Source organism: Bombyx mori, chromosome 9, assembly GCF_030269925.1.
Source record: "Bombyx mori chromosome 9, ASM3026992v2".
NCBI classification, from domain to species: Eukaryota; Metazoa; Arthropoda; class Insecta; order Lepidoptera; family Bombycidae; genus Bombyx; species Bombyx mori.
This window is the reverse complement of record NC_085115.1, coordinates 282,933-354,581: the sequence shown is the minus strand read 5'-3', so window position 1 is coordinate 354,581 and position 71,649 is coordinate 282,933. Positions and strand designations below refer to the sequence as shown.

At 37.8% G+C, this 71,649-nt stretch overlaps 3 protein-coding genes across 5 annotated transcripts; 2 read left to right on the top strand and 1 right to left on the bottom strand.

Moving 5' to 3' along the window:
- Window positions 1-11,473: 11,473 nt before the first annotated feature.
- LOC101742671 (allantoicase) lies at window positions 11,474-18,300 on the top strand. Of its 3 annotated transcripts, none has more exons than XM_062670271.1 (8): window positions 11,474-11,593; window positions 11,895-12,093; window positions 13,570-13,650; window positions 14,107-14,264; window positions 14,435-14,591; window positions 16,206-16,352; window positions 16,920-17,101; window positions 18,147-18,300. In XM_062670271.1, the coding sequence occupies exons 1-8, from the start codon at window positions 11,540-11,542 to the stop codon at window positions 18,270-18,272; spliced, it is 1,104 nt and encodes a 367-aa protein (XP_062526255.1). In that variant the 5' UTR covers window positions 11,474-11,539; the 3' UTR covers window positions 18,273-18,300. The 3 variants fall into 3 exon arrangements, with proteins under 3 accessions (XP_062526255.1, XP_004922946.1, XP_021208940.1); XM_004922889.4 differs by having other exon boundaries at window positions 14,104-14,264; XM_021353265.2 differs by having other exon boundaries at window positions 11,501-11,593; window positions 11,923-12,093; window positions 14,104-14,264.
- Window positions 18,301-32,401: 14,101 nt separating this feature from the next.
- On the bottom strand, window positions 32,402-64,657 carry LOC101742527 (acid sphingomyelinase-like phosphodiesterase 3b). Its single transcript, XM_021353264.3, has 10 exons — window positions 64,553-64,657; window positions 55,953-56,047; window positions 44,949-45,017; window positions 44,186-44,345; window positions 43,590-43,792; window positions 43,342-43,499; window positions 36,048-36,219; window positions 35,490-35,602; window positions 34,747-34,934; window positions 32,402-34,439 (listed from the first exon to the last, which is right to left on the bottom strand). The coding sequence occupies exons 2-10, from the start codon at window positions 56,020-56,022 to the stop codon at window positions 34,211-34,213; spliced, it is 1,362 nt and encodes a 453-aa protein (XP_021208939.1). The 5' UTR covers window positions 56,023-56,047; window positions 64,553-64,657; the 3' UTR covers window positions 32,402-34,210.
- Window positions 64,658-69,064: 4,407 nt separating this feature from the next.
- Window positions 69,065-71,443, top strand: LOC101746232 (centrosomal protein 20). Its single transcript, XM_004922828.5, has 2 exons — window positions 69,065-69,234; window positions 71,084-71,443. Exons 1-2 carry the CDS (start codon window positions 69,139-69,141, stop codon window positions 71,402-71,404), a joined length of 417 nt encoding a protein of 138 aa, XP_004922885.1. The 5' UTR covers window positions 69,065-69,138; the 3' UTR covers window positions 71,405-71,443.
- The last annotated feature ends 206 nt before the right edge of the window (window positions 71,444-71,649 follow it).

Sequence of the window (71,649 nt, the reverse complement as noted above, 5' to 3'; positions counted from 1 at the left end):
ATTTATTAATACTGTGCCCATGCTGTAGTAGTCGAGTCCCAGCGCCATCTCGCGCCTGTCATGCGAGATATCGTGATTTTGGAACAGAATACGTGTCATTATTTTTCCTGTTCTTCGAGTAGTCCCATAGTCTGTAATGCCATCACATAAATTATAATTTTAATTATATTTAATCATATTTTGTTGTTACGTTTAATCATAAATTATAATTTGCGTAATTACTGGTGGTAGGACATCTTGTGAGTCCGCATGGGTAGGTACTACCACCCTGTCTATTTCTACCGTGAAGCAGTAATGCGTTTCGGTTTGAAGTGTGGGCCAGCCGTTGTAAATATACTTGAGACCTTGGAACCTATATCTCAAGGTGGGTGGCGCTTTTACGCTGTAGTTGTCTATGGGCTCCGGTAACCACTTAACACCAGATGGGCTGTGAGTTCGTTTGCCCACCAAAGCAATAAAAAAAAGAACATGTGCTCAGACATGCTTTCTTATTGAGAATTATTTCAGAACGGAGAGCAGGTTTGTTCGAAGTATGATAATATAACTGTGTTTTTCACCGGGTGAGTGTCGCGAAACGCTATAGATCAACGCTGATTCTAAACAAACCTCTGTCAATCCAATTTAATGTGAATGATTCTTATACAATTAGTGTTGTAGAAGAAAGAACCCACGAAAACACAGTCTGCTTATTGTATACAAAACGATAGGAACGTCTATATGTTTTACTCGACTAGCAAAATTGACTTCACTGGGATAATTACAGATTTAAAACAAAATCTCAGGCGCATGCAACGTACAATCTTTCGAAATCTTCTCTGAGGCTTATAGTTGCTTGAAAACGAAACCTGATGAACAGCAAGGCGCTTAAGCACGCTATCGGTGGTAATGTTGCTGTCATATCCTCAAACTACGAATATATGGACGTTCTATATCCGGCGTAATATCCGCGACATTCCTCTTGGAATACTTTACAGGAAGCTGCCAAGCGTCACATCTGCATTCGTAACTTGAATTATTAATTCGGATAAACTAGAGATAGAAAGGTTACTTCCACTTTAACGTTTATAAAATCCGCACGAGTAGAGACCGCCATCCTGCCAATTTCTGCAGTGAAGCAGTAACGCGCTCCGATTCCATAGCTATATAGATTACTAACAATTGAAACTTGACTTCATCAAATCTCTAGGTGCGTCTTTATCTTATTAAATGACCTATCCATTTCCACTTTAATTTTTTAACTGTGTATGATACATCCGTTACTTTTGTTTTCATACGGATATCTTTTAATTTTATTTTATCCTTTCTTTTAGCATTTAACATGCATCTCTCTATAAGGAAGGTCAAGTACCTGGGAGTCACCCTGGATGCATCGATGACATTCCGCCCGCATAAAAAAAACAGTCCGCGATCGTGCCGCATTTATTCTCGGCAGACTCTATCCCATGATCTGTAAGCGGAGTAAAATGTCCCTTCGGAACAAGGTGACACTTTACAAAACTTGTATAAGGCCCGTCATGACTTACGCGAGTGTGGTGTTCGCTCACGCGGCCCGCACACACATAGACACCCTCCAATCTCTACAATCCCGCTTTTGCAGGTTAGCCGTCGGGGCTCCGTGGTTCGTGAGGAACGTCGACCTACACGACGACCTGGGCCTCGAATCGATCCGCAAACACATGAAGTCAGTGTTGGAACGTTACTTCGATAAGGCTATGCGTCATGATAATCGCCTTATCGTTGCCGCCGCTGACTACTCCCCGAATCCTGATCACGCAGGAGCAAGTTACCGTCGTCGCCCTAGACACGTCCTTACGGATCCATCAGATCCAATAACTCTTGCATTAGATACCTTCAGCTCTAACACTAGGAGCAGGCTGAGGAACCCCGGTAACCGTACTCGTCGAACTCGACAAAGAGGTCGACGTACAGCCTAACCCATGCATCAGCCCGCTGAGTTTCTCGCCGGATCTTCTCAGCGGGTCGCGATTCCGATCCGGTAGTAGATTCATTCGCGAAGCAATTGCTCTTGAGTTGTTAGGTCTCCTTCGGAGGCGCTCGGGCAATTGTTAGCAAATCCCACCCCTCCTGGCTGAGCCTTTGCTCGCCCACCTGTCCTGGTGAAGCTGGAAAGGCCTCCGGGCCACCAGTAATCTCTCAATCATAAAAAAAAGACCATGGGCCGACAAATCAGCTGACCAGAACACAATTAGTTATAGGTAGCGAGCCGTCGGATAACGATAATGATGACGGATGGCAGAGGGTAACTAAACGTCGAAAACCTATAAAATACATATATAGGCAAGGCAGGCAGTTGCACAGATAACGAAGGAAAATTCAAAGCCGCGGACAAAAGAGTTGCCATTTTTATCACTAAAATACATAAAGATACAACAAAAAATGACATTATCGATTATATGTACAGAAAAATACAAGAAACTATTATTCTAGAGAAAATCTCTTTTACATACGAGAGTGATTACGAAGCTTATAAATTCTATGTTCTGGAACACAAATCGTCCATATTCCTAGATAGCAACCTATGGCCACAGGGTATTATATTTAGGAAATTTGTGAACTTCAAATGAAAAAAAAAAACAAAAAAAAACGAACGGTGACATTAACACTGTGGTCGGTACTAATAAACCTCAATAATGAACAGCAGTGGTCCTATTTATAGCATAGTTAGTTTCAACTGCAAAGGAGTGAAACGATCTGTGGAACATGTAAGGCAACTATGTCGGACGTCGGATATAATCGCGTTACAAGAGACGTAGTTATTGCCGGACGATTTACAGTTTCTCAGCGCCATTGATAACGAGTATGGCGGCACCGGGACTTCGGCCGTAGAGACCGCGGCTAGGATACTCAGGGGGCGTTCATACGGCGGAGTGGCGCTACTATGGAAGAAAAGTATCTTTCAAAATGTGTCGGTAGTGTGTGTGTGCTATAAAAATAACAACAGATCAGAAATCGTTACTGGTGTTCAGTATTTACATGCCTACGGATAATGCAGTAAGCCTAACGGAGTTAATGGATTGCCTCGGCCTGATGAGCGCTACCTACTATTAATAACGAAGATATAGAATCAGTGTATATACTCGGCGATTTTAACGCCCATCCCAATGAACCTTTATACAGAGAGTTGGCATGTGTCTGTGCTGAGTTAGAATGGATTTGTGCGGACGTTGAACTGTTAGGTGTAAATTCGGACACGTATAGTTTTATTAGTGAGGCGAATGGGTCCAGACGTTGGCTGGACCACTGTGTAGTCTCGAAGTCAGCTATGCAGACCATTGTCAATACGTATATACTGTATGATGTCTTGTGGTGCGACCACTTTCCAGTAGTAACACAGTGTGATTTTAACACTATAAAACCGAAATATAATAATGTTATTCAACTGTGTAGTATGATGGGGGGACAGAAAACCTGAGCAAATTGAATTTTATCATAAGATATGTCATGATAAACTGAGACAGATAGATTTTCCTAGCATGCTAAGTGATTGTTGTGATTGTGTTTTGGAAGAGATATACGATAAAGGGAAGATCTTCCACCGAGCGGGTGATATTGCTCGGTAGACCGATGGTCCGAATGTTGTAGTTCGGAACTTGTATATATGCGCTTTATCTTGAAAATGTCGTAAGCGAGATTCAGGCATCTGTCAATTATCTTGCGTTGTATGATGGCTACCCGCCACAGTGTTTGTAGTAATTCTGACCACAGACGGATTTTAGATAAAATGTATCATGATATTGTTGACCTACTATGTCAGGCGGCTAGCGACAGTCATTCCCGTAGCAGATTTAATTGTATAAAGCCTGTTATTGGCTGAAATAGGTACGTTAGTGATGCTCACGGGGAGGCGAGGTGTAAGTTTAATCTATGGTTGTGGCATGTAAACCGAGGCCGGGTCGTGTTTGGAAGAAAATGCAAGAGAGTAGGAAATTTTTTAAATCACGCCTGAAATGGTGTCGAAACCAGAGCGAGCAGTTAAGAATGGACATACTCGCATCTCATCACTCCAAACACGACTTTCACAGCTTTTGGAAGTCTACCACTAAACTTTTGTGTACAAATTCAGCACCATGTCTTGCTTAGTCGTGCGCACATGGCTTATTTTGATTTTGTTTCTTTTTACTTGTGTTTTTTATGTATCTTTTTAGCTTGTGATGTGTATTGTATGCATAAGAAATAAATAAACTTAATAGTAAACCGGGCCTGCCCGTTAGCGTCGGTGGCATAAATGATCAGGGTGGCATCATTTATAATGTTTAGGGATCACTTTGCTGTTAGGTCGCCATTGGGACCACCACAGTCTGGGTGTGTGGGTGATTCTCAGGGGCGGATAGTTAATGGTAGGTTTACGGCTAACGAAGTTAGAAAAGTTGTTAACACCATGCCAAGGGGTAAGTCTCCGGGTCATGACGAGCTGAGCATAGAACACCTAAAGTATCCCGGGGTACACTTGCCCCGAGTCTTGGTTATGTTCTACAATCAATGAATGAGACTCTCCTACTTGCCTGAGGAGATGTTGAAGAATGTGGTGGTGCCCATTGTGAAGAATAGGACCGGGGATATATGTGATAAAACCAATTACAGACCCATCTCGCTGGCAACTATCATAGCAAAAGTGCTTGACAGTTTGCTTAACATACAACTTGATAAATATCTTCAGATACATGTTAACCAGTTTGGTTTTAAATCAGGAATGTCTACAGAAACAACCGTATTGTGTATGAAGCAAACTGTCAAGTACTATACTGATCGAAAAACTCCAATCTTTGCCTGTTTCCTCGATTTATCAAAGGCATTCGACCTGGTTTGTTATGACATCTTATGGCAAAAACTTAGTAATACTAAAATGCCGAATGAACTAATACAGATATTCAAATATTGGTACGCCAACCAGCTGAACATGGTACGATGGTCGGGTGTCTATTCGAGGCCATACAGGATGGAGTGCGGGGTGAGGCAAGGGGGGTTGACCTCGCCCAAGCTGTTCAACCTATATATACTCATGTCAGTTGCCATATTCATGAAATATATCTCAACAGTATCAGTTATGCTGATGACATGGTGCTGCTGAGTGCGTCGGCCTGTGGGCTGTCTAAGCTGCTTGGCATATGTGAAAGGTATGCTCTAAGTCACGGTCTGGTGTATAATGCAAATAACAGTGAGTGTATGGTGTTTCAGGCCAAGGGTAGGTGTCTGGATAACATTCCCGCCGTCAAACTGAATGGTACGCCACTACGCAGAGTAGACAAGTTTAAATACCTAGGATACTTTATAGCCTGTGACCTGAGGGACGATGCAGACATTGAGTGGGAGCAGAGAGCGCTGTCTCTAAGAGCTAATATTAATATGATTGCCCGCAGGTTCGCTCTATGTTCACGGGATGTCAAAATTACTCTATTAAGAGCGTTTTATACGTACGTCCTTCTATATGAGCAGCCTGTGGGTGCTCTATAGTCAAAAGCAGTACAGCGCCTTACGCGTCCAATACAACAATGCGTTCAGGGTGTTGTTGGGGCTGCCTCGGTTCTGCAGCGCGTCCGGAATATTCGCCGAGGCACGAGTCGATTGTTTCTTTACGACCATGCGGAAAAGGTGCACATCCCTGATTCGCCGGGTCCGGGTCAGTCCTAACAGCATCCTGAAGGCATTAGCAAACCGTTATGAGTGTCGGTACTTGAACCATTGTACCATGGTTCACTTGCAGACTAAATAAAAAAAATTATAATAATGCTTGGTTCGAAGTAAGTATCAGTTGTATGGAATATTTTAAATATATATATATATATATATATGATAATGTGATAATTATTTTTAATAAATGTATTTAGCATTTGTTTTGTTTTGGTAATTTTAAATATGTATACGCGAGATAAGCAAAACTACGAAAATATTTGAAATTTGGTCGTTGTAAATGAAGGACACAGACTGCGGGAAGAAACGATAAGAAGCGGCAGTTCTGCGTTAAAGGAAGGATGCACAATACCTTTATGTAGTCCTTACTGCAGACTCGTACCACTTCGCGATGAGAAACACCAACGATTTCACTTATTTACGTATTTAACATAACAAAGACACGAAGCGCGCGCGCGGTTGTTCAGCCATATTTTTTCGTCTCGATGTCACCACACGATCTCGCTCGCACGCGTCCGTAGGTAAAGTGGCGGAGAGGGATGGGACAGGATTTGCAAACCAAATTAAAAATGTTGCTATTTTTCGAAACCTAAAACTAACTAAGTTTTAAACCAGCGCAACCATTCCCCCGGGCTTGAAGGGACGCCTTCAAAGTATTATCTAACTAAAACGTGTATTATCTAACTAAAGTAAAAAGTGTATTATCTAACAAACGAATAACAATAAATTCAAATAAGTACGCTACGTTTATCTACTATATCTATATACAACTAACCTAAATAATATGAAAAATCTAAATGTGCTACTGGTTGGGTAGTGGGCAGAGTCGCACCACGGGACGCAAATACGATCCGATCGCTGTCTTAACCCGTGCAATGCGTGTAACTCCCGTAGAGTCCGGAAACACTTCTTCCACGACACCCAAAGGCCAGTGTAGAGGAGGCGAATTATCGTTAACCAGAATCACCACCGAGCCGACGACGACTGGATCGACCGGCGTGTTCCATTTGCGGCGTGATTGCAACGTATGAAGGTATTCCCGTCTCCAGTGCTTCCAAAACGATTGAACTAATTTGTCTAGCAAATCGTGTCTAGCAAGAGTAGTTAAATTTTCATCGATTTCTTCCGCAGGCAAGCATTTCAAAGGCGTGAGATTCAAAAAATGCGCAGGAGTTAAGGCAAGCGGTTCTGAAGGATCACTAGAGAGTGTTCTACATAAAGGTCGTGTAATCATTACCGATTCGATCTGAGTGAGAACAGTACATAGCTCTTCAAACGAAAGAATTGTATCACCTATAACGCGATATAGATGAGACTTTAAGCTTTTGATATTAGCCTCCCAATTCCCGCCAAAATGGCTAGCTGTCGGTACATTTAGGGACCAATCAATGCGATTTTCAGCTAAGACGTGACCAAACTCTGTATTATGATACTTTGAACAAAGAAATTCATGAAGTTCTGAAAGCTTGCGTTTAGCACCTATATAATTCGTTCCATTGTCCGAATAAATTCTACCCACCGGGCCTCGTCTAGATAGGAACCGCTTGAAGGCTCCCATGAAACTAGCTGCGCTTAAATCACCAGCCAGTTCTATATGTACTGCGCGCGTAGTCATGCAAACAAATAAACACACGTAAGCTTTGGTAGAACGAATACCTCGCCCACGTGTTATGGTAACCTTAAAAGGGCCAGCATAATCTGTACCCGTGTGAATGAAGGGTTTAGCGGATTGAACGACACGACAAGAACGATGATCCGCCATTTCAGGGAATGTTGGCTTAGGACGAAGTCGAAAGCAAGGCATGCATTTATGTATCCTATTCCTAATTAAATTACGAGCAGAAAGTATCCAATATTTCTGACGTAAGAGCGCCATCAGCAGGTCAGGACCGGCGTGACAATTTAATTTATGATGATATTCGACAAGTAAATTCAAGATCGGATCTTTTCTCGGAAGCAAAATGGGATATTTCTCGTCGTAGCTCAAGTCAGAGTTTCTTAAACGTCCCCCTACTCTAATTACTCCATCTTTAAGAAATGGTTTTAAGTGTCGAAATGCAGGGCTACAAACTTGACCTTCCTCGAGCTTCGCGATCTCAGCGTGAAAATAAAACCGTTGAAGTTCACGAAGAATTAATAACTCAGCGAACTCATAATCCGATGCTGACATGCGATATCTGTGAGGTAACAATTTTACAAATCGACAAACGAAAACTACACTGCGCAATAGCTTAGACCAAGATGAGATACGATCTCCTAGTGATAATATAGGAGATTTTTCATTTAAAGTAGCGCCGAGAAAAGTCTGTTTCTTTTCTTCCGGCGCCTCAGGCTCTACGGAAGGATTAAAAGGAACAGCAGGCCACTGCGCGACATCCAAATGTGCCCAAGGGGGGCCACTATAAACTTGTAATGGTTGTTGAGGAGAAAAACGATATAGAATGCGTTGAAAACGCCTGTCAGATTCTCTGACTCCAATACTCAGAAACATCTGACGAATGTCAGCGGACAGGGCAACCGGAAACAAACGAAAATTAATAATAATATTAAATAAATTTCCTTGGAAATTTTGTCCACGATATAACAGATCATTGAGCGAAACATTAGTAGTAGTCTTACAACTACCATCGAGTACGACTCTTAATTTGGTTGTGACCTTATCTTGTCTGATTACACCATGATGCGGAATAAAATAAGAAATATCTGAACTGTCACAATCTACAGCTGAGAGATAGTTCTTCTCTAAATATTCGAGAATGATGTTGTCGTACGCTAATTTTAGCTGCGGAGAAGCTTGCATCTTTCTTTCTAAGCAGTAAAATCGACTTTCACTTGCTTGACGCGAATTACCGAGAGTGTTAACATCACCTTTAAAGGGCAAAGCCACCACGTATCGTCCGTCACTATCTCGTGTGGTAGTACTGGTATAAAACTCCTCAGACATTTTGTCCTCGGGGCTGAGTACAGACGGCACGTCTACCTCCTCTAATTCCCAAAACTTCCGAATTGTGGAGTCTAACGGGTCTCCGGTACAGCAATATGAAACGCTCTCGTTGCTAGCTACACGAACGGGAGCGTCACCAACAATAACATAACCGAGGATAGTCTCTAACGCGATCGGCGAGGCATGCGAAGGCCGTCCTCGAACCTTGTTCGATAAGAGCAGATGCGGGAAAATCGAAGCTCCAATCAACAGTTGGACCGGGCCTGGGTTAAAGTAAGTATCGTCTGCCAATGCTATGTCTTCGAAATTCGATAAAAGAGAGGCATCAACTGTGGTAGTCGGTAAACGTTCAGTAATTTTATCTACTACTAACGACTCCATAGTATAATTTACGTTACGATCGAAACGAGAATAAAATTTTATTTCTACAGAACCTTCAATTGTTTTGCTAGAACCTCCTATTCCCTTTACTACGGAACAAGCAGGTCTATTATTTATGTTCAAACCCAATCGTCGACAGCAATCACGAGTGACAAAATTGCTTTGAGACGCGCCATCCAACAACGCGCGTACACAATGCTCCCTACCACGTGAATCAATAATAACTACACGTGCGGTCGCAATTAGTACCGTAGTGGGACTGCGTAAGATGCGGTTATAATCTTTCGATAAAGTGCACAGCGTTACGTCATCCGTGCTGACGCGAGCTGGAGCTACGCCCATATCATTTAAGCCTACCGAAGAAGGCATGGAGGGCCGTGCGACAGCCGATGCTCGTGTACCTGGTGACTGCGTGCGTCTAGCATTCGAATGCGCTTTACTCGCGACGGGTTCATTTCCGAAACATAATAAAGTGTGATGCTTAGAATTACATTTTTTACATAAAGAGGACGACCTACACGCGGAAACACGATGACCGCTACTTAAACAATTTATACATAAATTGTTCGATTTGACGAATTGAAACCGCTCATTCGGTTTATAACTATTAAAAACCCTACATTTATAAATGTGATCATGTTTGTCACGACACAGACTACATACCGTTGACTCAGAACTAGATGTATAAGCCTGTGTAGATGATAACTTAGAGTCAAACTGCCCTTTGTTGGCAGCCTTGGGAACTGATGACGTGCGTTCTAATACTTTTATGTGATCACGAACAAAAGACACTAGATCTACAAACAATGGTATTTCGCATCCCTTATTATTTAGGCGCTGATAGGATTCAAACGCACGGGCAGTGTCTGTGTCTAATTTTTTAAGCGCTACATGCAAAAATGTAAAATCCGATAGGTCATTGACCTTCAAGTTTTTTAAAGCGGCTACCGACGATGCGAACTTGTCCAAAAACAATTCTAAATTACTAGGCTTTGCAGAAGAGATAGGTTTGAATTCAAATAATTGATCTAAATACGCAGTAGCAGATAGACGTTTATCTTCGTATTTGCTATTTAATAAATCAAAAATTAACGAATAGTTCTCGGCGCTTGGAGTAATTCCCGCGCATATGGAACGAGCCCTGCCGGTTAATTTGCCTATCAAATAATAAAGTTTCTCAGAGTCCGTTAACGATGTATTATTATGTACGACATTCCGAAAGCTAGAGATAAACAAAGGCCAGTTTTTTATATCACCATTGAATTCGGGAATTTCTATTGGGGGTAGTTTCGGAATCCTATGTTGACCAGCCAGCGTAACGTGATCCCCCGTTTGCGATTGCGATTGTAACCTTTTGGCAGCTCGTTTCACGCAGCCTAAGAGATCTTCAAACGCCGTAAGAGGTTGATAATTAACTAAATAATCGGGATTAGCCTTTAACTCCAACAAGATTATTTTATCGAGCACACCTTCAAAATCTTCACGCAATGAATCTACTGTTTCAAAGTCGCACCAAAAAGCGTCAGCGTTGAATGACTTTGAATCCATATCTCTAACTTGGCTAGAAATGCTTTGCATGCGGGAGAATATCCTATCTCTTTTGGCATATAACATCTTTAAATTAGTATCTGAAGGTGCCATTTTAAGATAAACGTAAAATAAATATTTCAAATTAACAAACTAACGATATTCGAAGCGGCGGGAAAGGTAAACACCTACCTACGAGTACAAATTTATGCGAATAGTACAAATGATAATAAATATTTTAGAGTAAAAAACTAAAGATAATATTCGAAGCGGCGGGTTTTCTATCTACCTAATTTTATATTGTAAATAAGTGAATTTTAAGAAATAATGTGAATTAATTGTAAGTATGTGAACGAAAACGATATTTAAAACGAAAGCAGGAAAAGCGATATTTTTTTTTTCGAAGTACCTACTTGGTACGCGGTTCTAATGATATTAGGTAAACCTAGGCAATGGTTGGCGCTGATTAAATACGAATCCGGCTCGTTTGGACCAAAAAATGTATACGCGAGATAAGCAAAACTACGAAAATATTTGAAATTTGGTCGTTGCAAATGAAGGACACAGACTGCGGGAAGAAACGATAAGAAGCGGCAGTTCTGCGTTAAAGGAAGGATGCACAATACCTTTATGTAGTCCTTACTGCAGACTCGTACCACTTCGCGATGAGAAACACCAACGATTTCACTTATTTACGTATTTAACATAACAAAGACACGAAGCGCGCGCGCGGTTGTTCAGCCATATTTTTTCGTCTCGATGTCACCACACGATCTCGCTCGCACGCGTCCGTAGGTAAAGTGGCGGAGAGGGATGGGACAGGATTTGCAAACCAAATTAAAAATGTTGCTATTTTTCGAAACCTAAAACTAACTAAGTTTTAAACCAGCGCAACCAAAATATGTTTCAACGATACTATGTACACATATGGACTTGTTGTTGTCTGAAATAAAATAAATCATTCATATAAATATCGTAACTACAAAATTGTTTATTTCAGTCGAATAGAGCGTCTCGAGTCGTGTGTTTATCTGTACGATGACTGAAAATTTACCGACGTTTATAAATTTAACTGAATTCGCCACAAGTAACGTAAGTATTGAAATATACAAAAACAATATCTATGTGACGTGGTTTTCAGGCGCTTTGATTATTTCTGAAAACTATGTACAATGGGTAGGCATAGTATATAGTCTAGGAGAGTTCCAATCTTCTAGACTTTTTAGCTGTATATGGAAAGACGAGCGCATAGACTACCTGGTGTTAGGCGCTTGACGGAGACATCCAAACCTTTATATGTGATCGAAGTATCACTTGTATTGTGTAACGCTTGTTCCCACCTTCATATTCATTTGTAACCATTGTAACTCCAACACAAACAATACGCTTATAGACTGGTGGACAAATACTGTTCGCTACAGATGATTTCTTCGCCGTTGCCGAGAATTTAATCTCCGACACGGATCCGATATACATAGCTGATAAATACACGGAGTACGGTAAATGGATGGACGGGTGGGAGACCAGACGGAAGAGGATCCCGGGACACGACTGGTGCATCATCAAGCTTGCTGTGGCTTGTGTTATCAAAGGTATGTTTCAGTCCAAATTAACTTATGGAATTAATTTCCATTTCATACAGGATGAAGTATTCTTTATCATCATCAATAGTAGTGTGTTGTCCATTGCTATTAGGGCCTATAGAACAAGCTAATATGGAATCCAGATACGTCCAGAGTTAGAACGCTGGCGATTACCTTGGACAGATATAAGGTTGAATTCTGAAGTGTATTAGAATCATTGTTCTACCTTTCAAACAACTCTTTTCACGATTGCGTGAGTGGTCAATAGCTGGTAAAATCCAGGGTCACGTCTCGATGTAATTTATCATCTGCTGGAGCCTTACAAATATATCGTGCTTAAATGGAGTATGAAAAGAATAGTTCAGTTTTACCGCCTTCTCCATAGCATACTGAATACGGAAACAAATTTAAAATATTATTGGATAAACTAATGGCCGGTACAGATATGATATTGTGATCCTATGGTGGGTATTTTTTGTTGGCAGACGAGCATACGGCCCACCTGATGGTGAGTGGTTACTATCGCTTATGCACGTCTCCAATTCCAGGAGTAGAGTCAATCTGCTGCCTACTGTTAAGTACTCTCCACAAGGCTCGTTTGATGAAGGACATGTCATAGAGCTCGGGAAAGGTCGTGGAGAGGAGCTCATTCCATAGCCGGATAGTACGTAGCAAAAAAATCTTTAAAAAAGTACTGTGGATGAACGCAGTGGATGAATTCTACTCCGGTGGCGGGAGGTGCGATGGTAAAAACGAGATCATGGAATCATTTCAAACAGTTCCTCCGAGCTCTCTCCATAGAAAATTCGGTACAAAATACAGAGGAATTGGCTGGATTGTGTGTTAGTTTAACCAAATGGTCTTTCATGCGACAACTTTATGTACGTCGTTCGAGAAAATTTTCCTGCATATATATTTAATAACAACTAGTGGCCCCGCAGTAGTCGAGATTCGACTATAATTAAGTGAAATTATAAGTTTAAACATTATTATGGTTTTATTGTCAAACACTACCTATTATATTTCGACAATATAATCACAGTATTCGCCAAAACTGCACTATAGATCAATAATATTAAAGACAAACAATATTAATCTATTTTCAATTCGACCAGACTATAAACTATAGCAAAAGTTTCCCAATTGACAGTAAACAAAGAGTATATTTTTATGTATGTGTTGTGTCAAATACATGGTAGTGTGTGTAACGTTTTCTTTATTGATTTAAAGTATATTTTATGCATTATTTAAAAAAAAATTAGTATTGTGCACTGCTTCACTATATTCTCTATAAGTGTGGGAAATTTCGTACTCCTCCGCCCGCGCAATTTTCGTAAAAAAGGGTACAAAGTTTTTGCTTCACGTATTAATATATAGATACTTAAGCCATCCTAATTAAATATACATACATATTACTATGGAAAATTTAACAATGAATGTTTTTGTGTACTGTAAAAACAATAACAAGCATTTTTTATTTAACAGGCTTATTGTTAGACACGGCTCACTTCACAGGCAACAATGTACTGAAGTTTTCCATTCAAGCGACTATATTGTCTTCTGAAGGTGAATTATGTAAATAAATTACCATTTTAAAACAAAAGCGATAAGGTTGTTTTTAGGACGTCGACCTTAAAATTAAACTAAGGCTATGAATAAAAATATATAAAGAACAGATCGGTAGTAAATATTCAATCTAATATTTTTTTAAATGACTGTTACAAATATCGCAACGAGAGTCAGCCACAAAAATGGTTTCAACTTACAAAAATATATAACATGTAGCTAATATAAATTTAATTTTCAATCATTTTTACGAAAGTTTTTCCAAATAATTAATGAGAAACTGTGGTCTTGAGATCGAGACAACAACGATTACGATTTTGATTTTGAAAATTGTAAAACAGAAAAGGTATGGTGGTTTGGTTGTCTTAAATGCAATTGGCCCAGAATATGTACGTCAAGTTATTGACCCTATTGAGTTAATGGATTTTAACAAAAGAAAAACTTAACTTTCAGAAGAATTGCAAATCCCACCCAGAAACACGACAGTAGGATCTGGTGCTAGTGCAGAAGATTTAGATAGAGTCGAAGAGATTTTTTCTGAAAAATGGAAAGAGATTGTACCTGTCACTTCTCTTAGACCGGGGCTCGAAGTTACCCGGTATAATTACGTAAAGGTAATTAATTACCTGAATTATAATTCTTATGTCTTGAGATTATTTACTCTTGAATAGGCATCTATTTATCAGATAAGACCTCTTCCAAGAAACTAAAAGCATTCCAGAAATTATTTGAAGTTGAAATCACATCGTGAATTCAAATTACCGAAGTTACACTTTTTTCTCAGGTTTTTAGTAATAAGCCCTGGACACATATCCGCTTAAACATTTATCCTGATGGTGGAATCGCCAGATTGAGAGTGTACGGTGAAGCGAGTCCAGAAAAACCACCCGCAAATGAACTAACTGACTTGGTGTCAATGTTGAACGGTGGAGTTAATCAAGGTAATCAAAGTAACTAATAAACTTAAACAAGAAAATTCAAGGACAATTGGGAGGGATGCTTATCAGTTCTTTAAGATAACGCTGCTGCAGTGAGTGGACTATTTGCATTTTGAAGTCGTCGTGGCCTAAAGGGTAAGACGTCCGGTGCATTCGTGTTGAGCGATGCACCGGTGTTCGAATCTCGCAGGCGGGTACCAATTTTTCTAATGAAATACGTACTCAACAAATGTTCACGATTGACTTCTACGGTGAAGGAATAGCATCACGTAATAAAAATCAAACCCACAAAATTATAATTTGCGTAATTACTGGTGGTAGGACCTCTTGTGAGTCCGCGCGGGTAGGTACCACCGCCCTGCTTATTTCTGCCGTGAAGCAGTAATGCGTTTCAGTTTGAAGGGTGGGGCAGCCGTTGTAACTATACTTGAGACCTTAGAACTTATATATAGACATCAACCCAGCGAAAAGTACTGCGGTGCTATTTCAGAGGGGAAGCTCCACACGAATTTCCTCCCGGATTAGGAGGAGGAATCTCACACCCCAGATTACTCTCTTTACACAACCCATACCCTGGGCCAGGAAGGTCAAGTACCTGGGCGTTACCCTGGATGCATCGATGACATTCCGCCCGCATATAAAATCAGCCCGTGACCGTGCCGCGTGTATTCTCGGTAGACTCTACCCCATGATCTGTAAGCGGAGTAAAATGTCCCTTCGGAACAAGGTGACACTTTACAAAACTTGCATAAGGTCCGTCATGACTTACGCGAGTGTGGTGTTCGCTCACGCGGCCCGCACACACATAGACACCCTCCAATCTCTACAATCCCGCTTTTGCAGGTTAGCTGTCGGGGCTCCGTGGTTCGTGAGGAACGTTGACCTAGACGACGACCTGGGCCTCGAATCAATTCGGAAATACATGAAGTCAGCGTCGGAACGATACTTCGATAAGGCTATGCGTCATGATAATCGCCTTATCGTTGCCGCCGCTGACTACTCCCCGAATCCTGATCATGCAGGAGCCAGTCACCGTCGACGCCCTAGACACGTCCTTACGGATCCATCAGATCCAATAACCTTTGCATTAGATGCCTTCAGCTCTAATACTAGGGGCAGGCTTAGGGACCCCGGTAACCGTACTCGTCGAACTCGACAAAGAGGTCGACGTGCACCCTAACCCATGCATCAGCCCGCTGAGTTTTTCGCCGGATCTTCTCAGCGGGTCGCGATTCCGATCCGGTAGTAGATTCATTCGCGAAACAATTGCTCTTGAGTTGTTAGGTCTCCTTCGGAGGCGCTCGGGCAGTTGTTAGCAAATCCCACCCCTCTTGGCTGAGCCTTTGCTCGCCCACCTGTCCTGGTGAAACTGGAAAGGCCTTCGGGCCACCAGTAATCTCTCAATCATAAAAAAAAAAAAAGTAACCACTTAACACCAGGTGGGATGTGAGCTCGTCCAGCCATCTATGCAAAAAAAAAAAATGGAGGGTTTTCGTGTGCTCATAAATTTAATTAATTTCAATAGTGATGGTGATCTGCTTCACGTTGGGTGGGTAGAGGGCTCGTACCTATCTCTGTTAAAAAATGTATCATCTAACTATAAATTACATACCACAGGCTATTCCAATGCACACTATAGCCACCCTAGAAATATTTTGAAGCCATTCAAAGGTGTCTCAATGTCTGATGGATGGGAGACAGCCAGGAATCAAAACAGACCAGCAATTATTGAACTGAACGAAGACGGGACGTTAAATGTTAATGGTAAATTAATTGGTCATTTTCTTTATTTTAAGTGCTAGCTTTAATTATGAACTAAATGGTCTGCTTCTGAAACGTTGCTCCCATATAGTTATTGTATTTTATGGGTGAGTTAGTTGCTGGTTCAATAATATTGTAATATTTTTATTGAATATTTTTCTTCTTCTTTTTTTTATTGCCCTTGTAGGGAACCATCAGTTGGGCCGAATGTCGTCATTCGGCCCAACTGATGGTGAGTGGTTTTCGTGGCTCATGGACGTCAGCAATGCCAGCAGTGTCACAAGCCTCGTTCGAAGAAAGATATTATGTTATAGCGCTTTGGAAACACCGTAGAGGGGAGTTTATTCCAAATTTTCTAATTATTCTATTATTATTCTATTTCTATTCTTATTGAGTCTTTAATGTATAAATTCTTATTTTTATCTTATATAAATTCTTATATTTATATTTAATCATTACAAATATTTAATTTTAATTAAACCAAGAAATGTAACGATGCATGAGCGTGAAGAATTTTAGATGTACGTTTTCAGAAGGCATAGAAATACTTCTTTACGTTTTAACTTTTAGTCAGTGAATGGGCAATATTCAAGCTTGGTTTTCCTGGATCACTAAGAAGGATTTGCGTAGACACATCGCATTTCAAGGGAAACTATCCAGGTGATGTGAAAATCGAAGGAGCATATTTGGAAAAAGAAAATTGGTTTCCAGGAGACAAAGTGGGTTGGACTTCCGTTTTAAAACAGAATCCGGTAAGATATTTGTCTTCTAAATGACAAATGAGTATATAACCAACAGGTGCAGCCTATCTATCCCCTATGATTATGGTGTTGTTTTCAAGCATTCTGGGCCTAGAAATAAAGACATTCAACTTCATTCAACGGTTATGTTTTTAAATTTCATTGGAACAAAATTAACTTACGCTGAACCAACGTACGCAAATAGTTGCTCACCTTTAGAAGCCTCGCTTGAAAGAAGCATCAATGTGCTTATAGAATGGCAAAAAATAGCGAGAAGTTGAGCCTACCAAAAAGGAACGCTGGCAACATACAAAAACACAGTTACTTGTGGACAATTTATCGTCGACGCTGTCTTAAAGTCGGAGGATCTTAATGAAAATAAATTACTACTGCTACTAATCCCTGAACCTGTCCGGAGTGTCACCTGCTGTCTGATTATCTCCCTTTTTTATTGCATTAAATGGACAGACCATGTCACGTTACACCCGGAGCTAAGTGGTTTCCCGGAGCCCATAAACGTCTTATAAGAAAAACTACTCAAAAATCATCTCTCTCTTCCTGAGCTATTCGGGAGAAAACGCACATATATGTGTATCATATACGAAAGAATTAAATTTGTGTATATTTGATAGACGTAATGGAAATAAACATAACTAAACTGCTCGTTCGAATTTAGGTGCTTACTCTCCCTTAAACAGAATCTTTTGGGACTACAATAATGTCCACGGTAGCGCGGTCTCCGTCAATGTTCCTTCGGAGTTGTCCGATTGCGCTGAACTAATTTTAAGTGAAATAGATGTTTTTTCTAATTGTCTCACAACTTACAGGAAAAATCTGTTGCCTATCATTTCCCAATTAAATATAAATTAATCTTAAGCAATCAATCAAATGTAATCAAGTCTTAGTTATATTATTTTTATTTTTGTTGTTAATGCACTGTCGATTGTACCTATAATTGAGGTGACATCTGCCATGAACTTTTGTCAATTGTTCAATGTTTTGTATCGATGATCACTTTGTTAGTGCAACTTTATAAATAAATAAACTGCTATTTCAGCTCGAGGGAGACAAGGAGCATTGGTTTGATTGTGAATCTGATGTCATTACTCACATCAAAGTAACAATATCTCCGGACGGCGGGATCAGCAGACTACGGACATTTGGTTACATTTCTCCTTTCTAAACGTAATCAAATACAATTTATTAATGTATGATGTTTATTATTGTTGTCAAACATGCCTTTTTATTTCAGTAATAAGCTACGTGATAATATTCTGTCCAATCATTCAATTCTTTACATGATAATATGCTATTTTCCTGGTTAGTTAGGGTAGGAATTATTCTTAGGTAACTACCTAGTTCTATCGTACTGACGTATCGCTAATTTATGCTGTTAGACACAAAGACGGCATTTAATAAGCGCTTGACGTACCGTGCTTTGGTCTTTACTTGGAAGATGTTTTGAATACTGCGCAAACCTGCCTATTTCTGCCGTGAAGCAGTAATGCGTTTCGGTTTGAAGGGTGGGGCAGCCGTTGTAACTATACTGAGACCTTAGAACTTATCTCAAGGTGGGTGGTGCATTTACGTTGTAGATGTGTATGGATTCCAGTAACCACTTAACACCAGGTGGGCTGTGAGCGCGTCCGCCCATCGAAGCAATAAAAAAAACACTTTAAAGGTCCGCCCATCGAAGCAATAAAAAAAACAATTTAAAGATATCTAAATCAGAAAAATGAATTGTTATTATACGGCTAATTATCGCTTTTTTGCCATCATATAATATTACTAGCGACCCGCCCTCGCTTCGCTTCGGAAACATTAAAACACACATGAAACAAAACAAAAAAAAAAAATTTTTTTTAAAAAAAGTAGCCTATGTTCATCAGGGACAATGTCGGCTTCTAATGGAAAAAGAATTTTTCAAATCGGTCCAGTAGTTTCGGAGCCTATTCGAAACAAACAAACAAACAAATCTTTCCTCTTTATAATATTAGTATAGATATAGATATTGGATGTATTTATGGCGATGTCTTAATATAAGGCCATAATAAGAGCATGTGCCTATAGCGATGTTCATTGAGGCCAACGGACAGCTTGTGTCGCACCCTCGTCAACCAGAACGTTAAATTTTCACTAAATTATTCCTATTAACCTGGAATTTAAATGTTAAAGTTAGTTCCTAGAAATTGGATGCATGTGTACCATTTACAATTATTTGTTTAGAGTGTGTAAATAATTACACACTTCCTATAATAATATAGGAATTGATAAATTATGCTAAGTTTGAATGATTCACTAAAATATTTATCTGATTAAAACACACCTCATAATATTATTGTACCCTAATGGTTAGTTCGGGAGAATATTTTTTTATGATTGAAGTATTACTGGTGGCACTGAGGTCTTTCCAGTTTCACCAGGACAGGTGGACGAGCAAAGGTTCGGCCAGGAGGGGTGGGATTTGCTAACACCTTCCCGAGCGCCTCCGAAGGAGACCTAACAACTCAAGAGTAATTGTTTCGCGAATGAATCTACTACCGGATCGGAATCGCGATCCACTGAGAAGATCCGGCGAGAAACTCAGCGGGCTGATGCATAGGTTAGGTTGCACGACGAGCCCCTTGCCGATTTCGACGAGTATGGTTACCGGGGTCCCTAAGCCGGCTCCTAGTGCTAGAACTGAGGGCGTCTAATACAAGGGCTATTTGATGTAATGGATCCGTAAGGACGTGACGCCCTAGGCGTTGACGGTGACTGGCTCCTGCGTGATCAGGATACGGGGAGTAGTCAGCAGTTACAAGGGAGAAACTCTGTTATTGGAGCTTTTATATGAAGGTAAGAAATTAGGCAATTAGAAAGTGAGTCAGCCCCAAATATTATTATCATACTCGACAATAAAGATAGACAGGATTGTTTGGAATAACTATTCTCTACCATAAGTATGTATCATTGCTCCATCTACAGAGGATTGTGACTTTTATGCTACAAAAGCTTAATATTGACTGAATAGCTCTAATCTTGATTCTCGCACGGTCCCACAAGTAAGATGCCTGTATTCAAATCAAGCGATTTGACTACGCCGGTGCTTCAATCTCGCAGACATGTATCAAGCATCATAAGGAACCAAGCCCGGAAGAACCAAACCAAACCAGTAGAAGCTTAGTATCAGTAACGTCATTGTCATGAACAACTTCTATAATGAAGGAATAGCCCCATGTAAATATGGTATTAGATTTTTTTCACACAAATATACTTACACGTTCATATATCGATATACAAATATGTGTATTTATGTTAATAGCCACAATCGCGGTCCGACATCTATGACGTCACTACGAACAATAATTAGTACGACGAATACATTCTCGCCGTAATAATACGTAGCTTAAAATGTAGTATAAACACAGTGTGTATTGCAATCGCGGCAACGATGCCAAACAGAGTACCAGGGAGTCATAAAACGGTAGAGATTTCCGTGATTTCCGCATGGAGGCTATCTTGCAGAGCTTTGATATTGGGCTAACCGGCGCTCCATTGGGCGCCGTGCCAGACCGTGCCTGCATCGAAGGGGGCTTACTCACACCGTTATATTTGTTCATACTATTATTTTGTAAGCTTACTCTGATGTTACGAAAATAGTTTCAACGAATTCCTCCCCATTACACTTTTGTGGTTTCTTAGTTAATATAGGTAGACACCGTATTTGGTAGGCAGCGGCTTAGTTCTGCTCCTGGCATTGCTGAAGTCCATGGGCGACGGTAACCGCTCACTATCAGGTGGGCCGTATACTCGTCTGCCTACAACGGCAATAAAAAAAGGCAGACGTGCTAAGTATTCTTCTTGTTCGTTGACTCTTGACAGAGCGATCGTGAGCATCATGTGGTATTGTTGACGGCAGACATAACGCACCTCACGACTGCTGGTCGTATCGTAACATACCGTTATCGTTATATAGATATAAATAGTACCTAACCATTGTAATCATGTTTTTTTTTCTTCAATAGGAGCATAAGCGCGCTGTACACTTAGTGGCATTTGCCTATCGGATAATCGCCACTGGATTGGACCCTGGAAATATCAGAAGCTCGATCCACGTAAAATACCCCAGGTTCTGATTTCCGAAACTTGGTTACACTACGGTCTGAAATGATCACGAAAATTTATCTTTTACTGCGTCAGTTAATGTAATTCAAACGTTTTGATGATAAAGAGACTTTCATTGAGGAATGTTAGTAAAGCTGTGAAACTATTGTATTGCCTTACCTTAGTAGACAATATTTAGAATGCAATTGTCATCGGTGCTATTTACATTGTCATCGATTGCGTCATTATATGATAGTTATTACGAATTCCACCCCGTCCCACTAGGACACCTTCGAATCCATAGACATCCAGACTAACCACTTTTCCACCACGATAGGCAATGCATTCCAACAAGTAAATGATTTTAATATTAAAAGAACATTAATAAACAATAAAAACAACTGGGGTTTTTTCACTGCATCAAATTATTCTCCGAGCTTAAGAATCTCTTAAGAGTTAGAGACGCGGCAATCCGAGCTTACGATCATTAACTCACCGAGTCAAAGTGCCCCGGCTCCGACGGAACTAGCAATCGTGTATCAAATTTTACCCACCCAACTGATATGTTTTATTTTAAGTTAACTATAACGAACTGCATCTTCCCCGCGATGCGGAAAGAAGCGGAGTTTATCCGCATGTGCAAGCCTAGGAAACCCAAAAGCAAATCACGAGGCACCGATCGATAAGCCATAGGCTCTTCCTAAGTATATGCAAATTTTATGAGCATTTCCTCCGACAGTACCTCTGGGAGATCCGTTACGTAAGTATCTGAAGACAGCGTCAGAATGCTTCTGCGAGAAAGCGGCGCGGGATAAAGACCCTCTTATGGGGTCCGCCTCGAACTATATTCCCGACCCAAGCGGTGGGGCAAGCAAAGCTGCCGTTACCCTAAGGCGCCCAACCGGATCCTCCCGATCCACTCCCAGAGCTTTTAGGCACTCCAAGTACCTAGTCATTGTTCTCGTCAAACTCGTCCTAGAGTTCGACGTACAATCTAGGCCATCGACACAACCCAGTAATTTTCTCGTCGGATCTTTTCAGTGGATCTTGATTCTGATCCACTGGTAGATTCGATAAAGGAAACCCCGTGAGCTTACCTTCCAAACCGTGCGTAACTGGCATGACCCCTTAAGGTACTAGCGCTTAGATAGAAAAAAAAGATAACTACTCATCATTCGGTGGACCACATAATGTGATTGTATTGAAATTAGATACCAGTACGACGTTCACATCATTGGCAAAGTTTATTGAATCTTCTACGGTGACAAAATTTCGTCCAGTTTGAATTTCTAATAACTACGAGGCTTATATTGTGTAAGCATTGGTAAAGCCTACAAAGGATACTGACAATGTCTGTACAAAATTATTTGTAGCAGTCTTTGTTTTCTCTATGGCAGCTTTATACTTGTAGTTTTAGTGTGATCATATTTGCGTCATAATAATGGAATGAACTTTGTTTAAAGCCTTTGATTATTAGTGCAGTTTGGAAACGCGTTTTGTTCAGATATTGATTCAGATTTCACAGCGAAGTTCGATCTAGCATGCACTATTAGAATATATAGTGTCGTAAATAAAATTGAAGACGAATCTTCGTGACTCGTAAACTATTTTCGAACTTAAATAAAAGGCAATTGACGTGTTGGACGTAATTAATTCAGTGAGCTTCAAAATAATCGAGCGAAAGTTACGATCATTCTTTGTTTTAGTTTCTAATTCGACCCTGATTTCTATCCCTGTGATCAATAAACAAATATTCATTAATGAGAGGGAAAAGGGTCTTGCCTTGAATAAATCAGTCGGCTTGAGTGCTAAAGTTAATTTTCGGAATAGGGAAATGAAGGTACACTATGAAGAGAGATGGTGTAATTTATATCTTTATATGAATTTATCTGGTTACAAGCTTTAGATATGGAAAAGTATATTTATATTGATTTAAATAGTTGCCGGGACTCGTCTATACTAATATTATAAAGAGGAAAGATTTGTTTGTTTGTTTGTTTCGAATAGGCTCCGAAACTACTGGACCGATTTGAAAAATTATTTTTCCATTAGAAGCCGACATTGTCCCTGATGAACATAGGCTACTTTTTTTAAATTTTTTTAAATTTTATTTTTTTTGGTTTCATGTGTGTTTTAATGTTTCCGAAGCGAAGCGAGGGCGGGTCGCTAGTTGATTTATAAAGTGACGACATTAAATTGAAACACTAGCCATGAACTTGCATTGAAAGACTAAGGATAAGACGCCCGATGTAGGTACTTGTACTAGGCAAGACGAATATGCTGAGTGCAAATTACGCAGATCAGCAAAGATTACTGTAAGAAAATGAGTACGTAAGCGTAAATACGTTTTCGTAATCGTGTGACCAAAATAAAAATGGATAACTTTTTAAATAGTGTCGACAGTAGGACGTAAGTTGGCAATGTAACAAATATCATCTTACGCAGTTCCTAGTACCGTGAACGAGTAAGTTCATCACGCTTAGCAAATAAAAAAACCGAATTATGAAAATAAATACTGGAAATAGATTTTAACCCACTTTTACATTAATTGATTGGAAAGTGCGCAAGCATGTGATTAAATACCATTTATATTATGGTATCACAGAGCTTGTGTACGACGAAGTCACGAGTCAGTGAGTCACGTTGCAGAGCTAAGCATCCGAATAGATTAAGTTAGATCTCAATTCAACTTCGAAAGAACAAAATATGCGATAAAATCGCCAGCCCTGAGTTGAAAGCTTTTTAATTTTTTTTATAGATTAGATGGGTAGACGAGCTCGCGCCTCACCAGGTGTTAAGTGGTTGCTGGAATTCCAAAGACAAAAATATCGACACCCACCAGGAGTCTATGAGTTCTAAGCTCAATTTTACAGTACAAAGGTTGCCCCAGTAATTACGCAAATTATATTTTTTCCGGATTCTATTTTTATTAGACGATGTTATTGCTTCATTGTGGAGGTCATTTGTAAACATTTGTTAAGTATGTTTTCACGACACGACACGACGATTCGCGTTAAATAAAATTAGATGGTGACCGAGCATTGCTCGGTTTTTTTTTTGATAACGCCATCTTGTTGTGTTTCAAAGCGGTTAGTTACCCTCAATTAAGAAAAATAGTATTATTATTCGCCTATAGATGTCGGGAAGAGTTGATTATTGAAAACACGAAAAAAACAACATTTTCTGAAAATAAACCATAGCTAGATCGATTTATCGCCCCCGAAATCCCCTGTATACTAAATTTTATGAAAACCGTTGGAGCCGTTTCCGAGATTCAGATTATATACATATATGTATACAAGAATTGCTCGTTTAAAGGTATAAGATAAAAAAGCAATCTGTTGACAGCAATGTAGGTCAATTTTGTTAAACGGAGTAGTTCCGTCTGATCTAATGATGAAAATGCAAGACTAATGGAATGCTATGCGATGCTCTGGAATAATCACCAGTAAATTCATTTTTGTTTTACTCAGTTTTATCACAGAACTTTAACTCGTTAACCTAGAGATGTGCTTGTTGGGCCGGCACGTGATCGGAAACTGTCAAAACAAACTTCAAACGAGATCCAATTAGCGCAGAGTTATTTATGCTTCGAGAAGATAGGAGATAATAGCTAGCAAAACCCTGGATTTTTTTAATTGTAATTAACGTTAACAAGCTCAGGAAAGTTCATAGCAGACTAAACAATTGTTATATTGTTAATGACAGATTAATGAATGCCATCTCGATCACTAGATAGCTATCAGTTATAATTGGCACCCACTTCTGGATTGAATTTTGAGATAAACGAATGATTAGAAGTACTTTGGGCTTCTTACCTATTAGACCACGGTTGCTTCAAGAAGACGACATACGAAATACTAATACGTAATATCATTGATGTATTTATATATCAATGCGTAATACGTAAGCGTTTTTTTTTTCAACTTTCTAAGTTCTAAAGACATTACTACTAATGCTATCAATTAACATAAGTTTTTTTTTTTTTTTGCTTAGATGGATGGACGAGCTCACAGCCCACCTGGTGTTAAGTGGTTACTGGAGCCCATAGACATCTACAACGTAAATGCGCCACCCACCTCGTAGGTTCTAAGGTCGTTCTCACTAGAACTTATTTGTTGATTTATTGACTAGTATACCACGCGGCTCGGGTTTGATTCCTAGTCGAAGTCGGGGACTTATTGAATGATATTTGACAGTCGTGTTGCAGGTCTTTAGTATGTGTTTACGGTACACCCAGATGAAAGTCCTAGCTTGGCTCGTTGTATATGGAATCGATACTGAATTTTTCCTAAATATATTTGTTTTCAAATTCGTTAAATGCTTGCGTACATGTCGCTGGGGACCACGCGCGCAATTACCGACGTACTGTGATGCCGGAATGGCTGAGCGCGGACCTTCCGACCCTTTTTTTTCATCCCGCTGTTTATATTTCGATTAGTGACAGGTGCATGAAAGGGTTGCGTTGATGATCAAATAAAATTTCAAACGATTTTATTACATTAAATGAAAAAAAATATTTCATGAATTTTTCAATGTAATTGTTTTCATTATTTGCTCTTTTCATTGCTAGTTTTAGCAGTTAGAGCATACGGCCTGCTAAGAGATGCGTAGTTACCATTGCTCATGGATATTGGTAATAACAATGCCAAAAATAAGATTTTGCCTTTCTGTAGTTGTTTATTTTTGGTTAGGTAGACATCGGGGAGTACGAAGACCTAGAAGACTGATGGTCATAACGCCAGAGTCCGTTAGACCACTTGCTTTCTCCGTATTCTCGAAGGGGCAGCAAAGTGCACTAGTGATTTTCAATGGGTTCAAGTCCTATTCCCCCTCTAAGCCATAACACGTGGAATGCTAAACCAGAAATATAACCACTCGACCCGAAAGAAAACTATTTCAATTACATTAGTGTAACAAGCCCGATACATGATTGTTTCACGGCAGATGTAGAGATTATTGGCACTCAGAGACTCAGACACGGCGCTATAACCACAAAACTACTTAATATCATTTTGCGAACATGTTTTTCGATTGAATTTTTTATTGTTAAGGAATGTGGACGAGCTCACGGACCACCTCGTGTTAAGTGGTTGCTGGAATACATATATGTCAATTGCCACCACCCACCTCGAGTCGATTTGACTTGATTTGATTATGTGTCAGTTCTATAGTACAACAGTTTCCTCAATCTTCAAATCCAAACGAGTTACTGCTTCACGGGAAACCGGCGGAGTGGTGGTATCTACCCATGCCGGCTCACATACCCGTGAGCCCCACCTACCTGCCAGCCAAGAGAAGTAGATTTCTATGGGCTCCAGTAACCACTTAACACTAGGTGGACTGTGAGCTCGTCCAACCATGTAAGCAATAAAAAAATAAAAATAAAAACATAGAATTGGTTTCAAATTAAAAATGAAAATAAATTAATTTATTACGAAAAATATGTATCAACAAAACCTTACTGCGCCGACCTTCAGTAGTTTTCACTGAATAATGAATGTCACAAATATACATATTATAGTAGGCTTCGTGATTTCGTTCGTTCACGCAACAATCGGCTTTTGATATTATCGGATATTATTAAGTCACTAAACAACACACAAAAAGTATAATTCCAAATCGGTCCGGGCCACACGACCCTTTCTCAATAGCGTAGCACATTTCTACTCTCTGGTCCGACTAAATAGGTCTAAAAATTTCATTTGTAATGCAAGGTAGCTTAATAACCTTAAACTACATATTATTATCCGCAACACGCTTCGTCAGATTATAGAAACAGAGTTATAAGCAACATGCTTCGTCAAAAAGGACAATACTTACTTTCAGCTACAAGCGTCGTCATAGGTCTAAAGGCTTCATCAAACAGAACACGTACTTAGCGCGCGTCAGAGCGTTAAACTGATGGCACGCTATGACGCCGAGATGTGTTGTACTACTATGGTAATATACTATCAAACAGCCCTAACGCCGCGACAGAGCGTTATGTACTTATAACGCTGGCGCTCTGTTTGACAGTACGTTACCACAGTAGTACAACACATCTCAGCGTCATAGCGCGCCGGGCAGTTTAGCGTTCTGACGCGCGCTAAGTACGCGTTCTGTTTGACGAAGCCTTTAATTAAATGTCACAGTTGTCATTTTATGAAAATGGACTATCATGTTTTAACATCTTACAGTTTTTTCATCTACTGTTAACGTTCATTAAATTTCATGGTCTAGTTCATTAAAGGTACGAGGGTAAAAATGTTCGCATAAAAATTTGGAGTACTGTATGAAATGTATGGTAAATTACCACAATACCAACATAAATGCAGTATGCAGCGGCTTGGCTCTGCCCCTGGCATTGCCGACGTCCATGAGCGACGGTAACCACTCACCATCAGGTGGGCCGTGTGTGCGTCTGCCTGAACGGGTAATAAAAATAGAAAAAATGTGTTAAACAGTCGAAAAAAATCGAATGAATCTATTATTTATAATATTATTGATGGATGAATGAGTTCTCTGGGTTGGGATGGGCTTCCTCACATTGAGTTATTGTCAGAGCTCAATGCCACGTGAATCCCTTGTGAATCCTATACTGGTGGTAGGACCTTTTGTGAGTCCGCACGGGTAGGTGCCACCACCCTGCCTATTTTTGCCGTGAACTTAGAACTTATATCTCAAGGTGGGTGGCACATTTACGTTGTAGATGTCTATGGGCTCCAGCAATCACTTAACACAAGGTGGGCTGTGAGCTCTTCCACCCATCAAAGAAATAAAAAAAGATCCCGTCAGCACTTTGAGAGATGAGAAGGACTTGTAAAAGTAAAAGCAGCTAATAGACTGATTCTTGCTGATTTTCAATGGGTTTATAAAGTACAACCTCCAGAGACTCCTCCCGAGAACCGCTTTAAGGAAGCACGACGACTCAACTGCTGTTGCTGTAGTGCTCATGTCTGCCCGTGACCAGCCTCCGCACAACTAGGATGGAATATATTTAAAAAAAAACAGTAAAGTTCGTTATGAAACGTAAATTAAATTATTTTGGGCTTGAATTTGATTTGAATTTCAAGTAATATTTTATTCCAAAGTAGACCAGTTGTCGGCGTTCGTGTCTCGCTTATCTACTTTAATAAAAATGTCAGGTACATTCAATGTCAGGTATCATATTCACGAGTGCTCTCCGTGTTCACTAAAAGTGTAAGATCTAATATCGTGATAACAGCCTGGAATGATCAAGCTCGAAGTAAATAAAGTCTGTTTGCATTGAATATCTATTCACGAAGTCTTACTACAATATGACAGAGGTTCAATAATAAAGTCGTTTGCGCGGTCGGTAAGCTCTTGTGTAATATACAATAACAACGGTTGTAAACAGCAAACAGCCATTTAACTGCCATTCTGTACCCGTATCATTTAATTAAGAACAGTACCCAACTCTCGGGGAACAAAGATTTAAACTTTGGCAACTTGTGCTGAGGTGTGAGATGGCGCTTAAATTTAGCCTCGAACAACGTGGAATTGCTGATTAGGTTTCGAATGAATTAGTAAATAAATAGGACGCTCGCAACCCGCCTGGACCGACACCGCCGTCTTACCTATTTTTGCAGTAATTAATCCCAGTTTAGATCCACCTGCAAAGTCAGTACACCTAGGCAGTTTCATTCATATCTCTTATTAAGTTAATTAATGTGTTGTTTTATTGACGTCTAAAAATTATATAGGAAATAAACAAGATTCAGTGTGAGTGGATTTGTAGCAATTAGTTCAACTTATGGCAAGTATTTTACAATTTCGGCAAGTTAATTTATTCAATTTGGTTATGTTACAACTACTTCGAATGCTATTTCCTATCCCGTGCATATCCTAAAATGGTAACTAATGTATTCATCGGAGATTGGACAGCAGCGTTCTCTAAAACGACAAAGAATAAAATTTGAACAATTTCCTTGTTAACACCACACAGGATATTTAATAAACCACCTACTTCAACTTCCTTTTTGAACTACCTACTACCTACATTTAAATTTAAATAGGTTCGGACTCATTTGAGAAATCGAACAGTGCAGTCGAGACTATAAGCTTAGAGTAATTAAATAGACTATTTAAACCGACAAAGACCGTAAAAACTACCCAACGTTTTTTATGACTGCGATCGTGCAGCACTACGTGATTTTAGCATTGTAGCTAATGGCTTCGTATCGACTTTCCTGTTTTGCATAAATTTGCATGAAAAGCTCGAAGTTACTTTCAAAAGCAGACGAACACTCGCTCTGTATTTCAAACTTCCAAGATGCATTGTCGGATAAATGAAAAGGTGTTTAGATTAAAGTTAATCTGATGTTTTCTTGCTAATTGTTATGCACTAAAAAGCAATTTAATAATTGATATTCACCGATTTGCTTTAAGTGTAACAACTGTATAACCGTGCCAACGAAAGTTTCAAGAATTGTAAGTATTGCAACAAATTCCCGTCGGGCCCACATAGAATAAAGATCTTCGACAATACTAGATAAGCATCTTGTTTTAGTGGAATATGGAAACACATTTAGTCTAATCGTGAAGCTAATCACTGGCAATTTATTTATTTAATTGATAACAATAAACATAACAATAAAAGAAAATTAAATGCTTAACAACTAAAAAGCACTCTACATAGAGAACACTCGTTAAGAAAATTCCGAACAATAATAAGGCCCGGGGGCTTTAAAAGTATTCAGTGGACATTCAAGAGTCCCGATACAAAACTTCTAGCCTCATTAACAATTTCATATTTAATTTGATTGTGTCGGGATGACAAAAACAGTTTATAAAATTGTTTGTTTGATCAACAGCAAGGTATTTTTTTTCTGATCCTTTCTAAATGTGTTTTCTAAAGAAAATGGTTTAAAGAAAGGTTGTCCAGAAGCGGGTCCCGGCTCATATTACAACAGATTGGAGAACAGTTTTTTTTATTGCTTATATGGGTGGACGAACTCACAGCCCATCTGGTGTTAAGTGGTTACTGGAGCCCATAGATATCTACGACGTAAATGCGCCACCCACCTTGAGATATACGTTCTAAGGTCTCATTATAGTTACAACGGCTGCCCCGCCCTTTAAACCGAAACGCATTACTACTTCACGGCAGAAATGGCAGGGTGGGTGGTGGTACCTACCCGTGCGGACTCACAAGAGCTCCTGCCACCAGTAATATGATGTGTAGACTTTTGCTTCCAAGAATTGTCGTTATTTCTTGTCTGGATATACCTAGTCAATAAGTCATTAGAAACAATGATAACATTTTAGATACCATATTTCTAATAACATCACAACCAAATAAAGTGATGGGAAACGTCGAGAATATAAAAACTTCATAATTTAATGTGAATATTAGTAAGATAACTGATCAGTAAGTTCGTTTGTATGTACATATTTCCACAAATAAAAGGCCTACCGAATTAGAGAGTCTGTTATTGTCATGATATTATTCTCATTGTCCATCATAACCGTATTTGTAAGGGCTCGGCCTATTATACCCTTTTCCCGTACAATTCAACATTAAAATTTCGTTTCAAAAGCTCCCTATTCAAGTATTTCTCTGGAAAAATATATCGTTTCAGAATTAGAATCGGGTTGAGTTTTGTTGTTCAATGGAAATAGGGTTGTATGAATTTCTAGTTTTCCATAACAACATTGAGAATTATTGTCAACTTATTTATTAATTTTTTATTTAATATATTTTGTACACACAGCTGTTAGATGAAACACGACAGTAAGGATACAGAGTACAAGGGCACTACTTATTTCATAATATTATTTCATAATAAGTAGTGCCCTTGTACTCTGTATCCTTACTGTCGTGTTAAGATACTGATAAGAGGATAAGAGTATTGAATAAGAGATTTTAACATGAGTTGAAATTTTATTGAAATATTATTGAACTTCTTAGTATGCATATTGAAGGTAGGTAGCGGCTTGGTTGTGCTCCTCATATTCCTGATATCCGCGAGCGATGATATTATCTGCTTACCATTAACTAGTCTTGTAATGGTAATGAAAAAAAATTAATATCCTGTGGAGGACGGGCGAAATTATATGAGCGAGATTGTTTTTTTTTTAAATAGAAGTACTAAGTATATTAGTGAAATCTCCAACGGTAACAATTTTTTTAGTACACAAATAAATGTAATATTTAAAGTTCAAAACCTGAATGAGCATCTTATTCCCACGAAGTGCGCAGTTTGATTGTTACAACATTGTATTGATAATATTTATGTATACAAAGATACGTAAACAATTTAAGCGCCCGGGGACTAAGTGATAAGAATAGAATAAATATTACAATAATTACACATGGCATACTATTGTTTGAACGAAAATTTATCAATATATTTTCTGTTTGAGTAATCCTTTCAATTATCTAACTAAAAAATATGAAGTACGAAAGATGGATATATTCATTAGAAGATACTACATATTTCGCTTGAAGTTCGTTTGCGATAGTTATTCCCTTACATCCGCTAGATTTTAGAATTTGAACAGCCCAACATCTCCTAAGCTTGTAGTCTACAATAAACTAGGAAAAACTAATTTACTGGCGGTAAAGCGTCGTGTAAGTCCGCTCGGGTTGGTATCACTACCTACTACTCTATTTGCTAACAGTAGCTCGTTCCGGTTCGAGGCGTGTGGCATTTGGTATTCTACTTGGTGATCTTTTACTGGTGGTAGGACTTCTTGAGAGTTCGCGCGGGTAGGTACCACCGCCCTGCCTATTTCTGCCGAGAAGCAGTAATGCGTTTCGGTTTTAAGGGTGCGGCAGCAGTTGTAACTCTACTTGAGACCTTAGAACTTATATCTCAAGGTGGATGGCGCCTTTACGTTGTAGATGTCTATGGGCTCCAGTAACCACTTAGCACCAGGTGGGCTGTAAGCTCATCCATCCATCTAAGCAATAAATAAATAAAAAAGATGATCTGTATGGGTTCCGGAAACCACTTAACAATAGATGAACCGCGGACTCGTACACCAGTCGATAGTAATAAAAATATTGTTAGGGCGTGTCGTAGATACAGGTTGTTTTTATTTCCTGTTACAAAATGTCTAATAGGTAAATGCAATTCAGGTATAAAAAGCCCTCAGTCACAGGAGGATATTTCGAAACAGTATAGTATTTACAGCCGCCGACATTTCCTTAATTTGAGAGGTGCAGCGAAGTCTTCGGCGCGTTTTCAAAAACAGGATTTTATAAATAAAACACGAAAGGTAAATTCAGTTTTTATTTTTAAACTTCTCGCACATTCAATCATTTCAATACGTTTTTTGTAAGCGTTAGACATATCGACGATTTCCGGCTGATTATTACTGAAATCAATACTTTCAGTTGTAAGCTGCGTGAACCCGAAGTGACTTTTCAAAATTTACCAATCTAAGTAAAGATTACTGGGAAAAATGTTTAGTACTTTTAGGTTTAAATTCCAATTGGTCAATAGTTTAATAACGAACACGTTTACTGCTCAACGGGGATCTCCAAGAAGACCATCGGCGTACAGGTATCACTCTTTACTGGTGGTAGGACCTTTTTTGAGTCCGCACGGGTAGGTACCACCACCCTGCCTTGGTGTGCCGTGAAGCAGTAATGCGCTTCGGTTTTAAGGGTGGGGCAGCCGTCGTAACTATACTGAGACCTTAGAACTTATATCTCAAGGTGGGTGGCGCATTTGCGTCGTAGATGTCTATGGGCTCCAGTAACCACTTAACACCAGGTGGGCTGTGAGCTTGTCCACCCATCAAAGCAATAAAAAAAAACTCGTTTTGCTTATTTACAGACGGTAAAATGCAACTGTAGAAGAAGTTGCTAGGGAGGAGAAAAAGCCCAAAATCGCTTACATCTCCAGTGATATCTAATATCCAACAGCGAAGTAAGATGTACCGTTAGCGCATCTTGTGAGCCCACACGGGTAGGTGACAGAATTCTGCCTATTTTTGCTGTGAAGCAGTAATGCGTTCCAGTTTAAAGAGTGGGGCAGCCGTTATACTACAGAACTGAGCGCTCATGACTCAAGATGGGTGGCGATATTTAATTTGTTGATGTCTATGGGCTCCGGGAGTCATTTGACACAAATAAGGCCGTGAGCTTCTCTACTCAGTTAAACAATAAAAAAATTGCGATGTTGATTTGAAAATAGTTCGCTGACGAAGTGAATTAACCTGTCGATCATTTTATAACAATTTTATTGTACAATATGAAGGTTTCTTGCGCAAGCTTAAGTAGCTCTACCAAATATGAACTTTAATGAACATATTAGTGCATATTTCCAAATATGCACTGAAGTAAAGTGAATATACATTGGTCCCAGGGTTGAACCAGCGACCTTATAGTAGAAAGGTGTGTTCGAAATTATCTAATTACATCCAACGAGATTTTCCAAGAACTTACCATCTTTGCAGCTATTTTGAAAACGGACACGACATAGAAATAACGAAATATTGCGGACAGAAGTTCATGTTGAGCTTTGATTGGGAAAATCACTTACAAAAACGTGGTAACTTCGACGTAAGTACTTTCAGAAAACACAAACGAGTTACTATCTGATGATCCGACTATGTGCAATACTTTGTTTATTTTGCACTACGCAAATAACAAACATTTTGTTTATTTTGCAATGTGTACATTGCAAATGTAACATGTTCATAACAAACATTTTGAGCCGTTTGGTTTTGAAACCCTTTGAAGAATTGAGTCAAATGTGGCGGTCAATTAAAAAGCCGTTACTCAAAAATGTAACTAAAAGCATTTGATATACAAAATTTTCTAAAACAAAAATTACATTAAAATGCTCAGTAATTTTAACTATACATACACATTACTATAATATTATTTACACGATCGTAAATTACTTGGCTATAAACATTAGATCATGAGCAACTAATCAGTCACCGTTTTGTTACACTATTTTTTTCCAATATTAAAACTAGCATTTACACGAAAATAATCTAATAACATTTAAATAATTTATTTTAGTTTTTTTTTATTTACATCATCAACGTCCGTACTTTGTGTGGATTGCGATTTCAAAACGAGACTCCAGCGGCGAAAATGGTCAGTGCAATGGCGGCTTTGAGCGGGAAAGTTTCGATGGCGGCAGAATCTGCCGCAGTAGCCAGGGCACTGCTGGCAGAGTCTAGGCACTGCTGGTAGGCGGGAAGGTCGAGGCAGGTGATCGAGCAGTAATGCTGGTGAGCACACGCGCTGTCGCAGTTTTCTGACTCCTCAAATTTTACTTTGTACGCCCTCAGATACCTACGACCCAGAATTGTGGTTTTATAATTGTGTTTCAATATTTTTTACAATTTTTTTTTTTCGAAGTTTTTTTTTACTGCTTACTTTGTTATACCTTACTTGATTACTTTTATTACAACACATGAATTTTATTTTATAATTTTCATTTGAGTGAATAAACCGAAAATAATTTTGTTAGTAAGTATTACTTATAATCTATCTTAGTAACTTAAACACCTAACACTGCTGCAAAGGCTATCAATTAGCAGTACCTCGATCTAATTATTATGTATTATAATTATTGCATTTCTTTCAATAACTAACTCACCTCTTAAGAACAGAATTATCGTGAGTGGTTCCCGTTCGTATCCTATCGGCAAGGTTATGTAGAGAAGTGGCTGTGATATCGTGGAGTCCGTAATACAGAGTCACGTTGTACTCTACCGTCCACTGAGCAGACTCTATATTGCGGTTCGCTGTTTTCAGATCTAAGTAGTACTGGGTGTAATCTAATACCTATTTGGATGATTAATAAGTAACTTAAATTTTAATTATACTATTTCATATGTGTATATAATAACTACGAAATATTTTATTATGCATTTAAATTGTTTGTAAAATAATAAAGAGGGCTTATAGATGTTTTAAATTATATTTATGTTTGGTCAATTATTACAATGCGAGCCAAATCATTGTTGGTAACTATATTGTTGGTAGATGCATAATGAAATATTAAAAATAGATAAGACTTCCACTGGTGGTAGGACCTCTTCTGAGTCCGCGTGGGTAGGTACCACCACCCTGCCTATTTCTGCCATGAAGCAGTAATGCGTTTCGGTTTGAAGGGTAGGGCAGCTGTTGTAACTATACTTGAGACCTTAGAACTTATATCTCAAGATGGGTAGCGCATTTACATTGTAGATGTCTATGGGCTGCAGTAACCACTTAACACCAGGTGGGCTGTGAGCTAGTCCACCCATATAGGCAAAAAAAATAATACTGGCGATGTTTCAATTTGGATACAAACGTCCCCAGCGATGGTCGTGCTGTCTCCAATAAATTATTACAAACCTTTCCATTGTGGGTGTCAAATTTATACAGCCTCAGGCCAGGGTTTGAGGCATCATTAGGGTACCGATGAGGTGTTACTGACGGCGCCAGCAGTGCCCAAGATACTGGACGCTCTACACAGAAAATATTGAATTGTAACTTATGAACTATCAACACATGAGATACTTTGTCATCTTACGGTGATCGTTGCAGTACTATGAGATTGTTTATAATTATTATAAGCAGTGAAATTCTGTTTCTAAATGTCTTGTAGAAGCATTCGTATAAGTATTGGACCCCGTACGGGTAGGTACTACCGTCCTGTCTGTTTGTGGAGTGAACATTTCATGAGTTTTTTCAATTTATTATTTAATATCTGTGTAATTAATTTCTCATCAGAGATAAAACTACTTGATGATACTACTATTGATAACGATGATTTTATTACACTGAAATAAAAGAAAATATTTTTTAATAATTAGCTGGTAGATCCGATACAGATACCAGAGGAGTATGATCTTGTACGATAGTCTTCCAATATCTCGAGCTCTACTAAAAATGACTATAACAGAAGCCTACCATTGTCATAGAAGATCCTGAAGGTGTCAGTGTGAAGGTGCCCGAAGAACTGTCCGGCAATCCGGCGAGCGTGTTGACGGACCATCCTGATGTATTTCTCCACGGCGCCGACCGCCATCTCGTGCCCATGGCGATATTCCGTCCCGGGCGCCGTGTGGCCTATGATGTATATCTGAACGGACAAGGAAAAAACAAAATAGACAGCGGCTTTGGATCCCGTATTGTCGACTTCTGCCCTGGAGTTTTATTGGTCAGGCGATAAGTCAACGTAATATGCTATGTTTTTGCTTCCAGTGACTTATTAAATGGGAAAAAAGACAAATGGTTAGTCTGTTTACATGTTATCGACTTTTGTATTAATTTTCTGCTGCATTACAAACGACGTAAGTATTTATATCTCGAACGACGTTGGAATATTATTAGAATCAGAACAGGATAACATTATTATGTACTTATGTACAAACATTAAAGTAAAACAGTCAACCTGAAGTGATTGATAACGGCCTCAAAGATAGTTTTGGAGGACATTTTTATATTTAAATGATGATTTTGTAATAACGTTCATAACGAAAATAGTGTGAAACATTTTATAACACATCATCATCATCAACAGCCCGCAGTCGTCCACTGCTGGAAATAGGCCTCTCCCAATCCACACCACAATTAATAATTTATAACACAGCACAAGTGTATTTTTTTCCGATATGTAATTATTAAGTTATTGAAATAATATCTCAAACAATTTATCGAGATGCAAATTGAAAATTTTGAAATTAACGGTTCTTTTTCCATTGCGACTACACAACTTTAGCATAAGTAAGAGTTCCTTGACCTTTGGATTGGAACCTTTGGAAGATTCTTTGACCATTCAAGTACCTAGGTATCCCTAAACCAGTGAATCCATTATTCATTTCTACAAAACGTATTGTATTTCCTCGATATACATTATGAAGCTCAAGAAATTCAATAAGATATTGTAGTAAATAACTGAACATACAAATTGTTTTCAAATTCGACGGCTTTGGTTCCGTAACGAGTGGAAATAAATTGAATTTCTCGTGTTTGTATATTTTCGCTAAGGCAGACGCGTAGTTCCTCCACTAGACCGATGGAATTGTTGTTACGCCTTTTATGAATAATGCACTCCTGTTACAGCTGCCACACGAGGATTACGCTCTCAGTCTTCATTCTGAATCTTATGATGTTGACACAGCTAACAGCGTTTTGTCGAAGATAACAAAAGAAGGTGGTCAGTTCACAGCCAGTCGTGTTATTACTAATTCCATTGGCTCAGACTGTTGTTGAGAAGTTGCCGGGGACCATAGACAATCCAATTTGAATGACATCACTCACCATGACGCATTAACTCGTCTTCTTTCAAAATCAAACAACGGATCCCGTGTTCTCTTAAGACCAAATCCATATGACAATGCCATAATTCCGGACAAACTTATAACATCTTTTAACACTAAGATGTAGTTCAGTATAAAAATAGACCCAATAAATATTCTTAATAATATTCTTCTTAAATAAAAAAGAAGATCCTTTAATAAACAAAATAAACTTAAAACCAAGGACGACTGATTTAGCAAAAGACCGAGAAAGCTGCATCGCGCACTCATCCGAACAATAGCCGGGTCTTTGATTGCTTCATTAGTTGGTCAGAGACCCTAAGTACTGCACGAATCCGGGATCCATTTTCTATTTTCAGACACATACAGTATCTTTATTTAATATAGCAGTCGAGGTGTAGTGTAGGTAGTGCAAGGTAGAGGGGGAAGGGATCGACCGAAGAAGACATGGATGGAGTGTGTGAATGACGATATGAGAGAGAGAGGAGTGAGTGTTGAGCTAACGACTGATAGAAAAGAATGGAAGAGAAAACTTAGCTGTGCCGACCCCACCTAGTGGTATAAGGTGAAGAAAAAGAAGAAGCAATCAAGATGTAGTCGTATCTGATCCGGTCTCGTATGTGTGCGTGTGTGTGTGTGTGTTTACGATACAATTTACACAGTCGTTCTATTGTTCATTAGGCTGTTGTGTTTACAATCATTTTTATCCTCTTATCATCTTGAATATATTATTTTCGTCAGTTCCGCAAGTCGTTAACATAGTTGAGTCTATTTTCATGGCCTTAAAAGGTTTTAGTATTTTCATTTTCTTATTTCAGACGTTTGTAATACTGTACAGTTTTCGCGGTCACGGACTACTCGCCGAGTAGGAGATGAGATTATAAGCGCGGTATTAAACCGTCATAGTGCTTTAAGCACTGTGCACTATCCAGCGGCGAAATTTTCAAGCGTACTACGTACAAAAAAAGATTATTATTGTTGTACAAAAAGATTATTATTGTTACGCGCTGGGGTTCAGGATAATTAAAATTCTACTGGAGTACAACTTAAAACTGTATTCAACACTTAGAACACTTAAAACACTTTAAAATTCTCAATTCGCTTCTTCCGCTTCGCTTCAAGTGATCCTTCGCTGTTTCGCTTCGAGTAGTTCTGATTACTGACTGACTGCGTGCCATTTCTGCAACGCTTTTATAGCCGATACCACATACCTAGAATTATCGAGAATATTCCACACATTTCTAGTATTGTGTTTTCGCTATATGACAATAGATGGCGTTGTACTTCTCGAGCATTCTAGGTGCTACTAGATCTTTTGATATTCGTTCGACTATTCAGAGATAGATGGCGTTACTCTTACCGGTGTAATATTAGTTACATAGTATATCCCTTTGGTAGAGTTAACGTGTTAAAATATATTTAATTTGATTTAGGATGTGTGGTGTAAGTATCAACTTTATCTAAAGACTATACTTACTTACATTATGTAACATTTTGAACCAACCACGTACTACTTTTTTTTTTTTTTTTTTTTTTTTTATTGCCCTTGTAGGCAGACGAGCATACGGCCCACCTGATGGTGAGTGGTTACCGTCGCCCATGGACTTCAGCAATGCCAGGGGCAGAGCCAAGCCGCTGCCTACCGCTTAATACTCTCCACAAGCCTCGTTTGAAGAAGGACATGTCATAGCGCTCGGGAAACACCGTGGAGGGGAGCTCATTCCATAGCCGGATGGTACGTGGCAAAAAAGACCTCTGGAAACGCACTGTGGATGACCGCAGTGGCTCCAGGTAGTATGGATGAACTCTACTCCGGTAGCGGGCGGTGCGATGGTAAAAACGAGATGCCGGTATCATCTCGAACAATTCCTCAGAGCACTCCCCATGGAACATACGGTACAAAATACAGAGGGAACCGAAGTCCCTCCGCAGACCCAGAGGTTCCAAACGATCCGTAACCGTACTTACACGCCGCACTTCTATCAACTATGGCCCACACCAAAATAAACAAAATAATTTACGTAATATTGTATGTTGTTATAAAATAAATGTTTTTACGGCCGTGGTTCACGCGAAAGCTCCCAAAGCTCACGGCGTGACGTTGATTAATTTTAACGAGATAGATCGCTTTTACGGATGCTACAGAGTTACGAGATGTTTTCTGAAAGTATCGTGTTCTGTGTAACTTTATATAATATTATGTAGGTACTGTGCGTACTGTATGTTTCGGCTATGTATTCACCTTCTTTCATACCTCCCGAATTACTTTTTTGCACATTATGGGTGGACAACTGGATTTACTGGTGGTAGGCCCTCTTGTGAGTCTGCACGGGTAGGTACCACCACCCCACCTATTTCTGCCGTGAAGCAGTAATGCGTTTCGGCTTGAGGGGTGGGGCAGCCGTTGTAACTATACTGAGTTTTTAGAACTTACATCTCAAGGTAGGTGGCGCATTTAGGTCGTAAATGTCTATGGGCTCCAGTAACCACTTAACACCAGGTGAGTTGTGAGCTCGTCCACAAATGTACGCTATAAAAAAAACCTCACGGCTCATCCCATTTTAAGTGGTACTAGAAACCATTTATATTAAATGTAAATGAGTGACATTTAGGTGTGATGTCAGTGGCACCTTGAGATATGACGTCGAAGATTCAATCGCTTCGTATTACAATTGTCCCAGCCTTCAAACCGCAACGCACGATTATCCGAGCGGGCCAACAATAGCATCAATAGTTACGCAAATGTATAAATGTTGAATTATTACATATTTCCCGAGGCCATTCTACGATATGAGCTAATGCTAAGTACGTATTTCGTTGGATTCGCGTGTCGACACGGCCGAGTGCAACCGGCGTCTTATCCTTTACGCCACGACAATTTCAAGTCAACAAATTCCAATAACGTCTCTATTCAACAATAAAATAGACTGTACACCCAAAAATACATCAAAATAAAAGCAATCCAATCATGAAAGCAGCAAATTACTTCGCGTTCACGACCACAGTCGAATGATTAGATTAATGAGTTTCTAATCTTTAATTTATTACCGACGCAGTGGGCCGGAAGTCCGCCGCCGCGCCGGCCATGTAGTTATGACTCGGTCGAACCAAATATATGCTTGTTGTCAGTCCTTTAGCAGGGGTTTGTAAGTGCCGAGGCTTTATTAAATGCACTTGATTTGTCTTTAGATAGAGTGAGTTATCTGTTTTAGTTTAGTAATAATTAAAAAAAAAAATCCTAATCTATACTAATATATCAATCTACAGTGGTTTTACAGATGTTCCGTTATAACTACTGAACTATGTATCCGATTGACTTAAAACTTGGTATCCATATAGGAAATAGATATACTTAATGGATAGGCTAATATATATATGAGTGTTGGACTCCCTACACCAGTTGCGGGGGCGTTAAAGATGAGAATCTTTGTGGGGGTGAGAAATAATAATGTTAATTTTAAATGCCCAGCGTCCGCTTGACGGGTACAGCTAGTATTTAATAAAAATAAAAATTCGCGTCGCAAATCCTTGGAACCTATAGCACACAGTATTTATAAAATAAGTTTGGATGTGATTTTTTTTTTGTCAAAAGCTAGGAGGCTAAACTGTTAAGGAACAATTCCTTAATGGAATGATAAACATCATCTGTCTACTATCCCATTTGATACTTTCGGTCCCTTAGGGATATTATAATAATCAAAATAACTACAAATTAACGTTTGAAAATGTAGGAGAGTCCGAGATTTTCTGATTGATGTTCTATTTTGAGAACAAGACTTAAGCTAAGCTTTCCGGTTTGAAGGGTGGAAAAGCTCTTGTAGACTATGTACAGTATGTCAAGCCGAAAACTCTAGATAGTGTTCTATTAGAATAATCAATTAAAAGAAGAAAAAAAATCCCAAGAAAATAGATTCGGTATAAAGAGGAATTAAACATAACAAACATACTATTTTTTTACCAACCTCTGAATTAGGTTTTACTTAAGGTACTGTAATATGATTAGTCGTAAAAAATAAGGCTGACCAATAATCGAATGATGCGATATATGTATATATTTTTTACTACGTTTATTTATTGCTTAGAAGGGTGGACGAGCTTACGGTCCATTTGGTGCTAAGTCAATTTTAAGTTCAATCAATTCAATTTTGAGGGCGAAAATAGGATTTGATTTGTGATTGTGTTTGTGCGAGTAACATAATGAGACTACCACACATCCTGTTAGGGTAAGCTCGTCGCGTTAGTAAAACATTAAGTCCCTCCTGATTTTCAGTGTTTACCGAGCTCATAGACAACAGCAGCGTAAATTTCCAGTCATAGTTTTTACACTAATATGGCTGCGCCACCGGCTGCTGCTTCACGGCAGAAATATGCAGACTAGTAGTACCTACCCTTACGGACACATAAGACGCCCGAGCATCAATCAGTACACCAGGAAGTAAACATATGAAATACTAGTTGGGCGAATGCGCCCCTGAATACGTTTTCTCCTCCAAATGGGCACCATCCCTGGGTTATCGCTTTCATTAAGCCCTTTTTGGCATGTGATCAAGAACCTTTATATTCCAGGTCGAGGTTACGTAAGTAATAACTGCAATCACTTTTTATCTCACCAAGATGTATTTCCGCAAACCAAGTGTAATGTACGAAAGGGTATAATTGTAAAACGTAATTAATTAAAAAATTGTGAAAATTGTAAGAACCTCAACAACGTCGGTTTGCTTTTGGAAGTCTGAAGAAAGGAAGCAAACGCGGCGGCTTAACCGACTTCAAAGAACTAAAACAGTCACGTGATGTTAGCTGATTGAAATACACAAACACATAAGCACACCGGCGGTGCTGCTGGTCGCTCAGACGGCGGTGGAACATCAAACCACTTGTTCCGTCTTTGCAATAAAGGTGAAATCTATACATATAAATAAAATTGGAGTGTCTGTTTGAAATATTGAAATAGCCTCTTTTTACTACATGCATATGAATATATATACGGTACATACACTAAAATAACATTTTTTATAATTTTTGTCTGTCTGCCTGTTTGTTCCGGCTAATCTCTGGAACGGCTGGGTCGACTTTGACAGGACTTTCACTGATAGTTGGCTGATGATATAACTTAGGCTACTTTTTTTAGACTAGCTTGGCCTCGCGGCTTCACCCGCGGTACGACAATAACCGCGGGTAACATCGCGGGACTCAGCTATGAATAATAAAATTTAATGTTTCCGAAGCGAAGCGAGGACGGGTCGCTAGTTTAGTAATATTCTCCGTAATAAGCTTGAAATTTATTTTGAGTTTTCGAATCTTAGGCATATCGCATCTACATTGGTATCAATTAGTTTTACAACAACACTTTCCGGAAGCCAGCTTCATCATATGTACCCTTCTTTCCGAGTAGGTATGTTCATTTCTGAAGATCGTGCCTAGTTTGCAGATTGTTTTCTGACCATTCGTCGCACATTTTTTCTCTATCTTCGGCAGTCTTTAATGCTTCTGGTATAGGCTGGTGTGTGATGCTATTATTTTTGACCAAAGAGTAGATTTAATGACCACGTGATCTTTACCCGTAACTTACTACCATATCAGTAATTACTGTATCAAATCATTGATATCACTTGCTAATCTACGCAGAGCATTATCCAGAGAGATACATAAAGACCAACAAAGACACGCACGGATATATGTATGTATATAGTGAATTGTTCATATCACACGGCTATTGTACTATCACTTAATTGGATTAAAATTATAAAATCATGTTTTAGCCTCGTTTACTTCTACTATTGTAATCTACTTGTTTAAGTTTTGAAACGCTGTGTTGGATTAGGCTAGGTGAGGAGATCTCATAAATAATAATTAAATTAAATTGAAATAAAATACTATGGATTCTACGAAATTGGGATCCGGGAAAAAAGGTTTTACCTATAACAGCATTGTTCTCTATTTACCATTTCGTTAGCCTTGTCCGCCTTGTTGAACACGGAGCTGAGCCATTCCCACTGCAGACTTGACTCTGGGGTATTGTGCTCACGAATCCCGAACAAGTTCGTGTTCAGGATCACAAGCCTCAGCTTGTTCTGTTTCTGCTCAATCGTGTAGTACCCACCTGGAGACAAACATATTAACCTACTAAAATTTTTCAACATCAAGTTCTATTTAACATGGCACCATGAAAGTAAAGTGAAAGCTACTTTACCATTAGCGAAGGTCTCTAAAGCTTCCAAAGGTAGCCATTGCATCCATAGAGTAGTGACAGTTTCGGATGGCTTGGGGTCCAAGTCCCCGAGAACAGGAAACACGAAGTGAGAACTGAAGGTCCTACTCAATAGGAACGTCATGTTACGGATAGCGTTCAGACGGTCGTCTTCGCTTAGCGTGTAGTGGGAAGTGACTATGTCCCTGCAACAATTATGAAATAAAAAACACATTTAACACACATTACATAGTACCTACATTATATATTGTAGAAAGACCACATAGTCTACAAAACATCATGAACAATTCAGGGAATTTGCAAAATCAGAAATTGCCTTTTCAGAGAAAGATCTGGATTCTTTGGTATTTATTCAGGCGTGTTTTCTCAAGGTTTCCTCCCATACAGTACATTTGTACAATATTTGTATAATAAAATTTGCACAAAAGTATTAAATACAACGTTCTCAATTTGATATATTCCCGAAAAAAAAAAAACAATCCCTAATTCTGTAGCAAGGGCTTCGAGTATTACCTTTCCTACTATTGCCACTCCTGAGAAGGGCTTTAAAAAATCTAGTATGTCACATATGTACGTACCCTGTCCACAATACGAATTCTACGTTATCCGAGTGCCGGGTTCTCATGTACTTTGCAGCGGATTCGATGAGCTCCAAAGAGCTGTCACAGGCGTAGTCCCCATATTTCCCCAGAGCCCTGAGATATCTTGAACTACCACGATCGGCTAATCTCCGACAATCTGTAAGTTTAATCATTTATTTATTTCCTAGATGAGTGTGCGAACTCATAAACCATTGGGATTTACGTGGCGATTTACCACAGGGATGCCGTCACCCAGCCAGAGATATGTCTCACCCTTCAAACCAGATCGCATTTACTGCTTCGCGTCATAAATAGTAGGTAAGCCTTGTACCTACCTATCTGGGGTCATAAAATGCCTTACCACCAGTTTCAGGATATTAATAATACGGTCAAATATTTTTTTACTACAGAAAATAATGCAAGATTTTGTCGAAGAATTGATAACACACACTCCATTGGTTCTTATCGCCTTCCGAAGGTTACAAATAAATTACGCGAGATTCCATCTATAATTCAGAATTTAGGCAAAACGTATTATTCAAATGAATTGTTCTGTTTACTTATTTCATATTGTCCTTGTGACACAGAGCAGGAGAGTGTCATATCAGCCATTTGCACTATAAAGTACAGATCAGTAGAAAAATCTTTTAGGGTCAGCATTGGCGATTTTCGTTACAAGAGTTCACGTTGAGGAAGAGGTATTAACCCTGCGTGTGGTTAAGAGCTACGTATTGAGCATGATGTATAAATAACAAGTTACTTTTTCTAATGTCTCCTTGTGAACTATATAGGGGGTTATAGTGGAAGTCCGTGATGTGCCAGAAGTATCCTGAAACAATGAAACCAAGTTAAATAACTTTATTGCTATATAAATCTTAAATTGCATGGGATGCGGAGAGACTTTGGGCTCTTAATGGCCTGTTCCACTGGAAGTACTATGATGAAGATCATGCTAATGTCTCCATTATATCATCACACCACTTCAAGCCAATATAGAGTTGAATAAATTAATTTAGAAACGTTTACTTAGGCTATTTTAGAGAGTGCAAGGAAAAATGTAATAACATAATAATAGGAAAAAGAGGACCATTCTTTACTGCCTTTTTAATTATCTTTATTCACTACTAGCTGACCCGGCGGACTTTATAGTGCCTCAATCGATAAATAAAAGTCCTAAGCTTTTGTATTATAATATATAAACTTAAAACAAACAAAAGGAATTCGCCTGACGAGGGACACCTCAAAAGAAAAGCAAAATTGCTATTTTGTATTTAACTCCGAGTATTTTCATATTTTACCTTTTAAACTTTCTCTGGACTTCCACAAATAATTCAAGACCAAAATTAGCCAAATCGGTCCAGCCGTTCTCGAGTTTTAGTGAGACTAACGAACAGCAATTAATTTTTATTAAGAGCGATTTCATATCACAAAATATCTGATTAAAAGTGCAGAATGTTTGGTGGTTCCAAAGTCATTTAAACTGATATCACTTCTTTAAGCTTGCATGATTATTTTTTGGTGGTGAACCGATTTTTTTTCCTGAGTCCACACATGTCTAACGATGTGGAATAGCGATAAGCACTAGTGCTCCGTTTGAGCTTTAGGAAGTTTTATCGGGAAGTTCAGTTTTCATCTATAAAATATCACTCACTACAGATTTTAGTTACCGCACGATACCAGGGGGTCCGTATTCTATATACTCTATAGTCGTTTATGTCACATAGAAAGTAAGAAAGATACATTTAAAATTGAATTTTCATATTATATAAAAATCAAAGGAAAGCTTTGTAACTTGATCAAGGAAAGACCCAGCGTAACAAATTAATTGAAGTTTAGGTAGTCTTTGTATCAAAAGCGAAGTCTCAAAACTTTGTCATTAAACTTTATATAAGTATTGTCTTCGATCTTTGAAAGCTCAATAAACAATTATCGGCCCTTGACCTCATTCCGACGAACGACCCGGAAGGAAATTGTTATGAAAAAAATTTTAGAGGAGCAACTTGGCTATCAACTTCGGTTTTCGAAGACGTCTTGAGTAATGTAACCTAAATCTAATTTTTTTATGTCGTACTGTTAACATTTATTAAAAATTTAACCTATTTTTTCGCTGTTTGGAAAATTGCTGTAACATGTCGTAGTGTGTTATAAGAGATTGCTGTACATGCCTGTAACTGGCTTACATACCAGTACTTAATTTTGTACATGTTAATTTTAAGCTTGAACATTTTTTTTGTATTGCTGTTGGTGTGTCTAAATAAATAAATAAATCCGCAGTTACCGTTGTCTGAATTAATAAGCTTTTTTTATAAAAAGGCTTCCTTAATCTAACAACTAGGACGCCAGAAACACTTGCTAGATATGTTATGTCCAGGTTTAAATTCTACAGATCGGTTCTAAATTATAATATTAACAGAAGTATGTATGTACGTATTACGTGCTCATGATTGACTTCCACGATGCCTGTATACTCACGTAAAGCAAAACTTAAAAAACTAAAAACACAAAAAATATACTAATTTTATAAAATTTGTGGATTCAGATTGCAATGTATCTTAATTCCGTAACTATATCATCTACAGTTCATCTTGATCAAAGTACATTTGTAAGGTCGAGAATAGGGTTCGATTTGTGATTCCTGCATTTTGTTTGCAAAGCCTTTTCGTTTGTATCTTTAATTAATATTTGGAACAATATCGTAACATAACGAGACTTCCTCCTCATGTCCTGTTAGGGAGAGCTCGTCGCGTTACTAAAACATTAAAGTAGATATATACAAAACAACTTCCTCTTCAATTTCTCTTATTGCTTTTTTTTTATTGCTTAGATGGGTGGACGAGCTCATAGCCCACCTGGTGTTATGTGGTTACTGGAGCCCATAGACCAGCGCGGGCTCACAAGAGGTCCTACCACCAGTAATTACGCAAATTATAATTTTGCGGGTTTCATTTTTATTACATATTGATATTCTTTAACCGTGGAAGTCAATCGTGAACATTTGTTGAGTACGAATTTCATTCGAAAAATTGGTACCCGCCTGCGGGATTCGAACACCGGTGCATCGCTCAGCACGAATGCACCGGACGTCTTATCCGTTAGGCCACAACGACTTCCAAGCTGCTTAGAGAGAGAGGGATGGGCTCACAACCCACTTGGTCTTAAGTGGTTACCGGATCCCATATACACCAACAACGTATTGCTTAGAGAGAGAGGAATGAATTTATAACCCACTTGGTGGTAACGTAAACCACCACCACCTATCAAACAATAAAAATTAAAAAATTATAAATTCGCCAAATAGTTAAGCGGTGCGGTATCTATAATAATAACTATGTTATTTAACTTGAATAACCCCTGAATTGCCTCAATAAGAACACGTTGAAAGATAAATTTCTGGAGCTCAGGAATAAGCTTCGTATGGCAAAAAGTTTCATCAGTCAGATAAAGCGGCGAAAGTTTTTGTAAGCTAACTGCTTTTAGGGTCTTCACTTACTTCTTATTCTGTACGGCTTATTCAGTGTTTAAGATGTTTGCATCAAAACAGGGATTTTTAATGACTTTTTTATTTTTTAGATAAGTGGACGAGCTCACAGCCCGCAAGTGGTTACTGGAGCCATAGACATCTACAACGTAAATGCGCCACCCACCTTGAGATATAAGTTCTAAGGTCTCAAGTATAGTTACAACGGCTGCCCAACCCCTCCAAACGTGCGAACTCACAAGAAGTCCTACCACCAGTAATTACGCAAAATATTATTAATATTATTATTTTGCGGGTTTCGCAATGAACCTTCGAAGTCCTTTCGAAGACCTTCGAACCCTTCGAAGACCTTCGAACCCTTCGAAGTCTTCGCTCTCAAATTAGGCAAAATATAATTTATTTCTCTTCAACAGGTAAGTATACTATTTTTCACTACCACAATCTGTCGGTAATTAATTAACGTATAAAGGTTTCATTAAATTAGTATTGGCTTTTCTTAGGATTCTTTTTACATATTTTACCAAAATTTACCATCGCATACCAGTAATACCCTACGATAACGATCTTCTTATTTGAGACAAAATGTGTAGTAACATAAATTTTTTTTACACTTTTCCTATTATAGAGCTTTAACTTTAATTAATTCGCAAATAAACTGTCAGTCGCTGAAGTGATACTGTGCCTGGTGTATTCGTATTGATGTGACTATGTCGATATTCTAATCACACAGACGGATACCAATTTTGAGCAAAATACTATTTAACGCGTATTTAAAAACTATTCAGACAATAATTAAATGTGGTCGTCTTCTATAAATTATAATTTTTTTTATTGCTTAGATGCTTAGGGTAGACGAGCTCAGAGCCTATCTGGTGTTAAGTGGATACTGGAGCCCATATACATCTACAACGTAAATGCGCCACCCACCTTGAGATATAAGTTCTAAGGTCTTAAGTGTGGTTACAACGGCTGCCCCACCCTTCAAACTGAAACGGATTACTACTTCACGGCAGAAATAGGCAGGGTGGTGGCACCTACCCGCGCGGACTCACAAGAGGTCCTACCACTAGTAATTACGCAAATTATAATTTTGCGGGTTTCATTTTTTTACACGATGTTATTCCTTCACCTCGGATAGTTTGAATGTGAATACATTAATATAAAATGAATATCTATACATTAAATAAGTGTATTTTAGGTTGGGTAGGTAAGTAGCACGTCGGGGCGTAGTCTGCACGGGAGGCTCAACTATCCTGTCCATTTCTGCGGGAAACAGTCATGAACACCGATAGAAGGACGGAGCAGCCGTCACAGACACAAAACCAGTCAAGTTTATTATAGTGAAAAACCGAAATCGTGTGGAGCATTCTCGCAAACCCAATATCTGGGCCCGTGAGGACTTCAGTAGAATTTCGTTTATGTTTTCCTGTAGATTGTGATTGAGGCTTAGTATTCCCAGCTGTTTACAAATTTTATTATGGCGTATATTCGGAGATGAGAATATCGATGACTCGTCATCTATTTTTACATTTTCTATGTTTTAATTGAATTATTTTAAGCAATAAAAAAAAAGTGCGTGCGTACAAAGTACACATGCTAGAAGTGAAACTTTTTTGGCGAACTAATTTATGAGTCTTGCTTATGTTTATACAAATCTAAAACTTTAGATTTCCGAGACTTAGAGGAAGGGAAAAAGGAAGATATGTTCCCGCCAAAAGTCTGTCAAATGTCAATCTCAAACCTCAGTGTTGACAGTCACATTATGTTTAGATTTCTAAATTGTAAATGACTAATATTTTGCCAATTGAATTAACTAATTTAATTTCATGCTATTTGATTAATGTTCCAAATTCTTTTGTTCCAAATTCTTTTCATTTCATTTCAATTCCTATTAACATATTTCACAAAAAAATTATAAAATATTAGGCTGTATGGTATGATGCATTTGCCTTTCCAGTTGGAAAAATACAACAACTACTACTACTGACATTTGACAAATACTTAATTTCAATAGCAGTTTGCGTCACTTCCGTTGCATACCTGCGTGACGTTCTGTAAAAATTTTACCCTCATTTTACCTTTATGCGCATAAAGAAGTTTTAATTAAAAAAAAAAATTGAATTTATCAGATGAATATTGAGACCTTGACTTTGATACCTATATTTAAAAATCAGCTTTCAACCACTGATTTTATTATTTTTTAGGAACTTTTTAAACAATTTCACTGCTCATCTCGTGTAAGGTGGAGATCAGGAGTCCATAAACTTCACAACTCATACTCATAACTTCACTTCTTAGCACAATAAACCCATCATGACGTGAATAATGCCAACCCCCAGCGACCAGACCTCAGAGTCTCAAATTTCATTGTATGAGCTGTGTATCTTAAATCCTGCTTTTTTTATCTGAATATATTACTGTTTCACGGATGAAATAAATGGATACCTATCAGTGCGTGTTCATAATAAGCGTCGTCGCCAGTAATTAACAATTTTTTAACAAAATGAACGGTAGAACTCACCTAACTGTCGAGTATCTTACCCATTTACCTATGGACGCTGAATAGTTACAAAACCACTGCTCCCAAAATATAAATTTAATGAATGTATGTAAGTATATACTTTAAACAATTTCGTAGCCTGAAAATATCTTAAAATTAGCAAAAACGCTTGTGAGAGAGCTCTTGGATCTGGCTGAGGCCCATTCGTGAAATAAATTAGAGTTGCGATTTGTTTTTGTTCAAGATTATCTTGTCATCATTTGTTAGGCGAAGCTTGTGGACACCAGGATGTCTTTGTTTAAAATTCAAAACGAAAATCATCTACTTTGTTACTACAGTGCGTTACAATGACAATTAACTGATAGGCAAATATAGAAGTGACAATAACGTATTGAAGTAGTCCTGATCGGGTAATATCTTAGCGATTAATGATTTTATATAAGTCATTGATGTATTCACGAACAGGGAATGCAGCCAGAATGGTGAGCAACTAAATGTTGACGATAATTTTGTACATCTATGAACAAATTAAATAAAGCTATTTATTGAAATAGCTTGCGGGCTACACGTCACGAATGTAGGTACTATAAATTATTATTCAAGAGCTTTTGTTCAAATACTTTTAATTTGGAATGTAGTCCACCATTTAGAAGAATCATAAAGCTCTCACCGAGCCGGCGCGGCGGCGGTCTCTTCTCAGTACCACGACGCTCCCAATGTTGTTCGGAGCTCGTATTTTGTTAAATAGAAAATTATCTTAAAATAGTTTATCTTAAAATGTTGTGCGACGAAAGAAATCATTAAAGAGGAGTGCATGCGGCAGAGATGCGAATGTTGAGATGGATGGGTGAAGTGACAAGAATGGACAAGATAAGAAATAAGTATATCAGAGGAAGTATGAAAGTAGCCCCGGTAATTAAGAAATTAAAGAGCGGACGGTTAGCGTGGTATGGACATGTCATGTATAGAGAGAAGATGTCATGTATAGATGGAAATGGTAGTGCAAGGTAGAGGGGGAAGAGGTCGACCAAAGAAGACATGGGTAGAGTGTGTGAATGACGATCATGAGAAAGAGGAGTTAGTGTTGAGATAACGGCTGATAGAAGAGAATGGAAGAGAAAACAAAGCTATGCCGACCCCACCTAGTGGAATAAGGTGAAGAAAAGAAGAAGGTGAACTATAGTTGAAATTGCTTAACGACTACGAAACAATTTTTATTTATTCCTCTAAACGTACATATTTCTAGGTTTAATAACTTCAATAGTGAATTTCTTAAAACTGCAGTACTAGAGCAAAGACAACTGCCGTTTCAATGAAAAAAAAAATCACTATAATACAAACGAGTGAATAGATAAACTTTTTTTTGTTTCGGCGTATTTGTGTGAACATACGTTTTTGATATATGAAGTGACGTATTGCCGGCCAGCCTGGAGTTCCGAAACCTAACCGCTATATTAAAAGGAAAAGTATTATTTTCGAAAAAAAATGTGTGTTTCTGTGTGTAACACACGGTAGAAGTGAAACTTATAAAATATAAAAATAATCGCAAGGGTCAACCATTCCGCAGTGCAATGAAGCAGCCGCACCCCGGGGGAACTGCCTGCATGATCACGGTATCCCGACGCCAGGTAGGTATGATTAAGCAAGAGAAATACGAGAACGTCTATCAACTGTGTAGCATCTCGTCACCGCGATTCAATAATTGTTGAATTTACGTGCAGCGACATCTGTTGATAACAAATTAAATAGAAATAAAATAAACATGGCGCGTAACGGAAGAAATTAAAATGGCGCGTAACCGAAAAACGTTACATACGTTTTTTCCTCCCTACGTCGATAAAGAAGTTTCACTTCAATAATTCTACCTTAACGCATCCATCTAGAAGCTAAGATGACTAAAACTAGGACAAACAGATTTGCCTTATGGAATGCTGACCATTTTAAATTTGAAAGAACCAAAAATACAGCGTTTTGTAACGAATACACTCGTAGAACTGTTCGTATTTTGATGTCGTTAGATAACATGTCTCGACAGCGTGACCGGAGACAGCTTGACGCCCCTGATCTTAAGAAACAACGATTTTCCATTTATACATTTGACAAAAGCTATTATCTATGGAATACATTACCTACATTCCATTATATGATTTACTTTTTTAAATAGAAAAAGAATATTCTCGTATTTTTCTATAAATAAAAAAAACCAACTACTGAAATAATATATTCAATTTTGTGTTGACTTGTTAAAGTTTCGTATCAAGTCACTTGTCCATTGAAATAATAGTAAAGTGAAATCAATGAAAATAATATTGCAATGGGAACTCTACTTGATTTTATTTTGGCTAGATACACTTTTTCATTAATCGTGTTAAGTAGACGCCAGCATGACAACGCTCCCCGATTCTCAATGTCACAGGACAACAAAGAATACACAGCTCAAACCTTCTTCATAAATATCACAATAGTTAGAGTCGAGTCGGGCGTATTTTATATCACAGAGACGGTCGAGCGTGTACTGATAGCGGGTCAATAAGAGCTACCTTTTTTTAATGGTAACTTGCTAACATATACACAATGTTTTATTTTTATTGCTTAGATGGATAGACGAGCTCACAGCCTACCTGGTGTTAAGTGGTTACTGGAGCTCATAGATATCTACAACGTAAATGCGCCACCCACCTTGAGATATAAGGTCTCAAGTATAGTTACAACGGCTGCCCTGCTGTCGTGCTGCTTCACGGCAGAAATAGGCAGGGTGGTCGTACCTACACTTAACTATATAATACAACTACTGTATAAAACGCTAAATTCTTGCTCATGTACCCTTATAATCGTCTCATCGCTGCTACTTTATTTTTTCTTGATAATTTTATTTTATAAAATTGTTTTCTTTTGTACTTTTTATAAAATAGTGCTGTATTCGCAATGTAAATCAAACAGAACCAATTATTTAATCTGCTTTCACGAACAATATGCTTATTCGGAGAATATTCCTATTGTTTGATTTGCAATCATTTGAATTGGAAGAGCGATTCCTTTTCAGCTTTTGTGCGTGAAGCGAAAGACTATATTCCGCGGAAGTCCTTCCGGTTTAAGGGATATGAAAAGAAAAATAGTCCTTCGCTGTTTTTGAAGGTTCCGTGCTAGCTACATTCATTTGCGTGTATGCTTAAATTCTTTGACTATATTTTTTTATGGCTTAGATGGGTGGAAGAGCTCACAGCCCACTTGGTGTTAAGTGGTTACTGGAGCCCATAGACATCTACAACGTAAATGCGCCACCCACCTTTAGATATAAGTTCTAAGGTCTCAGTATAGTTACAACGGATGCCCCACCCTTCAAACCGAAACGCATTACTGTTTCACGGCAGAAATAGGCGGGGTGAGGGTACCTACCCGTGCTAACTCACAAGAGGTCCTACCACCAGTGTGGTTAGTGACTTACCAGCACATAAGTTAGTATTGAAAGTTAATTGCATCGTTCAATTCGTTCGTTGCTGACCAGAAACTTAAATGCAAAGGAGGCATTAGTCAACGTAACAAGAATGCGTATCTTTATGCATCGAAAGAAAATTTTGATTCCACATATAAATTTAACATACTTTGGAACTATTTTACCATTTAACTTCCAAAGAACTCAATTCCCTATAAAACCTGCTTTCGCGATGACAATAAATAAGTCTCACGGACTAACATTCGAAAAAATTGGAATTTTATTGAATCGGCCAGCTTTTGGGCACTTGGGACACACGGGCAGTTCGATCGTTCGACAACATATTGTCATGTTAAAGATAAAGAAATGTTTAACTATGAAACGGCGGATGATGATGATTTCCCATACTTCGACGAGCAGGACCTTTATTTCCTGGTAAATTTATACATACATATGTATGTAGTTATTTAATGTATTTTTTTTTTGTTAATGAATTTAAATAAATTTTAAACATAAGAGTTCAATCGAAGCTTAACAAAACAAATCATTTTTTCATAATTTCTCTACATATTAGTTTCGTCTATAGTAATATTTGTATAACATTGTATAACAATGTACTGCGCATAAATGCTCAAACAGATAATGTGATAACTTAATTCTGTTTCCTATTTTTTTTTTTACAAAATTACAAGTTTTATTTACAAAATTTATGGCTTAATGTATTATATAATCAGCGAATAGTCTCCAAACATCACAATCTGCTCTAAATATTTTTATTATAAAAGTTGAATCTTGGTATGAAAATTTTAAATAAAAACAGCAGAGCAGTATAACTTTTTCATTCTAAGCTCTCTACACAATAAAGCTGCTTTTGTAATCTTGTTTTTAAATCAAATATTTATTATTAAAGATAGTAAGTAGGCATTATTGAGAAATACACTTTGTTAGAAGCTCATTGTTGTCTCTTATCGTAGTTATTAATGTAATGTAGATGAGACCTCAAACACGTGTCTGAAAGTAGTCAATAGGAGTCAGTCTTTTAAGTATATACATGACTGTAATCTAGTGATCCCTAAGCATCAAGGGAGTTGGTCTGAACAACTAAATTATTAATAAAAGAAAACATAACGCGAAGACGAAAGAAACGAACGCACCAAGATGAGATATGTTTAGAATCAGAAGGGAATACATAAATATTCTAACACACAACCGCCGATGTGTGAAATGAAACCACGAGACAAGAACATCATATTTTTTCTTGTGACTACCAGACAGTAATAACTTAGAACTTAGAAATCGGACTTGCTCAGAGCCCATCCTGCCTGTTTATGCTACTAAGCAGTCAAGAATGCTGTTTTGAACGATAGGCTAGCTGTTAATAGCCCTTTATTTTGCTATGAAGTTGCCGCTATACAATAATGTCTCTTTGAAACGTAATTTATCTATGACTGGCAACAAATTATAAATTTAAATGAATTCTATTTTAAAAATAGAGAATTATTTATGTGTTTTCGACAGGATAAAAATATGAGGTGCTACAGAAAAGGCTTGCAACATAAATTACTCATGGTATGTTAAAACGCATCTAAAATGTAAATTTTTATGTAAAAAATAAATTCCGTAGTCACCTGGAAACTAAAGTCAATAACGACTTATTAAAGGCGATAGTGGAAGATAATCAATCTACCGCTGAGTTAGCAAAAGCTTTCAACGTTAGCATCAAAATAATATTAGTCGACTTGTGTCAAATTGCCAAGAGAGATATAATATACTAGCGGACCCGGCCACACGTTGCTGTGGCTGTGGCTTAGGTTTTTGTTTCTAAATAACTCGCGGCCGCCTATGCTAATACCAAAAATTGACAACGTAAGAACAATTGGATTTCACTGTATTGCGTTTACTACGAAATAAATTTCACTTATACTTTAGCCTCAGAAACACGTGTTGCTTATGCCATTAAATTGTAGCTTATGTGAAACGTTGGTATTTTTAGCACAGCGCCATCTATGAGATATTAAAGTCATAGTATAACAATTGTCTGTAAAAACTGATTTAAGGCGCCATCTGTTTTAGAGTTATGAAACTTACAATTAATAACAAAAATCAACATAAGAAATCATTTTATTGTTAATTAATAAATATTGCGACCATTCATCGAAATAAAAACCATCCTATCTCTCAAGTTGGATCGAACTGCACATGGTGTGCGAATTTTATTATAATCGGTTAAGTGGTTTAGGAGTCCATTGAGGACAAACATTGTGACACGAGATTTATATATATTAAGATAGGTATATACCAACTTATACATCATTACCCTACAGTTAATGGAAATTATTAATTTTATCCTTACCTATTTTGGCGTTCGTACAACTGAAGGCGATAATACTGGCCAGCAACAATATTATAATTACAGTCTTCATTTTGTCTGTGATACCTCCCGAATGTCTGGAAAGAAACAAGAACATTATAAAAGTAACGCAAAACCAAGAGTATCCCCCTGACATCGACAAGCAAACTGTCTAACATTTACCCTTGTGTTGTACGTGACTCTAATAACATTAAAGTTAGCTAAATTATTTTGACCTAGACGAGCTCGTGACACACGGCACACGCAGCTATCAAGACCCACAATTATTACAAACACTGGTATTTTCTGGTGATAAGACCTCTTGTGAGTCCGCGCGGGTAGGTACCACCACTCTGCCTATTTCTGCCGTGAAGCAGTAATGCGTTTCGGTTTGAAGGGTGGAGCAGCCGTTGTATACTATACTGTATATAACTATACTGATGAGACCTTAGAACTTATATCTCAAGGTGGGTAGCGCATTTACGTCGTAGATTTCTATGGGCTTCCGTAACCACTTAACACCAGGTGGGCTGTGAGCTCGTCCACCCATCCAAGCAATAAAAATATATTTGAATATTTGTTTTTGAAAAATGTTAAATTAATTAAAACAAAAGGCACAAACAATTTTACATTTATTTTATCAATTTATTGTATTATTAATCTAACAGTAAATAAATGAATAAACAAATGCAGTGAACCGACCAAACTAAAGCTGCAGTGGGAGGTCCCCTAAATGAGTGCAGTAGAATGACCTCGAGCAGGGAGAGATGGCGCGACATCGTGAGACGCATTAAGTCGGCCTCTTCCAACACTACATGACGATCACGACCTCTCTGTCAAGAATGATACGATTGAGAATAAAATTTACCAACACCTATTTACCTATTCTAATAACCTCGAAGGGTTATTCTAGATTTACTGAACTAGTAGGTTAGTTCACGGGGCTCAAACCAGGAGCGTTGCTAGCGCTGGCTCTAGCAAGAGCAGTGCTTCGCAGAATCTACCACCGGATCGGAAACGCGACCCACTGAGAACATCCGGCGAGAAACTCAATGGGCTGTGTCTATGATTTAATTTACTCATCGAGCCATTCGTCGCAAGCGACGGGTTCGGCGAGGACGGTGACCGGTGCTTGAGGTACCTAAAAGCACCATTAATGGATCGGGAGGATCCGTAATAACGTGTTTGTATTATTAATGATTTAACCGCCAATTGCGTTGTTTGCTCGCTGCGATACCATATTAAATAAATTCAATTCGTTTTTATGTACTACATATTTACAAGGTTCGAAATATTCGATGTTTGTACAGAAAGCTTTTGTTATAAGCATTCACGTGGATGAAATAGAAGCTGGTTGGTCGGAACACCTATTGTGGTCTTTGAAAAGGATCTAAATATGAATGAGCAAATTCAAACAATCGCGCTTTAGGTTTGAAGGATAAAATAGCGGTTTCTATTAGAGATGGGTGATTGTTACAACATAAAACAATATGTATTAATAGGAAAATACTGGCACGAATTGTTTTAAGCATTCACGGTTATCTACATTATATGTATGTTATCACTACATAGTATAAAACAAAGTCGCTTTATCTGTCCCTATATCTGTCTGTCCCTATGTATGCTTTAGTCTTTAAAACTACGCAACGGATTTTGATGCGTTTTTTTTTATAGATAGAGTGATTGAAGAGGAAGCTTTATATGTATAATAATATCCATTAAATAGTGGAGAAATCAATAATAAATTACAGTTTCCGAAGCGAAGCGAGGGCGGGTCGCTAGTTATTTATACCCACGGTTATATGATTTTTAATGTTAGTGAGCTTTTGATACATATATCGGCGATACACATATGTGGAGATCGATATAACTGTTGCACTGACGAGTAGATTTGTCCGTGCCTACAAAAAATTGTCTCACGGAGTAATAATACAAATTTTTTGGTAGAATATTTCAATTACTTGTCATCGGTAAACAACTGACCATGTGATATAAAGCATTCTGAGTCGAATTCAACTAAATAACTATAATATTTATGTATTGTGCATTCATTCCACGAAACATAATTATTTTACTATTAACCGAACTGTTGATTCCGATATGGAAGCATACACAAACCAAGCCAATTTATCGATCGTAGTGTTAATTTGCGTAACTATTTGGTAAAACGAATGAACAGATCATTAGATCTACTTATGATCGATTTGGTTCTTATTAAAAATATATATATCGAAGACGGTCTTTAGTTTGGTAACTGAACGAAACGCAGCACGATTCCCGAAAGATGGCAGCACGATTGCGGTATCAGAGCCTAGCCGATGGAGGCGCCAACACACTTACCAACCAGTCTTCTTGAAGAGCGGTGCCTCCGTCCTAAGAATTGTGATTCGTTTTCGTTTGCTAAGCTCTATCACCCTGTTCACCCCTTTGATGTCTGACGATGGTGTTTATAAATGTGGCTTCTTCGAAATACATATTTAAAAACGACAATAGTAAAGTACTCATTGTCCTAATAAATGAGAAATACGTTAAGTGACACAAATAGATGGACCGGACTTATCACTGTCGACTATGACGCAAGATGCCGACTAAGCGAAAATATATATGATATATTATTATGTTATAATCATTTATACTAGAGCACAGTTCCGATCGCACTGCAGTATTGTAATCATAGAGTTTTTTGTAACATCTGATTATCATTATAACGGCGATATTGACACAGGGTCCCGACCCCTATCTGACCCTCATTCGGGTCTAGGTTACATATTTTTGAGGTGGGTTGACGAGGGTTGAAGTGTATATTGGTAGGTACAGTTAGGAGAAAAATTCAAAAGACAGTAAAATGTGAACTAGGCCGAATACAAAGCATGTAGAAAGCATTTATATGCGTATTATAAAGCATTAGAATCCAGCGTGCCTACAGGTATACTTTGAAGAAAAGTAATAAAAATAGAAGGGCTTAAAAACAGACTACATATCAGTAGTAGAACATTAAACCAGCGATTTTATAATTCCGTTCAGTCTGTTTATCTAAGCTAATAAAATATATCAAAAAGCATACCAAAGTAATTTTGGATGAAATATTCATATCCCTAGACGAGTATTACGAGGGAATTAATAATTATATCCGTGAGGAATCATGGATTGAACTGTGATCCTGTGCAGATGGGCAAAAGCATGCTGCTATGTTCACATGGTGATGACATTGAGTTTCGGTTCTACTTAGTACAGTTGTGAAAGTCATTAATATCTACACCAACGAGATACATTTTTAGTCTTTTGTATTTTTTTCTTGTGTGAAGTAAAAAATCTCCATTTTTTGAAATCACTATAAAGTTAAGAATACTTAGAATATTAACAATTATTTCCTTATCTGATAAGGAAATTTTGGAAGGATTGCTTTAATATCTTATAAGGAAAATTTTATATTTTTTGAGTATTTTAACAAATCAAAAGAAAACCTCCTGTTTTGTATTCTCGTTCGAACCTTCATTTACATACGCGGTTTTACGTAACAAGTTAATAAAAAACATAATCCGGGAGCAAAGGTAATTTAATTTTGCTTTTCAGAGCTATAAAATGAAGTGGTTTTGTTGTGTTGTGCTATGTCTGTTTTTAATATTGGTTGTGAGCCTAATTTCGATTTTATTTTATTCAATCTGCAACTTTGGAGCCTTTCAATAGTTTAGAATTTATGGACAGGGACACCAGAAAGTAGAAAGTTTTTCTTTAAATTTGAATTTCGAATCGCTTGATGGTTCTGTTTGTAATCTATAGTTGACTATTAATTTTGATGTCTATGCAACTGGACTGGGTTAACTCATATCAAATTAGGTTTAAAAAAGTCATTTACTTTAATTAACTAAAAGTCCGTGTTTTACTTCGAAACTTTCCGTAAGTCTGTATCGAACCCGTAAGCTATTTAATTCGATAATATCAGCTTGGGACCACGATCAACACATAATTAAAACATCAAACAGATACAAAACTTAACTTCAAGTTTATTCCTAATATTACGTTTTACTAGGGGTGAGGAACGTATTTTACAAATACTATACACACGTGCCCATACACGTGTGCCTGTACACGTACCTGTACACGTGTCGACAACTGCGAGACGTAACGCTCAAGTTCTCAGAAGACTCTTCAAACTAGAAAGCAGACTGCTTCGCTACACATGTCATTAGTCATGACGGTTAAATCAAACTATTAACTAATCGTATAAATTTATTTGTATTTCAAATGACTTTTCACAATCTTTGTTGGATGCCCAGGATTTGAAAAACTAATTGTTTTTATTACAAAATTTAGTTCGTTGTTGGTTCATAGGCGTCGTTTCCCATTACAACATGAAGGACTTCAATCGTTTACGACAAGAATACCAATAAATTGTAATAAAGTACTGTTATTTGAATAAGAAATGAAAGTTTTCCTCTGTACGTTTCTTTCTGAGCAATAACAGATATGTAAATGCTCTCAAGTAAATCGATCAGAGTGTTTTTTTATGAAGTACGTCCTTGGAATAAGTACATAGTATAATATAATCAGTATAGAACTTTAGCAGTAGGCAACGGCTTGGCTGTGCTTCTGGCATTACTGATATTCATGAAGGACGATGACCACTAACCATCAGGTCTATTATAGGTATATACAGGTATATTAGTCAGCTAACACGCCTATAACAAAAGTATTCGTTTTTAACTGGTCGTGTATTGATATTGAGTACTGTTGTCACGAGACTTAATTAGAATACTACAAACACCAGTAAACGACTTTACAACAGCCTGCAATACAATAATAATAATAATAAGTCCATTATATTTAAAAAAAAAACCCGTTATCAAATAAAAATTACAAATATAAAACTTATGCTTTTGGAACCCCACTAGGGCCACTTGGACTATTGAGTAAAAGGAAGAGGCCCCCCAAGGAGCAGATAGATCGACGAAATAATAGCAACAACAGGAAAAGAATGGAGAAACAAAGCCAAGAATAGGAAAGGGTGGAGTAAGCTGGAAGAGGCCTATTTAGAATACAATATTATATTATAAATATAATAAATATTGCACATTACAGGTAGTTGTTACATAGCTTTTTAAAAATAGAATTTCTTTAATTAATGAAACTTATCTTCTTTGACTAAGTCATGATTCCAGAATTAGATTTGTCTAAAAAAACATCTAAATACTAATTTATCTAAATACTTATCGCAAACACGCAGATTAAAAATCTAAGATTGCTGTCATGGTTATTATGAACCTAACAATATTATTATGTTTAATCAGTATTATTCATAATACATATCTGTAACAGCTGACGTAACGTAAAAGCAATATTTTTTCATAGGCAATCGGTTTTTTTATTATTTCATTCTAAAAGTAATAATTCTTTGTTTTAGAAAATACCGTATTTTTGTTGGTCAACATTTATGTTAGTCTGTAGGTATGTTCGTAGCGGCGTAGACGTAGCAGCGTAGACGTTCGTAGCTCTCTTAATCCGTAGCATTATTCAATGTCCCGGTTGCATCTATTCAATGTCGTACACATACAATGTACGCTAATTGCTGAACTAAAAGTGTACGATTTTTCAGAAATCTACACCTCCCATGATGTTAACCTGGCTACGGATCTATTTTTAAACAAACTTATCTCGCTGCTTCAAACACACACAATATCTTTTGTAATCCCATGTAGATTAAGAACTATAAAACCCTGGGTAACCACAGGCTTAGTAAGATGCATGCGTAATCGTGATAACATGCACAAAAGCGTTAAAGCAAATCCCAATAACCTCATTCTTGTCCAGACTTACAAAAGATACCGCAATTTCTGCAATGATCTACTTAAAAGGCTGAGGAGAGAGTTTGAGAGATCAGAGTTTAATAAAGTAAAAAATAACCCAAAAAAGACCTGGAAGGTAATTAAGAGTATCACTCAAATTGGAAAAGAAACTATTCCGCCTCTAGAGCTTCTTAATAATTTTAGTGATAGCCAGGTCTCCATTAACTCAGTTAACTCCTACTTTTCAAATATTGGGAAAAAGCTTGCTAGTAAAATAATTCATGCTTCGGTTACTGAAACCACTGTTCCCAAGTTGACATATTCTCAACTGAATTCAATGGTTCTGCCGGGAGTATCCGAACAGGAAGTCATTGACGTAATACGTGGCCTTCGTGGTGACTGTGCTTCTGGCTGGGATGGTATACCCCCTAAGTTATTCAAGCTCGCCTGTCCTGCGTTAGCCCCAGTAATTACCTACGTTTGTAACCTCGCTATTGAATCCGGAAAATTTCCCAACTCACTCAAAAAGGCAATTGTCCATCCAATATACAAGAGTGGGGACAGAGACAGTGTTAACAATTATAGACCGATTTCAGTGCTGCCAACATTATCGAAGGTTCTGGAAAAAATTCTGAATAAAGCATTGAGTGGCTTTTTAGATTCCAATAAAATAATTTCAGATTATCAGTTTGGATTTAGAAAGAACATTTCCACTGAAGATGCTGTAAGTTCGCTAGTTAAGCACACTGTTGCAGAAATTGAACGCAAACAAAAGTGTCTTGGTATCTTTCTAGATCTGTCTAAGGCATTTGACACTGTCTGTGTCCCTCTTCTGATCAATAAATTGGAAGTTCTGGGAGTCAGAGGTAACGTTCTGTCTCTTTTCAGTGACTATTTGTCAAATCGTACACAATGTACCAAGATCGGTCCTCATATAAGCAAGCCGGAGCAAATTGAGTACGGGGTTCCGCAGGGCAGTATTCTTGGGCCCACTTTGTTCCTGCTCTATGTAAACGATCTTTGTAGTCAATCTTACCCCTACTGTCGTCTCTTTGCATATGCTGATGATACAGCACTTATAGTTTCAGGCAACACGTGGGTAGAGGCAATTGAGAATGCTGAGTTTGCAATGAAGCAGACGATGACATGGCTGAACCGCAACTTATTAACTCTAAACATTGACAAAACCAAATTTTTAACATTTGCAAGCCGAAAATCTGTCCAACCCCCGCGTGATTCCATTACTCTCAAGGCCCACGTATGTAATGGACGATATTCCGCATGTAATTGCTCGGAGATTGCTAGGACTGATAATATCAGATACTTGGGGGTGTTGGTGGACAGCTGTTTCAATTGGTATGATCAGCTGGAACTTGTGACGACGCGCATTCGAAGCTTAATTTTTATTTTTAAAAAGCTAAGAGGCTCGGCAGATAAGCAAATATTGTTTACCGTATACACTTCCCTTTGCGAGTCGCTTATAACTTATTGCATCCCTATTTGGGGATGTGCCTGCAAGACAAAGTTTATTAATATCGAACGAGCGCAAAGGGCAGTGCTTAAGGTGATGCTGGGGAAGCCTTTTGGGTACTCTACTAGACAACTGTATCGTGACGCAGGAGTGCTGACGGTTAGACAACTGTTTATCCACAGGTCCGTTCTGCGACAGCACTCCTGCCTCCCATCAATACCTAAAGAAACTTCACTTTCCACAAGGAGACGAAAACCGGCCTTTGACACTATTGCTTGTAGGACGGAATTTGCCAGACGACAGATTTATTCGTCAGGTAGCAGAATTTATAATAAAGTAAATATATCTCAGCAGATAGATGGCTTAAATAGGTATGACGTTAAAAATAATCTGAAGTCTTGGCTCTTAAACTTAGACTATTTTGAAACAGAACAAGTCGTGTTGTAAAAATGTATAATGGTGTATATGTAGTATGATATACTGTTGATTTATTGTAGCTAATTTTAAATTAATATTTTATATAATAGTATATAATATAATATATAATAATATTTTTATACTTTATTATATGACACACATACACACACACTAACACACATACACTCACACACATACACACACGTACGTTCTATATTCTTACAGATCGTTCTTCCTGGTTAACTTTCTTTACCTGGTGACCTAGCACTGAACCACTGACTTTTGTAACACAGGTTTTCCTAGCATAAAAGTCAGGGAATATTGTTATTGTATACCTCATAAAAAAGCCATGTATATTATTATACTAGTGTTAAGTATTTTTGTACGTGTTTGTATTTTAAGAGGCTTGATTGAATAAATATTATTATTATTATTATTATTATTATGTACACATTGAACTTATACTAAGCTGTTTCGGTTTGTCTTTATTATTATTATTATTAAAAAAAATATATATATTAAGTTTGAATTATTTAATCTGGTTTAATCCGGATTAGGATCTTAAAAACATCAATAAATTGCAATACTCAACTCTTTGTCCGTGTAATATAATTAAGACTAAAATTACTATCGAAATCTCTCATTCATACAATCCCCTGATGAAAGAACATGATTTAAAGTTATAATTAAGCTGTGAATTTATTTAAAACTTGTCAAGCTGTTCAAATTTTGAACTAACTATGTTTTCGGAATATTTCTTCGTGCAACTAAATATAATTCTCAAACTTATTTTTGGAAAACATTATTATTTCTAAAGAAATTTACGATATTATACATAAAAAAAAATTAAAATCACTCTAAAATACACCGATCCAAAATGGTCATAGTAGACTCCAATATTAATTTTATAAGTCAAATTAAACAATACAAACCTCGATGTGAATATTCCTAGAAGTACACAAAACACAGAATCACAACACACGCGCACACTCTCCGCAGTCACGAGAGACGCGTCCGCACCTGACGACGGTCGACGTCCGACTGGGAAAATGCACAGTTACCCAACGAAACTGATACAACTGAAGACTAATCCCTGCTGAACTACAGAATTTACTTAATTGTTGAAATATTGTCGTAAAGATTCTCGAGTGGTCGAGATCTCGTAAGAGATTGTGAGATCCTGCTTAATGTTGTCTCAATGCAATTTGTGTTCTGGTTTGAAGGGTCGGACAGTCGCTATGCAACACAACTTAGAGCTCAACTTTCCTTTTCAAGTAGGCGGCTCAGGATTGGTAGTAGCTGTCCTTAGGATTAGTGACTTCCACGAGCAATGTGACTAGTCAACATGGAGTAACTGATCTGTATAGGTAGGTAATTAAAAAATATATCGACTCTTGAAAGGCAAACGTGACTAAGCGACAATAACTGCTTTGTACATAAATGATAGGCAATAACAATATTCGATGCGCAAAAAATATATATTTCTGGGTCTATTAAAATCATTTCAATCCTACAGCTAGATTCGTTAAAATAGAAATTGTTTCAGGTATTTCAACTTTAAATTAGTCTACTGTAAAGTTCACGCATTGTCGCTTAGTCACGTTTGCCTTTCAAGCGTCGATATATAATTGACCACAATCACGTCGTGGTATTTATGGAGTCTGTTTAGCATCAGGTGGGTCACGAACTCGTGAACTAATTGATTTAAAATATATTCTCATTTCACACACACAACCTTTTGTATCGGGTAGTTAGAACACATCACAAAATTACACTAAACAACACAAAACTATTTGACAGTTGCCTGAATCTCGCTTACGAAATATTCAACATAAGTTTGAACTTCTGTATAAGTTCCGAACAACCGAACTGTAGATCTTACCTATGTCACCCACTCGGTGAAAGATCTTCGCTTACATTAAATGATTCAAAAGACTGATGAGTCCTAATTCAAAATTAATCTTAACAATGGTCACGCCTTCAAATAGGTTAGAATAAGTTTTATTTCATATAATGTTTGACTACTACTACTACTACTACTACTACTAAACTACAGCTTTTTAGGCTTCTGTTCAAGCTGTAAGGTCGTCGTTGGGGCCATTTTGGGTAGTGGATAGATAGCAGTTTGACTAGTGTTATTGCTTGTCTCCACAATCTATTCACCATATTAGTACCGAGTTGGTTACATGTTTTTCTGTATTTTTTTATCTTAAGCATCCAAGAGATTAGAAGAGACGTCAATTGCTTATAACATTAGATGCAGCAAGGTCGATATTATACAACGTTTCAAAACAAAACTAAACTAAACAGTTACAGTACGGGCCTGTTGAACATTTTGTCAGCAATACAATGTAACAATTATGAATGAAGCAGTACTAAGTAAGTTTAATGGTAGATTTACTTTTTCCGTGTCATTACTTAGCACCACTGGAGCACAGCTGGAGAGCACACACTCCGCGCTAAAGTCAATGACTCCGTGCATCACCTGCACTTTACTTGTGTTTCATTATGCCTTTGAAAATAGTAAAAATATGTATGTATATTTATTTTTTTAATTAGGCAAAGTACTGTGAGCAACGCATCCAAGATTGTCTAGATGGGAACTAATCAGTCATGAGTCTCTAGTTATACGGTCAATGTATAGTATTCATATAATTACAACATTAATAGTTTTTACCGGCTAAACTGTGTTTAATTATGCACGTCCTAAAAAAATTCGAATACCAAAATATTTTATGTTATCGTATTATTTCTAGCCATAATACCAAGATATTCAAGTAAGGCGCGTTCAGTATCACTAGTCACTACTGTGGTATTGATCTCGCGTCTGTGTACCGACTTCAATGTACCTCCAGTAACCAGTTCCATTTGTCACCGGTTACAATATGTCTACAGAGGCAATACCAAGTAACAAATAGCGTTATTTACGCTAGCACTGCGAACGTGTACAGTGTGTAGCTTCACGCATATACGATTACTTTAGCTTGAGCAGATTTATTAAAACAAATGCTTAAAGTTAAAACGAAACGTTTCACACCCAACGACTTTGTTTTAATAATAAATAAATAAATATTTACTAACAATCACGCCACGTTAACTGGTCCCGTGATAAGTTCGTAAAGAACTTGTGTTACAGGTACCAGATAACGGATATAAATGTAAGATTTTTATTATACACATACATATATTTAATATACATCCATAACCCTGGAAAAGACATTTATATTTATCATACAAATATCTTCCCTTGGCGGGATTCGAACCCGCGACCCCCTTGTGTAGTGACCATGTCACTTACCACTACACCAGACGGCCGTTAAATCTTATCTTCTTCTTCTTACTTATCTTCTTATCACACTCGATTAATTCCAAAAGATCTTACAGTTGTTTAATTTATGAAATTGATTAGTAGAATATGTATTACATAGGTAATGATTCATCCACAGTATTCTTGCCTTAAGCTCTATCATGATTAACAGTGGTAGAGACTATTGAAACGTTGTACATATTGATACCAGATTCAACTACTCCAACCTGAGAGCTTCTCAGTCTGATAGATATTGACGGGAGTCGAACTCTGACTCTATGCACGCATCAGGATCACTGATCTAAACTAACGGACATTTACGTAATGGGAGAGAGAACCAAATGACAAACAAGAGGTTCAAATGTCACCGGCACTCGTACCGTTTCCAATGCAGAAGCTAAAAATAAAAAGGTTCAAACCCTGTTCTTTCACCCGACTTTCAGACAAAACTAAAGGCAGTTCATTCAAATTAGAAGAGAGAACAATTGGCAAACTCTTTTCGTAATACCAGAACTTATTTAAAAAATTAAATTAAACCAAAATCAAAAGTTAAAAGAATAAAAATTACCTCCAATTTTGATAATTGATTTAATAATGTTGTCAAAAGATCGGGCATTATCTGTATCCTTGCTTAGTTACTATGCTGTTGCTTGTATGAAGTAAATTTTAAACCAAACCATCTCGATAACAAATGTACATTGCGAACATAATCCCCACTTTGGGTACTCGTGCACGGTTATCATGTGACTTATGTAGACTAAAAATGTAGAGTCCATTAACGTTTTCACTCCATTTTATTTATGTGATCACGTTGTTTCGACTGCTGCTGTATCTGTGTATATGTGAGGTCAATCTCTTATGGACAATTCACATATCTCTGTATTCATCCTACAAAATTGGTTGGGCTGTGTGGAAGACGATATGCGAGTGAAATGTGCGAATGCAGAGATTACGTAATAAAGAACTAAATGGAAAACGAATAAAACCCTGCAGAGGATAAGGTTAAAATGAAGCAAATGTCTTGATATTAAGAACCCATCTGAGCAAGGCTCCTGATCCTCCAGTGACTTAGAATTTTCCCGCCGCATTTCACTATAGCTATTCTGAGGTCGGATAGTTGCATAAAACAGAATGTCTGATCTAGTAGGTAGTACGAATACATAAGAGTGATTCAAAGGCCAGTTGAGAAATAATTTCTAAAATTTAAAATCGATATATTTAAATGAATTACTGTTCGTTAGTCTCGCTAAAACTCGAGAACGGCTGGACCGATTTGGCTAATTTTGACCTTGAATTATTTTTGGAAGTCCAGAGAAGGTTTAAAGGTAAATAAACATGAAAATGCCCGGAATTAAATAAAAATAACAAATTTGTTTTTCCGTTAATGTGTCCTCCGTAGGACGGATTCCTTTTGTTTGTTTGAAGTTTATTTTATTCAAAAATTTAGGTCTTTTATTTATCGATTGAGGCACAACGAAGTCTGCCGGGTCAGCTAGTATAAAATATAGTCTAACTTTATAGTTATTGATATTTCTGCCATCGAACATACGTCAAAGTAAACAAACCTTGGTAATAGTGTATAATTACGTTTTAAATAAGAGCTTCCAAAATTATGGAGTTACGTCTCCGGCAGCCAGACTATCCGCCCGAAGCACGCCTCGCGAGCTTCAGTTTGTTATGAATGATTCTACTCAAGAAACTAAGTTTCAATTCTTCATCAATATGAGGTCAATCGATGTCTACTTTAAAGTAATATATTTTATAAATATTTTTAAAGAAAGAAATTAAAATAAATAATTAAAAATTAAGATTGGGGTTAGTAAAACACCAAAAGATAAGAGCTATAATTCCTCCTAAAATATGATTAGCTCTTATATAACGAGAACTAGAAACTGTAGTATGAGCTAATAAAAAGGTCGCCCAAATCCGGAACATGGAGTATGTTTAATAACGCTGCTAATAACGGTTAATAACTTGGCATGAGGACGCTTGCTCACCTCTACTCCAGCAGTGTCAATACCCACCAACCAACACCAGAGAGCTCGTTAAGAAGGCAGTGGGCGGATCAAATGGGTTCGCTACGGTACTTGTACCTCATATCGTGCTTGGCGATTGTCAAAATCATAGACTAGATGGCAATGTCATTAGCATTTGACATTAATATAAATTTTGGTCCAAGTAAATTGTACTGAAACATATTATTATTTCAAAATGAATGAGAATAAATCGTTTTCTGAGAAGGAGATGTTGATTGTGATAAAAGAACTATTGAAAAGGGATGGATACTTGAATAAACTGTCAGCCGAGGTTCGTTCATTATTCATTATATTATAATATTATGTAGTAAGACAGAGTCGCGACATCATATGTTTAAGTTTAAGAAATAAGGAAATCGTTTTTAAGATGTGAACAGTAAGGTTGTTTTTAGTACATCGACTGCCTTAATAACCACAATGTTAATGCATCCTTGGCCGAACCAATATCATAAGTGGCTCTTATTGAAGAGCTTTCAAGACTGGGTATGAACCTTAAACGTGAAACATGAAAGTTTTCTTTGAAACTGTTAATTAATTATTATTTTTTGTTGCTGGATGGGTACACAGCCCACCTAGTGTTAAGTGGTTACTGGAGTCCATAGACATCTACGACGTAAATGCGCCACCCACCTTGAAATATAAGTTCTAAGGTCTCAAGTATAGTTACAACGGCTGCTCCACCCTTCAAACCGAAACGCATTACTGCTTCACGGCAGAAATAGGCAGGGCGGTGGTACCTACTCGCACGGACTCACAAGAGGTCCTACCACCAGTAATTATGCAAATTATAATTTTGAGGGTTTCATTTTTATTCCACGATGTTATTCCTTCACCGTGGAAGTCAATCGTGAACATTTGTTGAGTACGTATTTCATTATAAAAATTTGTACCCACCTGGGATTCGAACACCGGTGTATCGCTCAACACGAATGCACCGCACGACCCTTAGGCTACGACGACTTCAAAGTCAAGTTTTCAGAGTTTTATTCCAGTAAGAAACCTGATATGAAGTAAGTTCTCGCCACTGTCGCAATTCAATGGATATTTGATTAAGTTGATATCATTTAAGAGTACGTTCCGTGAGTTTTAACATATTTTTGGACACGTGGTAGTGTGCATTGTGTGCTCACATGGGCAGGTGCCACTGCCCTGTCTATTTATGCTGAAAAACAGTAAAACATTCGAATTCGCCTTAGAAATCACGTTTCACGGTAAGATGTGGCATTGTGATGCGTCCTGTGAACACATAACAAATAAATACAGATTTAAAATATTAAATAGGCTAATTTTAATACCTACGCAGGCTTCTCGAAACTTCTCCTCTTGCACCGATAGATGTTGATACCATAAGTGCCTCTTTACAATCATGCACACAGTCACGGCGACTTCTGTCGACCTCATGTCTCAAGCGAATGTGGTGGGCGCCACTTAACACCCCTTGTGTTTCTTTTCATCTATTTAAAGAGGCCAATAGTACTATACACAAATTTAAATGCATTTACGTTTTAACAAAAAGTATTTATTTTGTAAATGCCTGAGTGAGCAGAACGGTTGCCAGTAAAAGCTATTAAATAAACTTGTACTTGTAAAACTGTTGTTTGTCTCGAACATTTGGGTGGTAATAAGCTTTTAAGCTCTCAGTGAAATATCACAGCAAAATTTGGCAAGTGCATGGTGATGCTGTAAGTTAATAGCATACCGACTCTGAAAAGAAAAAGATAGGAAGATAAAACTAATGATGGTCACACGCAGCCTGCAGTATTGTCAAAGAGCTTATTCTTGAATCGATACGACATTCATTAATTATGTTTATTTAGCTTACTTAGATATAAAGTTTGTTTTAGTATGATAATTATGTGCTCAAGATAGCTGTTATCATTATAAAGTAATATAATATATTTGTAGTAAATAAAAAATATTAATGAGAAATTTTAAATTATATATATCCATATATATATGTATATTATGTAAAATTAATTAGTAAAACAATAAATCCAAAAAGATCTTATAACTCATCCAAGGGCTTTTGTATAATAAATAGTTTTTACGTTAGAGACCATTAGGCCAACGATAAGACTAACTTTTTCGTCGAAATTGAATAGCCTCTCGATTTGACTCAGGTACGAGCAAAAGTCACTGAAATTCTACAAGAGAGACAAAACAGTACACAGAAAAATCCACCCCCCGTCCCGAATGAAGAAGTCTCATTGATCAACCATTTAGTCTTAGAGTATTTGGAGTGGAATGGATATTTATATACTGCAGCTGTCATGGCTTCGGAAGCCAACACTGTAGAGAAGAGGACCAGAGCAGACCTGTGTGCAGAAGTCGGGGTCAAGGATGATGAGAAGTCCTCCACCTTGCCACTGCTATCGAATGTCGTGACAGCATACACGGACAGGATTAAGAGGAAAATAAATAAATGCAAGAAGGGCTATTAATTTCGATTTTAATTAAACCACAATTGTTTTGAATGAAAAGGATATTTTAATGTGAATACGTCCCTCTTTTGACTATACTTGAGACCCTAGAACTTATATCTCAAGGTGGGTGGCGCATTTACGTCGTAGATGTCTATGGTCTCCAGTAATCACTTAACGACAGGTGGGCTGTGAGCTCGTCCACCCATCTAAGCAATAAAACAAAAAACACCGTGAAATGAGTATAAAAAAATAGAGCGTATAGT

Excerpts from the sequence above, each read along its gene's own strand:
- LOC101742671 (XM_004922889.4), top strand. The coding sequence starts at position 11,540 with ATGACTGAAAATTTACCGACGTTTATAAATTTAACTGAATTCGCCACA. Across the intron at positions 11,594-11,894 it reads CTGAATTCGCCACAAGTAAC|ACTGGTGGACAAATACTGTT; the intron begins GTAAGTATTGAA and ends ATACGCTTATAG. Across the intron at positions 13,651-14,103 it reads GACTATATTGTCTTCTGAAG|AAGAATTGCAAATCCCACCC; the intron begins GTGAATTATGTA and ends CTTAACTTTCAG.
- LOC101742527 (XM_021353264.3), bottom strand. The coding sequence starts at position 56,022 with ATGAAGACTGTAATTATAATATTGTTGCTGGCCAGTATTATCGCCTTC. Across the intron at positions 44,346-44,948 it reads ACAAGGAGACATTAGAAAAA|ATTGTCGGAGATTAGCCGAT; the intron begins GTAACTTGTTAT and ends TTAAACTTACAG. Across the intron at positions 34,440-34,746 it reads GATAATTCTGTTCTTAAGAG|GTATCTGAGGGCGTACAAAG; the intron begins GTGAGTTAGTTA and ends TCTGGGTCGTAG.
- LOC101746232 (XM_004922828.5), top strand. The coding sequence starts at position 69,139 with ATGAATGAGAATAAATCGTTTTCTGAGAAGGAGATGTTGATTGTGATA. Across the intron at positions 69,235-71,083 it reads TGAATAAACTGTCAGCCGAG|GTACGAGCAAAAGTCACTGA; the intron begins GTTCGTTCATTA and ends GATTTGACTCAG.